The sequence below is a fragment of the Ambystoma mexicanum genome, chromosome 13 (assembly GCF_040938575.1).
Source record: "Ambystoma mexicanum isolate Mex_15411 chromosome 13, UKY_AmexF1_1, whole genome shotgun sequence".
Lineage (NCBI taxonomy): Eukaryota > Metazoa > Chordata > Amphibia > Caudata > Ambystomatidae > Ambystoma > Ambystoma mexicanum.
In genome coordinates, this window is record NC_090938.1 from 101,467,835 (window position 1) to 101,539,923 (window position 72,089).

The following is a 72,089-nucleotide window of genomic DNA, read 5'->3' on the forward strand; positions in this document are numbered from 1 at the left end:
TAGTAGCTGCATTGAGCTGGTTTCATACAAGTATCCTACTTTGCTTCCAAGTGCTGCATGGTAATTCTCTGCTTCTATGTATAGCCTTTGCTAAGTTTCCTTCTGAATCCACAGTTCTAAACTTCTATCCCCTTTGAGAGTTAGACTTTCGTCCTACCTCACTTTCGAAACATACACATTTTCAAACCTCTGTATTTGCGAGAAAATACACTGGACTTGGATATTGAATTTTATTAGTCATTTCATGGAGAGACTTGTGCTAAAAAAATGCATACAGCTGTCACCTTAACCAAATTCGACATGAAAATAGAGCGAGGTCAGTGCACATATTTGCAAACTTGTCATTACCCAAGTTTCAACAAAGTTATACTTATAAAAGGAATGCGATTGGACAGACAAGGGTTAGGTGTGCTGAAGAATTGGATATGAACCGAGCGTGTGTTTTTCGCTATTTGGATTACGGTGTTTGCATGTTGGTCTCCAATCAGCCAATCCTGTTCCTCGTTCTAAAGATACCTGAGAAGTCCCCTAAGTCTTCTCCACTTTTAAGTGACTGTGGCTAGTATAGGCCGGGCCTGTGCTGGGGCATGAAGCCCTCATCCACATCTGTATTCCCTTATTTCTGAATTATTTAACAAAACAAACCCAGGTGATGAAAATCCCAGGATAACCCAGCTGGATCCAGGACACAAGATATTTCTGTTCACTGTTCACGACAAAATTAATAATACAAAGCCATGCGAAGCGGAAGACACTTTCAACACATTGGCTGCACGCATGCAGTTTATGGTACTGGATGCCCTCCTAGTTATATACTTCTTGTTTTATGATTCAGTTTCACACCATGCGTTGCATCCAATTCCTTGAAGAGAATTGATGAGTCAGCGTTATGCAGTTTCACTGGACCCCCTCACGTGACTAGACCATTGCTTTTCATAACATAAAAGGGGCATTTGTAGACCACATGTTCACCTCACACCCTCTTGGAGCTATAGGCACATAAGAGATGTTTATTGTTAACCCATTGAATGCTGCTCATTTCATCGGCCTTGGTAGGATGAAGGGCTGGGTCCCGTGTTCCGATTCAAACCTGTACCGTAAGGTCAAACACAGGTCCCTTGAGTGGGTGCACTAGCCTGCGTAGGATAGCTCAGGAGCAAGACGACACAGAGCAACACAGGTTCAATCCCCAGGTCTGCGCTTAGAAACCTTCGGGTATTAAGCGCGATATAAATAACCAATCATAATCGTGAGCAGTTCTCGCATTGTTAACCCTTGTTAAAGTTTTTCATATGACAAAGTTCTAAAGTTATTGTTTTATTATCATTTTATGGATCGAACCGCATTGGTTGACGCTGTCCTTTTTCTCGTTGAGCCACAATTAACAGTGTTATACCAATTGAAATTTATTGGCATAGCATTGAAAGATTAGGAGACTCTATCGTAGGATGCTTAGAAGAGTCTGGGTTAATTGAAGAGGGAACTTATGGTCAAAGAGATTGATATGGAAGAGAATGCCATACACAGCGGTAATTGTTTAAGTGCTTTCAAATGTACATTGCTTATTGTGGGCTGACTTCACAGGGCAAGGTGCAGCGATAGGCAGTCCTAAGTCACCTGCTAATGCTAGGCTCTTGTAAGGAATACATGGAAAGCCACTTTCGGAATGGTCGTACGCTTTGAGTCACTTTATTGAGTCGATGTCTGAAACACTGTATAAATCAGACAGCAAGAGCGATTAAATCACATGGAAGTCCGATGAAAAGCTAATTTGAAGAAGTATGAATTGCTACGTTTGCCGAGCTCAATTCTTTCTCAAATCTCCAATTTAGCCTTCATCCCCAGTTTGTAAATAATTTGATACCCGTCGTCCCAAGCATAGATTTGTTTCTCCCGTGGGTTGTACTTCATGCTTGAGTGGGACCCATATCTTTTGGGAAAATATACCAAGGGGGCATTATCAGTAGAAATGGTACCACTAACATCAAAGACACATTGCACCCGGGAACGGCTGGGAAGCTTAGTGTTGTAGACTACATAGATCGCACCACAGATAACGAAGGCACTTTCTGCATTCTCTATGGGGCAAGGAGTATCCCACATTTGCTCGATGCCCAGGGTTTTAGGGTCCAGTTTTGCCAGGCAGATATTATTCACATTTTCTTTTGTGGCGTAAATAGCCCACAAGCCTTCTTCGTCAGCTGCGATGTCGATATAGTTGAACGGTGACAAGCCAAAGACTGGAACCTGGTCCTCAACTGGAAATACAGCACTGTCGACAACGGTTTTGTTGGCCAAGTCATATTTGATGACCTGGAATTCATCTTGGTGCCTGATGAAGTAAAGGTTGCCCCCATAAACGACATGTCCGGTACCCACCCATTGAAAGGGTAGCTTAATCCTTGATGCTTTACGAGTTGAGGAGGACAAGGTAAACTCTCTCATCCTCGGGAATACGAACACTGTGTCGTTGCTGGTACCATCGAAAACATAGATCTTTTCTGAATTGCCCATCAGGTCTTTGGTCCAGACGCCCGAAGTGCCCCCGTATCTTTTCAAGATCTTCATTGCATTCACTTGGGAAATGGACTCGCTGCAATCTGAAAAAGAAGACATGGAAAGCCAGATTAATCTAAAGCACCATACATGGGTCATGTTCGGAACAGCAAAGTAGAGCTTTTCCTCATACAGAATAACACAGAGTTAAGTGAGGTAAGGTGGCTTAAACAGAGTCGGTCCTATCATACAAGCCTTCCAATGCCTACCTTGGTTTACATTTTCCAATGGAGTTGATGGTCCCTGCCATGAGCTAGGCAGGCGTGCATGTTTTGACACTGCTACGGCTTCACAAGCTCAGCATCTGCAATATTTATTTGATCTTATATTCTGGAGACAAAGTCATAATGGCCTGGAAGAGTGAATCCCTGTTTTCTCCCCCTAGTATGGTGTTGCCTCCATTCCTGAGACCATGTACAATAAAAGATGATTTAAGATACCATAAATAATAAGCAATGAAGTCTTACGAGAGTTATATTAACTCAGAATTCCACAATTGCACTGCCCCCACCTAACTGTGGTCACTGGAATTATCAATATCGTCTGTGCAATCAACTGGATAGTGGCCATGTCTTCTGATAGATAGCTATACGTTTCCGAGTCAGACCAAACTCGAACACCTTTTTACCCAGGCACTATATAACCCTTCTGTAAATACATACCAGAATAGATGGATGCAGGTGTGAGTTCCGGGTGGGAAATGACTGTACAACGAGTCACATTGTTTAACCGGGGCTGTGGTCATCTCCTACAGCCACTAGAATTGGACTGAAACGGCTGCTAGTGACCGGCCTCCTTGGCTCAGGAGACTACAACAAGTTTTGGTGTTAGGTCTGGATAGAGTGGCATGCACTCAGAGCATTATTGTGTAACAGTAGCTCTTCCCCCGTAGTATGTCGCTGCAAGAGAACCCTACCAGACCATTAACTATGCTACGTCTGGGTAGTTTCAGAGTTCGAAACGGCATTTACTGAAGTTCCACTCTGCCATGAGCGCACATACCCAAAACAAGTAGAAGAGTAACTCGTATCATTTCTAATATTATTACCTGGGGGCGGGGGGGATTGGGGAGAGTCGGCTCCCAGCCAATGAGGAGGCTCAAAACGGGTGCATTACCTCATGGTAGTCCTGCTGTCAGAGTATCCTCATAGTGGGAGGCTGCCATTTCCCTCCCCCCGTCACTCCCCTTTGCACATATGCTTCCCTCTCCCATCCCTGCCGACTAAGCTTCCATGGCCCGGTTCCCTCTCCGACGACAGTAACCACAGTGTTCCTTGTGCATCCCCAGAGCCTCATAAATGACAGTCATGGAAAGGGAGAAGGGACTACGTGGGTCCATGGCGGCCAACTTTAAAAAAAAAAAAAATAACTATTAGTATCCAGTACATCATACCAGACACCATAAGAAATATTACTCTCGCGGGGGGGGGGGCATTACCGGCCCAGGTAATGCCCCGGGCTAATGCCCCGGGCTCACCTCCGAAAAGAAGAAGGTAGGAGTCTATTCATTAACCTAGTAAAGTCCCAGATGGAGAGAAAGTCCTAAGACCAAACTGGGAAGATTGATCGCTTCTTCCTGGGGTTCCGAGAGCAGCAGAAACTCCCAGCCTGAGCCGAGAACGGGACTTGTCGTGTCCTGCATGACCACATGCAGACAGTTAACTCGGTGTGACGAGGAGGCTCATCACACCCAGGGGAACTAATGAGATGTACGCATGCTCGCGCATGCACACAGGGAATTTGCCGCAATTTCGCAGCAGTGTGACAGAAAATAAAGAGCTGTTACAACCTGTTAACCGAGGCTCCATGTCCCTCATTTCCAGGGCCGCGCGCGCAGGGGCCTAGAGGCCCATTTTGAGATATAGCACTCAGCAGGACAAGATAACTGGCGATGAGGATGGGACACCTTCACCCCATTAAAAAGGAGAAGGGGAGAAAAAAATCAGGCGTCAAGATACAAGAAGGCCTAAACCCTGGTTAACATCTTGTCCACTTCAGCAATAGTGAGCAGCAGAGAAGCGCCTGTCTGCAGCACGATGCCTGCGGATGGAGAGACAGTCAGAGGCATGCAAGTGACGCATCGGAGGACGAAGGGCCCAGTGCCCCTGCCTTCCGGCGACCAGGTCCATTTGACGTGGGCGATCAACAAACCCTAGGACAAAGATGGGAGCAATGGCTACGAAGGTGTGAAAACTACATGGCTGCATTTGATGAAAAGGCCCCTGACAAGTTTGCCAGAAGATTACTCATTAATCTTATTGGGGTCAAAGTCGAAGATCTCATCCCAACATTCCTGCATGAAGTGGTCAAAAGAGGCATTGTGCATGTACATCGACTCCCAGCGCAACATAGACCACGAGAGATACACGTTCAACACGGCCTGTCAAGTCAAGGGTGAGTCCATGTATGCCTTCGCAACTCGACTGCGCAAGTTGGTGACCCACCGTGACTTTCACAAATTCTAAGGATCATCAGAGGGTGTTTGTCGTCTGCCTTCAGAGAAAAACTACTTCAGAACCCGCTCCCTCTGGCCACCATTCTCCAGATGGCATGGATGGAAGCGGGAGCAAACTCACAAGCCACGCAAATAGAGACTGTAAAAGGACAGGCGAAAGAGCACCTGTACTATGTCAGTCAAGGCGGGAGAAGTGGCAGCAGTAGTCACACCCAATAAGAAGATATGGCACTGCTGGAAAGTGTTACAGGTGTGGTCTGTCTTTTCCCCATGAAAAAGGAACGCAGTGCCCTCCGTTTGGACAGAGGTGCACCAATTGTGGACTTGAAAACCACATGGCGTTGGTTTGCAATGCGCTTCCTAAGAGAGTGCAAGGAAGTGGCCTTGGCGGGGTGAGACAGGAGTATCATTCATGCACCCCAGGCCCCAGAAGAGACACCAATGCGAGAAGAGACCTGGTCAGTAATGTTTGGCAAATTACTGGACGGTCGCCATCTCCTCTGCCAGAGCGAGAGAGAGACCCACATGAATATGCATATATGATTGATGTAGTGACTGTCGCAGATGGAGATGTCGACATCCAAGTGGGTCAGTACCCCGTCAAGTTTGTCATCGATACGGGAACCACACTGCACCTCATGTGCATCTCTGAGTTTTTCAAGATGACACACCCACCAGAGTTAGAACCATCTGAGCAGAAGTTCTTACAGTGGGCTGCTCGAGTTCCCGTTTGGAATCATGGGAAGTTCTCGACAATCCTAAACTACTACAAAGGGAGAAGAGCCATGGCAGAATTGCACGTTCTTCAAGAGGAAATGCCTGGAAGTAATCTATTAGGTCGACCAACGGCGGTTGAAATGAAGATTGCAGTCGTGACATACTCCATGCAGCACAAAGTGTCCATAGTGCAACAATTCCCAGAGTTATTCAAAGGACTGGGGTGTTTGAAAGGAGACCCAGTCACCCTACACATAGACCAGTCGATAACTCATGTGGTGCAACACCCCCGGCGGATACCCATCCACCTGCAGCTGCAAGTAGAGAAAGAGATCCAGAGTCTGTTGAAGGAAGACATCATAGAACAAGCTCGGGGCCCCATTGCATGTGGCAGCGGTACCCAAGCAAGGATATTTTGATGAGACCAGGTTCTGTGTGGACATGCGCCACGCTAACAAGTCAATTCAACGAGAAAGGCACCCTGGCATGCATCTGATGACATGATTGGCATGCTAAACGGAGCCAAGATATTCACTAAACTCGACCTCTACAAGGGGTATCATCAGATCCAGCTAGATGAGCAGTTGCGGTACATAACCATGTTTGCAACACACAAAGGCCTGTTTAGGTAAAAGAGGTTGAGCTTCGGGATATCATCAGCTGCTGAGATCTTCCAAGAGAGCATCCGGAAGGTCATTCGGCACATAAAGAACTGCTTCAACTATAGCGACGACATCCTGTTTTTTTCAGAGCAGAACTCAAACAACATGACGAGGCACTACACCAGGGATGCCTAGCTCTCTCGGGCAGAGCTGATGCTGAATGGAGAGAAGTGTGCATTCCACAAAGAAAGAGGGAGGGGCTGGCAGTCGTCTGGCTGAGTGAGCACTTCCAGATGTGCTTTCTGGGAAAACCATTCACTCTGGTGACCGACCATCACAATCTACGGAAACCTGCAGTGGAAAATGCCCCCAAGGACTGAAAGGTGGGGCTAATACTGCAAGACTTACATTTCACCATCATGCTCAAGCCGGGCAAGAAATACAATCAGGCAGATTTCATGTCAAGGCACCCGCTGGTGAAACGTGATCGTGAGTTGTCCATAGCGGAGGAATACATAAACTTCCTCGCTCAACGGAGACCACCAAAGGCACTCACGATGAGCGAGGTGAGAGACCACACCATGTCACCAAGGTGGAGAGACTGTGAGTTAGAACACATGCAAAGAGACCAAGAGGGTGTGCAGCAAAAAAAATGCTGGCCTTTCAGCAAGTGAAAGATGAGTTATCAGTCACTGCGGAGGGTCTCGTGATGCGTAAAAGGAGGATTGGTATACCCACGGACCTCCGACGGCAAGTAGTGGACCTGGCACATGAAGGGCATTATGGCCACCAAGCGACAAATAAGAGACACAGGGCCTCATCACGAGTTGGGCGGTAACGCCGGCGCTAATAGCACTGGCGTTAATAGCCCTACCGACAAACCCCCGGCGCTATTAGTGCCGGATCACGGGTTTGGCGGAACGGGTATTTCCCATTCCTCATTGAGCCCATTCGGGAATTCCTCATTCCCCAATGGGGAATTTTCATGCTATTACCGCTGGTGGATTTCCCACCGGTGGTAAACGTGCCAAAAATCAGCGAATTCTCAGCAGATTTCCCCCAGCTCAGAGCTGGGGGAAATCAGCCGAAGCCATGATTTGGCGGACCCTTAAATGCAGCGGTAACAGCGCTACCACCACATTTAAGGGATACTACCAAACTCGTGATGAGGCCCACAATGTGGTTCCCAGGGATTGACTCTTTGGTGGAAGACACAGTGAAAGGGTGACACCTATGCCAGTGCACGTTGAAGCCCAGTAATCCCGAGCCATTCGGGATGTCTGAGCTGCCTGAGGCGCCATGGACACATGTCGCGATTGACTTCTTTGGGCTGTTCAGTGGAGGGAAATACTGGATGGTGGTTATGGGCGAATTCTCTGGATTCCCGCTGGTACAATTGATCTCATCCACATCAGCCAACACCGTCATCCCTGAGCTGGATGTCATATTCTCAGCGTGGGGCATTCCTAAAGTGTTCCAGTCAGACAACGGGCCTCCGTTCAACGGAGGGGAGTCTGCCCGATTCATGAGTCACATGGGCATACATCACAGAAAGATTACACCCCTGTGGCCAAAAGCCAACATGATGATAGAAACGTTCATGGGAAGTTTGAAAAAGCTGCTGCAACAAAACGCATTGAGTCCGAGGCCGCTGAACCAGGCACTGTGTAGCATGCTCTCAGACTATCGGAATTCACCACATGCAACAATGGGAAAGTGCTGGTCGGAGCTGGTGTTTCATAGGAAGGTGATGACGAGATTGCCCAACAGCGGGGAGTTCCGAAAAACAGGCCTGAAGACACTTCAGAATGGGGATGCAGCAAAGAAACAGGAGAAGAAGAGGTACGTGGATGAAAAAAGGGGAGCAAAGTGGTCGACGCTGCATACGGGAGACAAGGTTCTCGTGCGTCGGAAGCAAGAACGGAAGTCAGAGTACAGGTTTGATCCTGATGCCTGCGTCATTAAGCAGATCAAAGGGTCTATGGTGACTGCTCGGTCCCCGCGATGAGTGATTACACGAAACGTGTCACAGTTCAGACTCTACCAAGAAGCGGAGAAAGAGTGCGAGGATGAGGAGAATGCTGTGCAGGGTGCCCAAGGGGGGGGTCGAGGAAGGAGAACGTGGCCTCACCAGAGATGGGGCAGCTTGTGAAGCTGTCAATGAGTTCCAAGTGATGCATCACAAGACCTGTAAGACTCATAGAAGAGATGTGAAGCCACTGAGTAAAGGGTTTTCTGTTTGCCTAAGAGGGGGAGATGTCGTATCCTGCATGACCCGCATGCAGACGGTTAACTCGGTGTGATGAGGAGGCTCCTCACAATCAGGGAAACCATTGAGATGTGCATATGATCGCGCATGTGCACAGGGAACTTGCCGCGATTTCGCGGTAGTGTGAAAGAAAATGAAGAGCTGTTAACCGAGGCGCCACGTCCCTCATTTCAAGCGTGGTGCGCGCAGAGGCCTAGAGGCCCATTTTGAGGTATAGCACTCAGCAGGACAAGAAAGCACTCAGGGCTATCCCGTGGGGTTCCTGGTAGGAGAATTCAAGGAGACCAACATGTGTCCATAGGCCGATGAGTCTTCTAACAGGACATGCTTTGTTTATTGCCTCTCTGAGTTCATATAGGCCATCTTGAAAGGGAGATTTCTGAAGTGATCCCTATTCCGTCATGGTCAGACCCCCCTGGGGATCTACGGTCACCTAGTGCGCAAGCCACAGGTGGGTGATCTGCATGACATCACATTGATAAATAGGATATGTAACTGTCTTTATAACCGGATACTTCACTCTGCAGAAATCTTAGGAATATTTTCGTTTGATCAATTGACTGGGTTCTTGTCTCACCACTTCTTAATGTAGGGCTCTTTTCCTGTGTGCAGTCTCTGCCCATTCACATATCTGCCTTGGCGGTTCAACAGCAACATGTTTGGGCTGCATGTGTTGCCCTTCAGAAGCGACGTATCCAAGCAGTTTGTGTTGGACTTTTCCCATTGGTGGCAGAACCAAGACTAATTTGCATATGGTTAGTCCCCTTCTGGAATGGTGCAGACAGGCTAAAAGCAATGGAATGGAAGCTGCCCAGAGCAGTTCCCAGGGGTTATAATGAACTGAAAGACATTGCAACCACTAGTGTTTAGTGTTTGTGGGAAGCCTGCCTAAAATAGAGGTAGTGTACTCGGCAAGGGTCCATTGCTTGCTGTACCAAGGGATCCAAGCTGCACCTCTCTGCAGACCTAACAAGGCCTAAGCATGTGTGGAGATCTTTGTGTTCCCATGCAGAGGGTTACACGTCCACGCGTTTTGGAATGCCTTGCTACGATTGGTGGCAGAACCAAGACTAATTTGCATGAAGTTCCCCTGCTTCTGTAATGATGCAGACATGATTAAAAAATGACGGGCTGAAAGCTGTCCTTATGAATTCCAAGAGATATTCATTCAAATCTTCCCCATCATCTTTTAGTGTTAACATTGTGTCAATATCAATGCCTGTGTCTCGCTACGTTTCTTGGATGACTCTAGACTTGGCTATTTGAATTCTGTCCCAGGACCCCGCCCTTTTATTTTATCGACACACAATGGGTTACAATCGTGAATAAGTGTTAGTGGGCCCTAGTCACTCCCCGCGCCTAAATAAGGCGCGCACTTTCCATTCTGCTAAGCATATAATCTCCCATGGGGTGACTATTGCAAAGAAAATGTTTTGACTGTGAAATGTATCAGTCAGGGTAATTTTCTTTAAATAACTCACTTAGTGGAAAACTTCTCTGACCAAAAAAATAAATACTTCACATATCAAACCGGGTTCCACTTTTTTCTGCTAGCCACCAAACTCTGGAATGCGTTACCCAAACACCTCCGTACTGAGGTAGGCGGTTAAAGACCTTACTCTTCCACGAACTCCACCATGAGATCACTGATCAGAACCACCCCTGCTTTATAAACCTTATTGGTCTAGCCCACTTTCACCGACCTAGAGTTTCGCCTAATTCTTTTTGCTGACTTTTTCCGCCCACTTTTTTGCTGCAAAAATATCCATGGTTAGTGGGGCTAGAGTGTATATATATGGGGTGGCGGTTGTAAGGGACGGTGCGGGGCAGTCACTTTTCTGGTAAAATAAAGCAGAAATGCCGGCAAAAACAAAACTGGGGAAAGCGTGGGTCGCCGAAAAATAGTATGCAATCGTTTATAGATCCAATTTGTTCACCCCATGTGTCACCAAACGAGCCCTCAACATGACAGAATTCACAGAACCCCTCGTTCTACCTACTGTCAAGCCTACTCCAGTGGCCTATGACCCCTGATGATTGGACCCCATGCAACCAAAGGGAGACCTATCACCTCAGTAATAATATCCAACAAGCCGATAAATCCACCCACCCAAATACCATTCCTAACGCTCACCACCCCTCCCAGTTACCTTACCCCATATGCCTTCCTCTTTCTAACCAAGCACCTTCTAAACCTCGCCCTTCCACCACAGTTAAACGTCCCCATTTAATAGCAACCTTAAGAATACTGCCAAGCTACGGGTTACATTACACGCTTTACATCTATCACACACAATGGTGGGCAACACCACCCCACAGCGCCCTTTGCAGACTTCAGCCCTTGGGCTCTCCCCTCAGGATAACATACTCAGAATCTAATATGCCAACCCCATAGAAGCACGTACAGGAATAAGCTACCGCTGACTTGCGCCAAACTATACTACAGTGGGAGAGGTAGATTTGAAAGCTTTCTGTTTTGATCTCTGTCTGGACCACAGGGTAATATGGACATGCCACCGATTATTTGTGGGCTCTGCAGTAGGGCACTCAATATACTGAGCCCCACTGTGAAACGGTGCACCGCTGTCATCTACCTCGTACCGGGTAGACTACTGTGCCGCGTGGGACATCTGTTCTGGGGTCTGGACTTCTGCCGGGGCACGTGCTGCTTTCCTTCGGCCGGCACACTGTCTAAATCTCTTACAGCCGCTCGTTCCCCTTTATGTCTAGGAGCGGCGGATCAAAGCCTGGTTTGACCGCACAGCAAGCCAGCTCGGTTGCAGCTACTATTCCCTCTGTGATGTGGTGTGTCTTCAATGCAGGGACTCCTGCTGCTGTACCCAATATCGGCAGACTGCTGTTTTCCAACACTGCCAGTCTAATGGACCGCGGGGTCGGATCCTCCGACTCATCGCCAGTTGTTTTGATCTTTGGACCACAGGGTAATATGGACAGGCCAACCGATTCCTTGTGGGCCCTGGAGTAGGGCACAACAATAACACGATGGAGCAGCCTTAAACCCAACCTTCTTTAATCCCCTCTACATGCTTTCTACCCAGGCTCTAGTAGCCCCTCCTCTTCCTCCCTCGTCCCCCGTCCCCCGTCCCCAGTCCTTCTTCCTCCTCTCTTAAGGCCGTCCTTGATTTAAGAAGGCACGACCTTGTTTACTCCACAACACTTTCAACCCCTTACTTGTTTTAGAAAGCCATTCACAGCGAGACCAACAAAAATGGCTGCAGCCAACTTAATATTCAAAGAGAAAATGTGAGGCTCCATAGTCCGCTTTCTAAGCCAGCTCGAGTTACAAACACCCTTTGGCGGATGAAGTCCTCTCTTTAGATTTATTAGAGAAGCAACTCAGCTCGTGGGGCGAAAGGAAAGGCGTATTGCTGGCCGTGAAGTGGGCCACATAACCCTGAAGGGAACACACCTCCAGGACGAACGCAATAATGCAAGGGCCGACGACAAAAGCCCTGCAAAATGGAGGAGGCACCCCCGATAACCCGGACAGTGTCCTCTCGGTGGTTCCCTAGCCCTCCCCCTTCCCTTTGGCGAAGGAGGGGGAGGTGCAGGGACAAGGCGGCAAACGGGCAGAAGCCCGCGAAAAGGAGAGCGCCAAATGCGGGAAAAGCCCGCGAACCAGAAGCGCGGCAGCTTCTGGGGAAAGCCCGCGAAAGGGCAAAACAAAAGAAAAGGGGAGGGGTTTCCCCTTGTGACTGTCTTTTTTTAATATAATGGTTTTGTAGCTTATATAGAGAGCGGGGGCTCACACAGAAGGCAGCATCCAGCTGCAGCTGTGGACCCCCTCTCGTGGGCTACGGAACGGAGAAGGAGACACCCAAAACTGAGGCGTCCATTCACAATTGGTTAAAAGCCTTTTTGATTTATACCTCTATACTTCGGCTATGTTAGCTTACGGTCATTACATTCAGGATATTTATTTAAGGAAGGGAGGTGAAGGCTGGCTTAAGTATGATAGGGCATTTTGGTTAAAAATGCAAGTGTGGCCAGCCTTGGCGTGGGATGAAATGGATGTTGAGGGTGTGGTAGACAAACTAGTACTCTCAAATGAAGGGGAGGAGAAGCCAGCAGTTGAGAAAACGCAGGTATGGAGGGGCAGAGGTGGCTACTCTAGGCGTGGAAGGGCGTCCTTTCGCGGGCACTCCTCCTGGAGCAATAGGACCAGCTACCAGGGGGAGCAGGCTGAGTGCTGGAGGGTCAACTCAGAGGAAGGTTGTCCATTTGGCAAAACTTGTAGATTCAAACACCCAAAAGGAAATAGCAACAAGGAGCATGCTTCCTCAAGTGGAGAGGGGAGATGCAAAGGCAGCCCCAAGGGCAAGGGCAAGAGTGCATAAAGTCAATACCATACTGTCAAGAGCGGCACCGCGCAAAATGTGTAATGATTGGATTAAAGGCGGGCTACCCACCCTGGTTAAACTGCAAGCTATGACTCCATCGTTGAATGCGTATCATAACATTGAAGATGCAAAGTTGTTATGGGAGGGCTTCAGGTGGGGTTTCAAGATCCCATGTGCAGAAAGGTTGGGGGGGGGGGGGTGTAAGGAACCTGAAGTCAGCTTTAGCAATGCCAGATGTTGTATTGCGGAAAGTATCCAAGGAGGTGGACTTGGGCCGGGTGGCGGGCCCCTTTAAACATCCCCCTCTACCCAACTTGGTAATATCACCTCTGGGGTTGGTACCGAAAAAGGAGAAGGGTCAGTACCGCCTAATACATCACTTGTCATTTCCAGAGGGTGGTTCAGTGAATGATGGAATTGGGGAGGAGAAATGCAGGGTGCACTATGCCTCCCTGGATGATGCGGTAGAATTGGTCAGGACAGCGGGGAAAGGTGCCCTCATGGGGAAATCAGACATTGAATCAGCATTCAGGTTGTTACCCATACATGAAGAAAGCCAGCACTTGTTGGGTTTTAAGGTTCAAGGGATGTATTATTTTGACAAATGTCTGCCTATGGTGTGTGCCATCTTGTGCGCTTACTTTGAAGCATTTAGCTCATTCCTTGAGTTCGCGGTAAAACGGGAATGCGAATCGGGGACAGTCCTGCACTACCTAGATGATTTTTTATTCATTGGGGAAAAAGGAACGACAGGGTGCCAGGAGATCATGTGAGCATTTCAAAACTTGATGGGAGCAATGGGGGTGCCACTAGCTGACGGGAAAACTGTGGGCCCGGTGACTTGTTTAACATTTCTGGGGATTGAGATTGACTCTGTTGAAGGGGTGAGTAGGCTACCACAGGACAAAGTCACCAAACTGAAGGCATGCAGCAAGGAATTAAGGTCAAAGAGGAAGGCAACTCTGAAAGAGCCACAAGTCATGGCGGGTGACCTTAATTTTGCAGCCAAAGTTATCCCGGTGGGTAAAACCTTCGCGAGGAGTATTGAGCTGAAAATGGTGGGCCTAAAGCATGCAGGGCAGCATGTCAGGTTGGGGGCTGAAGTGAGGGAGGACCAGGCTATGTGGGATGACTTTCTGGACAGTTTTAGCGGGGTCCGTGTGTGGAGAACCTCGACCAACGGCAAGGAGAGGCGCAAGTTATTTACAGATGCATCTGGGGCCCTAGGGTTTGGGGCAATCTTGGACAACCAGTGGTGCGACGCAGCATGGCCGGAAGGGTGGCATGGCTCGGGGGTCACCAAGGATATTACATTGCTAGAGCTCTTCCCCATTGTGGTGGCATTTAAGCTATGGGGGCAACAGTTGTAGGACAGAAAAGTCATGTTGTGGTCGGACAACCTAGCAGTGGTCCAGATAATTAATCAGGGATCCGCCGGGACCTCTAGGGTTCTGCGGTTACTGAGAGAGCTCAACAAATGCATGCTGGAATGGAACATTGAAGTAAGAGCCAGGCATATCCCATGGGTGCAGAACACAGCAGCTGATGCTCTCTCTCGTCTACAGTTGGAGAAATTTCAAGAGTGTTGCCCGGGAGCACAAAAAGGGATGACGCCATTCAATCCAAAGTGGTGGGACATGATTGGGGCAATCTGAGTTCCCTGATTCAGACGGCGCTGTCACCAGGCACAAACAAAAGGTATCTGGCTTGCTGGGAACGGTACTTAAAATTCAAACAGGACCTGGGGGTAAACAGTCAAGATAGGCCAGTAAGGGCCTTTGTGGGATGGGGATGGCAAGGAGGTAAGACCAGGTCATGGATGGCACATCACTTGGCAGCCATCGCTCATTTCTCTAAATTGCAAGGGTTGGCCGATCCTACAAAAGAACACTATATCTGTATGGCCATGAGAGGTTGGGCAGATGCAAGGCGACCCATTGATTATGTCAAATTGCAGAGGGTTGTGGCCAGTTTAGAAGAAATCTGTCATGGGGGTCTTGAAGTTGCGCTGTTCAAAGCAGCGTTTTCATTAGCATTTTTTGGGGCATTCAGGGTAAGCGAGCTGATCCCTGAGAATAAAAAAGCAAAAGGTGCAGGGTATCTGCAGATCCAGGATGTACAATGTTCAGAAGAGCAGGTTACGCTATGGTTAAAGAGGTCAAAAACAGATCAGAAGGGGAAAGGATATACAGTCTCCCTGCAACCCATTGCAGGGAGTTCAGTCTGCCCAGTCGCGGCTGTAGCAGGGTTCCTCAAGGTGAGGCCGGCATTGTGGAACGAGGCGCCTTTTCTTATTCATGAAGACGGTTCCTCGCTAAGTCGCTTTCAATTTAGGAGGGTGATGGAATTGGGGCTAGAAAGAATTGGGGAAACTGAAGGGGTTTTTGGGACACATTCATTCCGGATCGGGGCCGCGACATCTGCAGCGGGCATGGGTATGGGGGACGTCGCAATCAAGCAAATTGGCAGATTCTGGTTGCTTTAAGAGATACGTTAGGCCTGAGAAAATGTAAGGGTGACATGCCTTCTTCTTTTTCCTCCTTTAGCGCCAGCCCGGAAGAAGAAGATATTGGTTTGGGTAGTAGGACACTCCTTTGTGTCTAGGGCTGGGGCTTGATTGGACAGCGGAGCATGAAAAGCAGACGGCAGGCGATTTCAGAATTGGGTGGCACGGGGTGCCTGGCATGAAATGGGCTCACTTGCAGGGACAGGTGCGCAAACTCCTAGCCAGCAGAAGCCCAAAATACTGATCATTCACCTGGGGGGGACGACTTAACTAGCTTAGGGAGAGGGGCGCTCATGGGGGAGATGATGTACTCATTACAGGAGCTGGCTGGGCAGTTAGGGGAAACAGAGGTGGTTTGGTCAGAGATCATCCCTAGATTGGAATGGAGGGGTGCGGAGAGCCACGCGGCTGTGGAGATATCCAGGCGCAAACTTAATTGTGCAATGGCAAAATTCTGCAGGGGCAGGGGTTTTGGGCAGGTCAGACATGGCCTAATTAATTTGAAATCGCCAGAATATTTTTTGAAGGATGGGGTACATTTATCACCGTTAGGCATGGACTTAATTTTATGGAATATCTGTACACAAATCTTAGAAATGTAAGGAGAGGAGCAAAGGGGGGAGCCACGGTGGGCGGAAACCCACTCGTAGCGTGGCGGTGTTTGGCCAGACAAACACAGGAGACAGACTCCGGAGGAGCCAGGAGAAAGCAGGAAGGGTCTTCGCCCTTCTTGGACCCAACGCCCCTTGGGAGCCTAAGCGGCAGGGGCGTCGGGGAGGAACAATTACAGCTCAGCTTCCCACAAAGGAAACGGCACTCTCACCGCCCAGGGACACCTGCATGGGCAGGTGAGGCTCAGACAACAAGGTGGGGAGAGTTGGGCCTACTGATGGACTCTCAGGAAAGAAAGGGGGAAGCAGGTGATGGGAACACGGAGCAGTCACCGCATCTTGCGAACACATTTTTCCACAAATGTGTGCAGTGTGGTTTTTTGTGATTGTGGAATAAATTCTGTGGCATTTTTATGCCAACAAACTACCAGGTCTCATTCTACACTGTTTTGGGGGGAAAAGGGGAATGAGTTATGGGTATGTATTGGCTACGGTTATGAATGGACAGATGCCGGGGTTATGAGACACGGAAGGAAAGCTGTGTGTAGCGAGCAGGAGGCGCTTCTGGAATGGGAGGCAAATGGATGGGACTGCAAGTGGATGGAGCAGCAGAAAAGAGCCGAGGGGGCAAATAAAGAGGGCGGTTGAGTAGATACACTCAAGATGGGGAGCCAAGTAAGGAAAGTGCAAGGAGTTGGGGGTGAGGGAGAAGGGGGTTAAGATGTTTCCCCAAAAAAGAATAAAAAAAAATACATTTAAAAATGTGCATGCAATTATTACTAGTAACAATATAATAAGCAAAAGCGAAAATTAATTGTTTTTTTTTTATAACGCACCTAATACCGTACCGGAGTTCAGTTTCTAAGCGCATATTCGGGAATCGAACCTCTAGTTGCTCTCCATGGTCTTGCTTCCAAGACCAGTGCTTTGCCTCTGAGCTATCCTCCGTTCACAAATTAGTGCAAACCTTAGTTTTAAAACGAAATGAACACATGGAGCATAACCTATTATGCTGGCCTGCTGTGCTCCTCTAATGACAGGTGTGGCACAAGTGGGACTATGATGGTAGGATATTTTCTCCTTATTAATGCTCTTTGTTGCCACTTCCATGCCAACCTTGGTTCTAGTATGCTGCAGATGCCCAAACCTCATCATTACTCATAACTTGTTTAACATTGGGACAGCTGGTCCCTCCCCTTGCATTACAAACACCCCCGGGATGATAATGTGATCGGTTGGGTCACCGCTTGCATGGCATCATGACACTTGTTAATGAGCTATTGAGGGAAAACGTGTTTTGGTAATCTGTGGATGGGTTTTACATATGTTAAAGAGAGGGGCTGTTGTGAGGGAAGCGCCTATCCTCGTAACGGTTTAGTGGCACGTGTGTAAGGAGAGGAAGAGGTGGAGCCTCAGGGAGCAGGAGGCGGTTAGTTAATAAAAATATGTGAACAAAGTAGGACAGTGGCCCGTGTTCTCTGTCATTCTTCCAGGCGTAACAACCGGCAATGCGGATAAACCAAACCGTGATCCTGCCTGGCGTCCAAGCAGCCATCCTGCTGTGAACCACACAGAGGCACACCCGCCGAGATCCCGGCGTCCTTTCAGGCAAATTCGCCTCTCCTTCTCGCCAGAGTGGCCGTGCACTGCGCGTACCGCACCAGAGTAAGCGTGCCGCCGGGTAGCCGGCACAAGCTATCTGCTCATCCTTGCCGGCACAGGAGCCGCAACGCAATCAGCCCACCCCAACCTGAGAGTTGGCTTCCCGCTCGCTTGGACACGTTGTTCCGCCCACCCGCTCCACAAAGAAAAAATAAATCAAATGAAAACAACCATCACAGGTGAGCGCCTAGGTAATCTACGAAGAAGATGACATGTAACTCCTTTCCACTGCAATAGAAAGGAACAAGAACTAGGCCTCAGACACACACAAATGGATGTGCTACGCAGACCAGGACGCCAACTGAAGGCACCACCACGGTAAGGAAAGCACAGACCTCACCACCTGATGGGCCCACCTATAGGGCCTGGTGACCATAGGGACCACGAACAGCACGGTGGGCGCAAAACCAAAAAAAAAGCAATTACTCCCACACCATGACCACATAGCTGCAGTCCAGCCAGCACAACAGAGGAAGAGGAAGGTGCAACCCCATAGGACGAGCAACACTACTAGACAAAAGCACCCAACAGACCGACCACCATGATGGACCAAGCAGGGGAACAGGGTGTAGCACAGCAAACTGCCAGCAACGTGGCATTCTTGAGGAAGCCTTGACCAATCAGCCTCCAACCCCAGCTGGACAGAGGACCCAGATGGGCCACATGGGTTTAAGATTTCACTGGCTTCATCAAGGCGGCAGGGGATGAAAAGTCACCAGTACTCAAGGGCATCTTCACAAATCTAGCGGGGATGGAAATCAACGCCATCATCAAAACCATCCCAGCAGAAGACAGAACCACCTTTGACGCCCTTGTGGCTGCTCTGGATAAGAAACTGATCATGCAGCCAAACAGAGACTATGAACAGTACATGTTCAACAAGTGCCAACAGGCGTCCCATCAGATAGTAAAGGAATTCATCACACGCCTGCGTCAAATGCAGGTCCACTGCCAATTCTCTGCTTTTTCAGAAAACAAAGTAATTATACAGAGTTATTGAAGGATGCCCAAGAACAAGACTGATAGAAATGACTCAGTAGCAGCCCTCACCAGCAGTAGGGAAGCAAGGAGAGGGGCACTCAACTACCAGACACTGCAAGGGGACCGCCAGGCGAAAGTTACACACAGACGAGACCATTGTCACACTCACAGAGACTATGCTACCAATGTGGCCAGATATACCCTCCCGCGGGCCCATACCAGGCGATGAGCCAACGATGCTCTAGGTGTGGCAGGGAAGGCTACTTCCAGGCTGTGTGGCGAGAAGGCAGACCGTTCTCGCAAGCTGGACAGAATCTGGCAACGCAAAGCAACTAGAGATACCCATACATGCCGAGCCTGCCAACCACACAGTGGAGACAGCCGCAGTTCTACCCACAGCAGCCAAGGAGAATGGTGAGAGTGATGGACCAGGACCTAGACTACAGGGAGCCCCCAGGTGGAAATCAGCTGCCACAACTAGACTACTACACAGACCACTACGGCTACCCAGGTGATCAGCACATGAACTGCAATGAATTTGCATATGGCCAGGACCCAGAATTTCCTGATATGTTTGTGAACCTGGGACATGGGGAACAAGACGGCAGCGAAGCACCAAAGGTAATGGCCGCAGTCACCCATCTATTCCTAAATGACACAGGAGCCACCATCAACATCATGGGGGAAGAGGAGTTCCTACTGGGAATACGCGGGATCTGGTACCGTCAAGAGGAAGAAGCTTCCAATGGGGAGCCAGCACGCCACTACCATCGGTGGGGCAATGTAGAAAGACGCTTGCATTCAAAGGGAAGACGACCAACATTGTCATTCATGTGCTTAGAAGCTCAGTCAATGGGAAATGCCTGCTGAGCTATCGCACCACGAAGGAACTTGGCCTCATAGACATTAACTTTCAAGACAATGACGTAGTGGTATGCAGAGGAGACCGCAGCAGAATCAGAAATGCAACCATATGCCGCATGAAGGGAGCCCAAGTGAACAAAGAGATGATCAGGACCACGTTCCCAGAGCTCTTCAAGGGCCTGGGAAAGCTGAAGGCACAATAATCAGCCTGCACATCAACAACAACAGAAAGCCTGTCTCACAACACCCTAGAAGGGTGGGATTCTACCTGCAGTAAGCAGTCTTACAAGCGCTATGACAGAGAATGATATTGTAGAGGCCGCAAAGGGCCCACACCGTGGATCTCACAACTAGTATTGGTACCTAAAGATGGAAACAGACTTCGACTATGCGTCGACATGGGAGTGGCAAATATATCTCCATTGAGAGGCAACAACATCTGGTCCAAAGATAGAGGACATGATCGTGCAGTTAAACTGTGCAACTAAATTCTCCAAGCTGGACTTCAACCAGGGGTACCACCAGCTGGAACTGCACCCTGACTCCAGGGGAATCGCCAGCTTTGCCACCCATAACGGTTTATTTTGCTACAAGCAGCGGAACTTTGGAATCTCCTCTGCCGCCGTAGAGATACCTACAGCGAAATGCCATTACCACCAAACTGCTAAGACGTCTGCTATTGAAAGACAAGCTTTTCACCTGGTCCCATGACTGCCAGAAGGCATTTGACACCATCAAAGCCGAACTGGCAAATGCTACCCATCTCGCCTACTTCAATCCACAGTGGCACACAGAACTGGGGGTCGATGCCAGCCCAGTCTCCATAGGCCTAACTAGAGAGACCGGACGCCCTGCAAGCTGCATGGTAGCTTACGCAAGCAGGTTCTTGTCCCACATGGAGAGTGCATGCTTGCAGGCATAGAAGGAACGCTGGCAGCAGTGTGGGCTTGCGAAATACTTCCACCACTTTGTGATGGGGAAGAGATTCACCCCCGTAACAGACCACCAGGCCCTCCTATCACTATTTGGCAACCCGATAACAAAGATGCCACCAAGGATAGAAAGGTGAGTCATCCGTCTACAAGAATACGACTATGACATAACACACATGCCAGGACGAGACAGCAACCCCGCGGACTACATCTCATGCCACCCGAGGACAAGGGACATGCTACCGAGGGAAGAGGACACAGAATACTTATACTATGTCAGAGAACAGGCCTTACTGCCTGCTCTCACAGTCCAAGACCTGCTCAGAGAAACACACAGCAGTGGAGGAACCCAGTGGCAGCCAGAAGACCGAGACATCCTAGAAGATGAGAGAGAGAGAGAGAGAGAGAGAGAGAGAGAGAGAGAGAGAGAGAGAGAGAGAGAGAGAGAGAGAGAGAGAGAGAGAGAGAGAGAGAGAGAGAGAGAGAGAGAGAGAGAGAGAGAGAGAGATATATGCAAAAGCAAAAGAAGCAGCTCAAGAAAGAACTGACTGGGCTCGAAAGGTGAGACCCAAAGAGTTCGAGGGAGGAGAAGAAGTACTTGTGAAGCAACGGACACAGAGGAAAACGGACACAAGGTACGACAGCACACCTCTCAGAGTAACCGATGTGAAGGGGACGATGGTGATAGCTGCCAGCCCCTACAGGGTGGTCTCCAGGAATGCATCATTCTTTAAACATTTTGTGCCAGACGGAGATCCCGCAGAGGAGAACGACCAGGACCAAGGACCATGGGCGCCCGACAGAAAGGAAGGGGAAGGCGTGGGTGATAACCACGCACCAGCAGAGAGGTATGAAGAGGTGGACCCAGAGGGACGACCTCGATGGATCATCAAAAGCCCATGTAGACTCATTGAAAAAGCATGACATGGACGTAAGGAGATATGTGAGGGGGAGGTGTTGTGAGGGAAGCGTCTATCCTCTTAAGGGTTTTGAGGCACTGGTGTAAGGAGAGGAAGAGGAGGAGCCTCAGGGAGGAGGAGGAGGCGTTAGTTGATAAAAGTATGTGAACGAAGTGAGACGGTGTCCGTGTTCTCTGTCCTTGCCCCAAGCCTAAAAGGGGGTTTACCAAACAGTCCTACCTACTGTCACTTGCGGCGAGATCCGTGTCTAGCGTTCAGCCCAAATTAAGGCCCCATTACTGACGCTGCTATTATTATTTGATTTTTTGTTTTTATATCTCTGCCTTTTCTGGACCAATGACGCCTGCAGATGGCTTTCTGCATCCTTGTTCTCTGCTCTACAGTATTGTGCAATCTTTTAGATTGGTCTTGGTGCACTCCAGGTTAAGTCAAGACTAAGGCAGAGCCATTATTAACGTCATGGCCCCCCAATCAACGATTCAACGCTCATTCCTCCCTTTCTTGTCCCAACATTTGACAACTTTCTATAATCTCTCGGGTACTGCAACCTTTCTAGATGCTTTGGACTACAGCTCTCAGCATCCCCATCTGCTTTTGTCAATGGGGAGGATTCATGGGATCCGTAGTTCAAAACATCTGCTGGGGAATAACCTATAACGATTATCTTGTGAATAATCAACCTTGTATATATGAAAGGCTGGGATGACAACATCAGGATCCAATGAAGACACTGAAGCTGGTTAAAGTGTCCTAGTGCACTCAGAAAAGTAATGGCTATAGTTACACAATACGCGACCTACTTGGGGTGTCGAGCAGGTCATTTTGCAGGAGCCGTACCACAGCAACATAATTCTGCTATCCTCTGCTTCTACCTGCTCTCCAAGACCAGCTCATAGTGGTTCTGCACATGCTATTCCGGGGAATAGGTTTTGTAAATTCCACTCAGGCCTACTTGTGGCTGCCAAAAACGCTCCATCTATTACTCGTCAGTCTTTTGTCACATGAGTGGGTCGGGTATGCCCAGACATGGGTCCCTAGACTGCTGCCAAGCTACGCTTCCCTGAAGTTGCCTAATTATACCGAAACATGTCTGGGTTGCTTGTAGTCTTGACCAGAAGGGATGTGGCCTAGCAATGCGGGACAGGCTGTTCGTTTTTGGGAGTGACCAGTGCTGATTTGCATATGGTTGCCCCTTCTGTAATGAGAGAGTAGGCAGAAAGAATGCAGATTTGGAGGGTTGCCCAGAACAATGCTGGTGGTTATGATTTATTCAACACCCCCCATCATCACTTTTCAGTGCTGGAAAAGTCTCCGAGATGATTAAAAGCAATAGGTGTTCTATAACTACCCTTGTTTTCTGCTGACCTATTCTATAAATTGACACTTCTACAATTGAGTTGGTTCCAATTATATATTCCGTATCATAATATGAAATTATCCTTCCATGTTAACTTCTGAAAGGAAGTTGTGCTCCTTTGCTACATCAAATGTTTTATTTGTTGGCACAACAAAAAACATCATTGCACAAAAATAAGTTGTTTTTGCTCCACAAGTCATAGAGCCATGCGCCACTTGCAGACAGACTAGTTTGCTTATCTGACTAGCTTTGCGTTGCTCCTATGCTTCAAAGAGTAAGGCATTACAGCCCAGTGGAGAGGGCTGTGACCGCTGTTATTAACAGTGCAAACTGAGGGAAAGGGATGATGACCCCTGTGGTGTCACGTGCCCTGACGTGAAAGGTCACGTGACACAGGAAGGGGAGGAGAAAATAAAGGTATCACCGGAACTGGCGGATTCGCACCAGTCCGGGTTTATGCAACCTAACACAGAGTCGCGTGTTACTGCTGCGCGGCGCCCTGCATGATACGAGAGCAAGACGGCCTCCGCTGAAGGCCGCGTTCATTCCCCTGCTGCCGCCCGCTCTACCGGCGGCAGCCGACATCACACTGGCGACGAGGCGGTTGTGGACTGCGCGCCTCCCGGCATTGGAGGGAGCCGCTGCATCCACGGACCCACGTAATCGCCGCGGATGCCGGTAAGCACTGTCCCCGGCTCCGCCCACGCTCAATGCATGATCCGGCTGGCCGCACCTGAAAAAAAAATAAACCTGTTACGCCAGCGCCCCAAGGGAACCACAGCACGATTTATCACACACGGCCCGCGCATATCACACGCGGCCCGCCCAGAACTACAGCGCTCCACGTAGGGTCACGTGCCATCACACCAAGCACCCCAGCGGCCACGACAAGCTCACCAGCAACACTCAACACCCAATAGAGCAGCATGTCGAGCCCCAGCACCAGCCCGACAAGAATCACCAACTCATCATCATCAAGGAGGAGCATCACTGATGAGCGCAGCGATCCCACGCTAACAACATTCATGCCACCATTCGACCCGTTCACCAGCGGAGCTGCCATCAGGTGGGAAATATGGCTGCAACAATTTGAGATGCACCTAGAGGCCAGAGACATCGCCACACCCAAAAAGATGCGCACCTTCCTTTTGCTCAACGTAGGGTCAGCGGCTCTGCGCCTTTTCAACGCCCTGCCAAACCGCGGGAGCGACATCGGCTACGCAGCGGCGAGAGCTGCGCTCACCAACATGTTTAAGCCTGACCTCAATCCAGACTACGAGAGGTTCCACTTCTGTATGGCGAGACAACGCGAGAGAGAGACGGTGGACAAATTCCACGCTCGCCTTCGCGAAATGGCCGTAGGCTGTGAATTCCCGGACGAAGAATTCGCCTCCAAATCATCAATGGGATCTCCTCTGAAAAACTAAGAAGGGCAATTCTATCAGAGAGGAACATGCGACTATCGCGCATTCTCGAGACAGCGCGTCTCCGTGAACAGACAGAAGACCAAGTAGCGGTAATGGAAGCTGCCATCCAGAGACTACCGCTAGACAGCCCCAGACCCGCAGAAGACTTAGCAGCTATCTCCAAGCAACAAAGCACGCGCCCGAAACAGAACCAGAGGCCCCACCCGTCACAAGGACGAGATCAAGCCTGCAAATGGTGCGGAGGCCCATGGCATAAAGGCGAATCTTGCCCCGCCTGGGGGTCCACATGCAGAAAATGCAATCGACTTAACCACTATGCAGCCGTCTGCCTGAATCCGCCGAACAGGAATGACAAAGACCCAGGCTCACGCCCAGCACAAGAACAACGAAGAAAATTCGCACCCAGAGAACCTTCCCGCCAACAAGCGAGGAGAGGTAAAGCTAGAGCAGTCGATGAGTCCCAAAGATCCCCGAGCTCGAGCGACTGCGACGACAGCGACAGCAGCTCATCCCCCGAAAGGCGGAACAAAGGGAGGAAGAAGAAAGGGAAAAGACAAGTACACTGAGTACACTTAATATCAGCAGTCAAATCAGGCCGGTCACGCCAGAAGAAGAGACCATCGTGCACATTCCTCTCCAACGGAGACCCACTCAAAGTAATAATTGACACCGGCGCGACAGTAAACGTCATGCCTGTGACCGCATTCAACAGACTTCACCCAAAACCAGAACTCCACAAGAAGAAAGTCAGGCTATATGCCTATGGATCCAAGAAACCCCTCCCAGTGCAGGGATCGTTCAAATCAGACTTTGCGCACAACAACACAAATTGCCGTGCACGGATCTACGTCGTAGATGCCGGCTGCGAAACTTTATTGAGCTGCAGAACAGCAGAGAAACTGAAGCTGATACACTTTGCATTCAGCGTTCAACACGACGAACTTAGCAACATCCTAGGTCGACACAAGAAACTGTTTCAAGGCATCGGATGCCTAAAAGGGAGGTCTATCAAACTCCACATAGACCCTACCGTTGAACCCAAGGCGGTGCGCCACCGACGGATCCCATTTCACCTGAGAAATGCAGTAGAGAAAGAGCTATCTAAGCTCGAAGACGCAGGAATCATCGAGAGAACATCAGGCCCGACCCCGTGGGTCTCGCCAATGGTGGTAGCCCAGAAACCGAAACAGCCAAACGCAGTAAGAATATGCATTGACATGAGGCTCCCCAACGTAGCCATCGGCCGAGAACGCCACGTAACTCCCACCATTGACGAGCTCATCGTGGATCTCACAGGAGCGAAAGTATTCAGCAAACTCGATCTCCGGTCGGGATACCACCAGCTAAGGCTATCCAAAGAATCACGGTATATCACCACGTTCTCGTCCCACCTCGGCCTAATGAGATACAAGCGACTAAATTTTGGGATATCATCCGCCGCAGAGGTTTTCCAGCATGAGATCCGCAAAGTCATCACAGGGCTGGCAGGTACCACCAACATCAGTGATGACATCCTTGTATACGCCTCAGACAAGGACGAGCACCACCGACGGCTGGCAGCAGTCCTGAAAAGACTTGAGGAGGCGGGTTTGACACTCAATGCAGAGAAATGTGAGTTCAACAAAGACGAACTATGTTTCTTCGGCTACATTTTCAGCGCAGCAGGAGTATCCCCTGACCCATCCAAGGTACATGACATAAAAGATTTCAAGCCACCCCAGTCTGCCTCGGAGGTGCGAAGCTTCATGGGGATGGCAACATATGGCGCGCGTTTCATCCCCGATCTCGCCAGCATCGCGAGCCCTCTCAGAGAACTGACCAAGAAGGACCAAAGATGGGAGTGGACCGAAGTACACCAACAGGCGTTCCAACAGATCAAAGACGCCCTGTCCGCCACCACGACCATGGCATTCTTCAACGTGGAGCGGCAGACTGAACTCCTTGTTGATGCCAGCCCCGTGGGCCTAGGAGCTGTGCTGACCCAAATAGACAGCGAGGGTAGAGTGTTCCCCATCGCGTTTGCCAGCAGGGCCCTCACGAAGCCCGAACAAAACTATGCCCACATAGAAAAGGAAGCCCTGGCCATACTGTGGGGGTGCCGCCATTTCAAGGTGTACCTGTTAGGAAAACAGGCAAAAGTCTTCTCCGACCACAAGCCCCTGATCCCGATATTCCGAGGTTCCGCCCCACACCCTCCTGCCCGCATAGAGAAGTGGATGCTGCAACTGCAGCCGTACAACATTGAGGTAGAATATCGGCCAGGCTCGGATAACCCGGCAGACTATCTGTCCCGCCATCCACGACCCGCTACCGACAGCGAACAACATCACGCAAGAGAAACGGACGAGCATGTCTGTCACGTGGTAGCATGCGCCAGGCCGCGAGCCCTGACACTGCAGGAAGTAGTACAAGAGACAAAAGAGGACACAATTCTGCAACACACTGCCTCAGCCATTCAATCAGGAAGCTGGAAAAACTATCTCATGTCGACGTCCCACCGCACCGTATCAGCTCAGACCAAACTCAGAGCCCTGTTTGGGATCAGGCACGAACTCTCGATAGCACCGGAAGGAGTGCTTCTGAAAGGTCACCGCATCATACTGCCAGAATCCTTCGAAGAAAGGGCACTCAAACTAGCCCACAGTGGACATCAAGGGATTGTCAAGTCCTCGGCGTACCTCAAGTCCAGAATGTGGATGCCAAACATGCACCAAAGAATCACTGAGCTGGTAGAGTCGTGCGCAGCCTGCCAAGCGTCCAGGAGACCAGAGAACCCAGAACCGATCAACAGTGTCCCACGGAGCTGCAAGCGATGGGACGCGGTCAGCATGGACCACTGCACCATTGCAGGCGAGGGATACCTGCTCGTAGTGATAGACAAATTTAGCAGATACCCCGAAGTAGAGCATGTGTCCTCCACCAACGCTGAAACCACCATCCTCACACTGGAGAAAATATTCACCACGCATGGGATCCCGAGGAAAGTGAAAAGTGACAATGGACCATCATTCCCCAGCCAGGAGCTGCGGGAATTTTTCAAAGAGGTAAACGTAAAACATCAGCGCATTACCCCACGATGGCCTCAGGCTAATGGTGACGCGGAACGCTTCATGGGATCGTTGAACAAAGTTATCAGAATTGCCAAGGAGCAAAGGCACCCCTGGCTAAAGGCAGTGTATCGGTTTCTAAGAACGCACCGGCAAACCCCACACTCCGCCACTGGAATCAGCCCAGCAGCCCTCATGTTTGGAGTACCAATACAGGCGGAACTCCCGGTACATCCACACTGGGTTGCACCAGAGCTAGACATCCCAGAAATGGACGCAAGAAGGAAGAGGCACAACGAGCAAGAAAGCATCGCCAGACGCGCGTGCCATCGAGAACTAAACCCAGGAGACACGGTCCTCGTCAAGAACCGGGCACAGCCAAAGAAGATGTCCCTAAACTTCGAGGTTCGTCCGTGGACAGTCCAGACCACCAACCACAGCATGGTCACTGCCATCCGAGGAGGGGACACCGTGACCCGGAACATATCCCACTTTAGGAAAGTACCCCCGGAAATGTGGGAAGAACCCCCCCCATCCCCGAGAGATAGGACCACTGACACGCCCCAAAGACGCATACCATCGAGCAGTGAAAATGCGCCGGAAGAGTCAGACGGACCGCACCCACCAGAGACAGAGATGGGGGAAAAGACCACCATAGAAAGCTCGCCCAAAGGAAGGAACACCCGCTACAGCCTGAGAGAGAAGCCCAAGCCGTCATCTCGCCTCCAGGGGTATGTCGTGGACGGAATATACCGTCAAAGAACTGGTGCAAGAGACGGCAATCCAGGTTAAAATGTGTTCCATTGTTATCTGTGATTTTGCCTCCAAATTAGGAAGGAATGTGGTGTCACGTGCCCTGACGTGAAAGGTCACGTGACACAGGAAGGGGAGGAGAAAATAAAGGTATCACCGGAACTGGCGGATTCGCGCCAGTCCGGGTTTATGCAACCTAACACAGAGTCGCGTGTTACTGCTGCGCGGCGCCCTGCATGATACGAGAGCAAGACGGCCTCCGCTGAAGGCCGCGTTCATTAGTACCATTATAATATGGCTAAATCACAAAGGAGGAGGAGGCCAGAACCTTGCCGTGATCATTGTCCCAGTGGAATGTTGGCTAAATTTTGTGGCTCTAATTAGGCAATAAACCTCGATGGGTGGGGGCTTTACCAACTTTTAAAAAAAAAACTACAAACAAAGATGGCTGCCATGGATTAGGGAGAAGCAAAATACATCTAGTCCCTTCTCCCTTTCCATGGCGGCCACTGCAGCAACAGAGATTGCGCCGGTGAGGGACAAGGGTGTGCAAACTAAGTGGGGTGGGGTGAGTGCGAAATATTGAAATTGGGGTCGGGGGTGAGTGGGGGAAGGAGGCAAAGAGGAGTGTGGAGTTGGGAGTGCACTAACCTCATTCTTGGCAGGGAAGATGACGGCCTCCTACTTCCGAGAGTGCTCAGAGCAGGGCATTACCATGAGGGTGCTAATGTTAGGAAATCTGCTGCTGGGAAAAATAGGTTTCCTTTGGGATTCAACACTAATTGAATGGCTCATGTATTTATTGTATTTGATCAGGGGTCTGCAAACTGTATCTCTCTTGGTGTTTTGTACTGCAACTCTCAGGGTCACTTAGGTTTGCTAGGGGTGGTGGGAAGCAAGACCACGCAGAGCAATACAGGTACGAATCCCGGTTCCGTGCTTAGAAACCGAACTCAGGTACGGTATTAGGCGTGTTATAAAAAAACTATTAAATAAATAAAATGAATTAATTAAAATGCAAAGCATCTAGAGTCAAAGGTTGCAGGCCCTTATATTAGAACATTGGAATGCTGGCGGTTCCATTAAAGGCAATGCAGTGGTAGAGGGTGACAATGAAGCATTTGAGCCAGCACCAGCAGGCGCTAATGTGTGTTAGGTGACCGATTATCATGTTAGTGGTCCTGAGCCAAAGCCAAGGGCTGTTAACTAGGTAGAAGCTCGTCCAGCACACCATGGAGTCTGCTGGTAAGGGGTGTAACGCTACTAGAGCTTGTGCGGGTGGAAAAACAAAAGCCTCACCCAGGCTTACTCTTAAGGAGCTTGTCTATATTTTTGTGACCAGGGCCCCCTGTGAGCACATCACAAAGGGAAGCGTGCAAGGCATTGTTTTACAGGAGGTTAACGCCTGCACCACAAGCTTTCTGATTGGCTAGATTGCTGGAAAGAAAGAGAATAAGAAGAAATAGAAGCAGCAAATGCATTCTTATACTGAAACATTAGAGCCCAGATCAGAGGGCTCTATTGTGTGGTAGGTGACCAACGTCCAAGGTAGTGATCGTGAGAAAAAGTGGCAGCATCTGAAGAGGGCACAGGTCACATGGCACACCATGGAGCCTGATGGTAAGGATTGTAATGTTAGTAGGGCAGGGGTCAAGTCCTAAAAATTTAAGTGGGGGGACTCATCAACAAATGTAATGGGATGTGACGTCGGCAGAAATTAGCATATCAAGGGGAAGTATGTGCATTTCATTACTTGGCTTTGCATAACCACTCGAATTGCACAGGACGAATGGCATTTGCCTTTCATAAAAACAACACACACACAAAACCCAGAGAGGATATTTTCTTCTAATAGTGTTTTTGAAAACGCTATAAGATGTGCATGTTTTAAACTCAAAGAGCCAATGCAAGTGTTTTCCCTGGGACTTGCAGTACCGAAATGGGACATTTTAGACCTCATTACGGGGTGGGCGCAAAGCGATACCGGGCACCGTTAAGGACATCGATGCCGGTAATCCCTATGCGCCCTATTCCGAGGTCCCTTAGCGGGTCCCTTCCTTAACGCCTGGTTTTACCAGGCGTTATGGACGGGGCCCGTTAAGGGACTTCAGAGCTAATAACGGTACCGCAATTTGCGGTACCGTTATAAGCGCCTTCCCATTGAGCCCTATGGGGGCTCAAATGGGAAAGGGGAATGGCTTTTTCAATGGGGATTTACCGGTCCCGCCAAGGTCAGACTGGACCGGTAAGTCCCCATTGAACGGGACCGGACACGGTCCCAGTATTGGTGGTAGTCATGGCGCTAATAGAGCCATGACTACCACCAACCTTGGAATGAGGGCCTTTTAGTTGTGTGCTATTTTTCACCAGGTTATGTAGTGCAGTGGTGAAGTGTCCTGGCCTACAAACCCAATGACTGTGATACGATCCCTGACTGTGGTTCGATCCCCGTGGTTGGCTTGGCTTTAATTAATACATTCAAATAAGACATTCAATGTTTCTCATTTTAGCTGGGTGGGACTAAGTCCCCCCTCTGAGAAAAGTGGGTGGACTCCGTGAGGGGGATGAAGGGAAGCCTCAACCTGAAGCTTACTGTGACCAAGCTTGTCCATGTCCCCTTGCCCTGTGCCCAGTGTGTACACATCACAGACGTAAGCTAGGAATGCAGCCTTTGCATGCAGGTGGAACCTGCACCCCAAGCTTGGTGACTGGCTAGAGAACCAGAAACTGTGAGAAGAACAAAGAGAATCATGGGATACAGGCTTCTATGGGTGGATGGACCCACACTCAGCACTTTCTGATTGTCTAAGGAGAAGAAAACATGCTTTAATGAAACTTTATAGAGCACATCCGAGGGTCCTATCGGGTGTTATCGTCCCCCAAGACCAAGCTAAAGGGTTATAATGGAAGGGAGAGCCTGCACTCCACACTTTTTGATTGCCAGAGGGCAGAGAACACACTCCAATGGCTGGTGTAAGCTTTCTGCCCGAGAATATAATTATTTGTCCTTTGTCTGTCTCCCCGTTTGTAACATAAAATTCTATCCTCGATGGCTGGTATGTTCTATTAGCATTTCAGCCGTTCTTCCACCATTCCATTTCCCTCTTTTTATAGGCTCTCACCTTTGGATATAATTAAGCAATAAGCCCCGAGCTGGGGGGCATTAACGCTTCAGGTAATGCCCCGGGCTCCCTAGTTACAGGCCAGAGCGAAGCTGTTCCCAGTGCCAGCGAGTGACCAGGCACCACAAGGGAAGTGGGGAGTGGGTGGCAGGGGGAAAATATGTGTAAAAGGGGGTGTAGGGGAAGAGGACACGGGGCGCAGGGCAGCATTTAACTGAGCACTTGGCAGGGGAAGATGGTAGCCTCCAGCACTGAGGAGGCTCAGAGCAGTGGGATTACTGTATGGTAATCTCAGGGCCACCTCATTGGCTGCGAGGACTAGGCCATTCCCACGCCGGGTACTATTACTATATACAGGGCCCTTTATTTTCTGTTACTAAAGATTTTTGTTTTAGCAGGTGTGCCCTATTAAATTCTATAACAGTTTAACTTAGTGATGTTCACACAAGGACACAATTGTACATTTGTGTATGGCTTCTTAAATTCACCAATACCAGCTCTCTATCAAACAAAATGTTGGAATATTCCTTTTAGGTGTTTTTACCTGTCAGCTTTTCATATTTCTTCTTCTTCTTCTGTGCTTTTGCAAGGTTCAGCTCAGTCAGCTTCTCGTCGACTTCAACGCAAGCCGGCGCTGGATTCTGTGTCTCCAGGTAATCCACCTCCCGCTCCAGCCTATCGACGCGCACATTGGTGTTCTCCATATCATTTCTCAGTGACTCCTTCTCTTTTTCCACATTCTCTAACATACCCACGACCTGGTTCTTAAATTCACGCAGCTCAGTGGTGTAGCGGCTGCTCTGGTCATGCCACTGTGTAATTCTGTCCTGCAAAAGGAAAGGAGCTAAAATGATAAGCAAAGTGACAAGTATACTGTTTCCTCTGCACCATATTCAAATAGTTCCACAGTGATACAATTATACTTTAATAATCATTTTATTTAATTTAGAGCTGTTAAAAGATTAGTTTAAGAATTCAGCCGACACATGTTTCGGACTATATGGTTAGCCTTCATCAGGACTTTTAAATTATGAAGTCCAGCTCCTCCTAAAGTGAAAAACCCATTCATAACATGATGTATACTGTGTCTTTATTAAACTTGTGGTTGTGGGCAAGAAGTAAAGTTACATTAACTGAATAAGTATTTGATTTAATAGTAAAATATGTAGTATTTCTACAGAAATGGATATACAAAAAGGAAATGGTGGTATGAGGTAAGGTTACCAAGGAAATTACCAAAACATGCAATGCCAGTGTGGGTATTCTAGTCTAAAATGCTAGACCTATACAAGGCTGACCAGCAGAATAATGTTAGGGTTGTAGTCGAAGGCTCTAGGGAAGGAGTGCTACACTGTTAATCTCAGATGGTCCTGTGTGTGGAGCATAGTAGCTTGCTGCATGTTGTGGTGTGCTGCAGCAACTCTACACAAATCAGGAAGTAATGAGGAGACATCCTGGCTATCTTGTTCTGAGCTGTGTAATGACCTGATTCAGTTGGAACCTTAATGCTGAAAGTTGACAGGGCCTAGTTTAGTAGCGCTTATTTAGTCCACGCTGTCGCAGTGCCGATATGTGCCTAGCACACTTGAGAGGAGAGGAGATGGTTCACAACAAACCCAAGGGAGATGATCAAGAGACTTATCTGATCTGTGTTGTGTTGATGTCCTTCGCTTCAAAAGACCCCCCCCCTGTCCGCCCAATTGTATCAGGGGTGAATTCCATCCTAGAACCTCTAAAATATGTGGACGCATTTCTCCAACCACTGGTTCGTATGATGCCCTCTTCCGTCCAAGACACTACACAGATCTTCAAAGAAATAGAGGGAATCAACTTCAACCCAGAAGAATAACTATTATATGGACTTGATGTAGTAGCCTTGTACACCAGTATTCCCCAAAGGCCATCAGGCGAAATGTTGGAAGAAAGATTGCTCCTTGATCAGAAAGTAACTACGACACCGATATCTTTCATCCTATGGGGTGCAGAAATGACATTAACTGAGAATTACTTCGATTCAACAGAGCTTTCTATCAAAAGATACATGGAGCAGTCATGGGAGCAACTCTGGTGCCCAGTGTAGCTAATCTGTATATGGAATCATTTCAAATTAATAAGATCTACAATGAGACTAATCCATATAGGAAACATATACGAATGTGGAGACGCTACATAGATGATATCATGATTGTATGGAAGGGTAATGAAACTGAGGCAAAACATTTTTGTGAGTGGTTCAACCCGCAATATAGATACTTGAAATGTACCCACAATTTGAGCAAAAAAGAACTGAACTTTCTGGACATTACCATCACCGTCGAAGAAGACAGAAAAACACTCTTTGTAAAACCGTTCCACAAACTCACGGATCGGAATTCACTACTACTTTATGGCAGTTTTCACACATGCCATGTCAGGGACAACCTACCACTAGGACAATTCCTACAGCTTAAAAGGAATAGCACTAAGAGACAAGATTGTAAGAAAGAAGCTTTCAAACTGAGAAATAGGTTGCACCGTAGAGGTTATACAAGGGAATTAACACCTAAGGCCTTGAAAAGAGCCAGTAACAATAATCGTGAGTCCTTATTGGAATATAAAGAAATGCAGACAATCAAAAAAGGTGAGAAACTGGTGTTTGTGAATACCTACAGCAACCTCTCCAACTCAATAAAAAAGAACATCAACAAAAAGTGGAAGATTTTGGAAAAGGGCACAAGTTCGAAGTAAGAATCTTAAAGACCAGATAAAACACAATGACATAGGCATGAGGCTACAAGGACAACCAACACAGACTGAAAAGTGGGGAATCCCACCGATGAAGGACCATTTTCCATGTGGAACGTGTTTCTGCTGTTCCCAAACTACCAAAAGTATCGACATCGACATCGGTCTAGCAAAACCATGGAGACAGATAAGCTTTGCCAACTGCAACTCCAAGATGGTGATGTATGGGATATGGTGCCAATGGAAAAATCTATACATGGGGAAAACCGAGAGGAAAATCAAAACAAGGATAACAGAACACAAGGCCTGTATAAAAAATTCGATACAAAATGCCCTCATGGTAGCCCATGTGATTGAATGTATTCACAAACCAGAAGAGATGAAATGGTGAGTCCTCTTCCAACTTAAAACTGGAAAAGACGCTAACATGGAAAAGAGAAAATTACTAAATAAAGAACACCAATTAATTTGTCCAGCCAAAAGCGTAGAAAGAGGCCTCAATGAGAAAATAGAATGGTCGGAATATTAACTTGGTAAGAGGTGTTGCTAACAGTATCCAGACTGTCACTCTACATTAAGTCTCTTAGTCAAGATGTACATCAGACGGAATCTAGTTGAGGCAAACATTATCCCCAATCCAAACGTGTCGACGATATACTATTTCAATGAACGTTGATCAGGTATAATCAAAATCCGAACCCTTCAACATCATTATGTCTCATGCAACGCACCCATACTTCACTGTGCAACTACCCTACATGCCCAGCGGCACGTTGTTTACCATGCATGAGCGTTTACTATACCACGATATGAGCACTCTCCATGGAAAAATAACTAGACCTAGAAGTTTGATTTGTTCTTGTAACTCTCCCTTGTCCTAGTGTGCTTCCAACCCGCAAGGTTAGGGGTTGCGGTATATCGCATGCGACTCGAGGATAGTTAGCGATGCGTTTATTCACCGCACTCTTCGGTCCAACACAAAGAAATTAGCAAAAAAAGAAAGAGGACTGGCAATGGTTTGTCCGCTGTAAGTCAATAACGAACCCATGTGGGACGTCTAGAGCCATGAACACAAGAGTAGGACTACGGTGACGCGGTCTATGGTGACTTATTTTTCAATTTCCCATCAAATGAACAAAATCGGCGCATATGATTAAAACCAGAAGAGCGCTAAAAACATCACCTGAAAGAGCTCCGACCAGCAAGAAGATTGACCCTGGCTCCACAAATGGGTAAAATGGCGGCAAATTGGTGAGCACTCATTGAGGACAGCACAATTTCACAGTGAGGCATTACAAATAACAACCCAAAACAATCAACCTTTAAAATAATGGGACAATCGCAATGTTAAGCTGCCTTCTTCGTTCCATAGTAATACGAATAACTGTGGATCGGGACCCACAAGATGAAATTGCGGTGTTAAGCCGCTCTTTTGACATTCTACAACACCAATGCTGTGAACATTAAAGTCGCCATACCAGGTAAGAACATTGCCATTCACCCCCGTAGTTCAGATGTTAGATCTACCGCAGTTAGTCATGTATGTATTGTACTGTATTGTATTTGGTTATTTATATAGTGCTCTTTCCCCACATGTGTGGCCTTAATGTGCTTTTTCCTCGGTTGGAATGCCCTTGGTGACTGTAGTCGATGTGGTTGGAAATTCTAGGGGGTTTACCTTTGGAGATGCCTGTGTGCATGTTGCCGTTCTAAGACTTGGGTGGCTGACAAGGCTCGACTAAGCAGCCCAAGAGAGGTCAGACACATGGGTGGGTGCTGTTGAGGGTTAGTGATAGATTGCTATTGTTGAGAGAGAGTCTAAGTGAGGCCAGCTATACCGGTTTCGTCTTGGGTGGTGGTCACTGTATACTAGTGGCAGAGGTGTTGAGGTACATCAGGTGTTTCGGTCTGGACGGCTATGTGTGAGCTAGACCAGATGTGCTGGGCTGTAGCCGTATTCTAGTGTGCGTGGTAGATTACACAACCACAAAAGCGGGTGGGATAATAGCATTCCTTTTTGGTTTAGGCACTGGGACCATACACCTGCATCCCTCCCCTTCCCCCGAGGGATTCCCATACGCGCACAACAAGAGAGCCCAGAACAGCCAGTTCAAACCAGATGAGCGGACGAGTGGCTGAAGAACACAGAACACTGAGAGTGATGGGGGACACCATTAGTACACCGTGGGATTGATATAAATATGTTATAAAATAATCTAGGCACTAGAACTAAGATTCTGAGACAAGAGCATCTCAACATATAACTACTATTAAATGGTGGCAATCCCGAAAGTAGCATGACTACTTTGTGAACAAGATTACCCAAATGGACGTGACTAGTTATAACCAAATCCTAGTTAACTTCTTATTGTTGTAATACATCTATACAGTCATCCCCAAGGGACAAAGCCTCTGGTAGTTAAATGGAGACAGAGACTACAATACATATGCCTTAGTGAATGACAACTATTGAGTTCTATAACCTCCCAAATTTTACAAATAGTATGTAACCTCTCAAAGTCGAGTAGCAACAACTCGTTTACTGTATTTACAACCAGACGAACATACGGTAACTGACACCAATGGTCTTGTCGTTTCAGGAGAGTAAAATGGGTCCTTCAGAACCGACGATACCTAAATGTATTACGGTGAAGATAATTGGGGCATTTCTGGATTAAGAAATAAACCCCAGCAATTGTTTTCAGTTGAAAAAGGAGATAGCAAGCACCTGATGAAATTCCTCTCGTGTTGTTGTGTCAATAGACAAAAAAGGAATGAAACATGTTGGGTGAATTGAATGAAAGGGTGAAATTGAGTTTGCAGAGTGAAGGAGCAGTTTGTGTAATTTTCCTCAGTGTACTGTATAGCATGGAGCACTTTATCTATTACAGACGTGTTATATTATTGCGGCTGTTTTCTAAATAAAACCAAAATGAATACAATATTTTATTTAATACAATACGAAATTGTTTGAAGTGTTGGATTTCTGGGACTTAATGAACAGCATCCCATTGGAATAAGTGAGCCCCACACTTCTGAGACGACCCAGACCCATGAGCACTGTTGTTTTTGTTAAGTTTAGCCACCTAAAGAGGGGCTGCTCGGGTGGGTCGGTTGAAAAACCCTGCAGCCTCTAATTTGTTGTAGAGTTGATGGCCTTCTCAACAGTTGTCACCCAGTTGAATGAAGAGGTCTATTGAGGCCAAGAGGAGATGACTAAGGAAGATAATCCTGTTGCTTGCGGGGAAACAGTGGAAGAGGATGCCATGGCATCGATGCAGATCCAACCAGCCCTCATCCGGGGCAGTTAGACGCAAGCGGCTGTTTCTCTCAGTGGGTGGAGGAGTTTGTAGCTTTCAAACTCATGACTGTCGCATCTCCTCCACTGGCTTGCAGCCACCTGTGTCAGTGAAGGTAAAGATGTCACACTTTTCACGGGCAGACCATTGAAGCTCAGGGCAGGCCCCTCTTCCGGATGGCGAGCAGCTGATGAAAGTTACAATGTTCTTGGGTAAAAAGCTTAAGAATTGGAGAGCTCCCCAGACAGGCCTGGTCAATAAATGGTGAGTCCAGAGGAGGTTCCTGGGACACTTCTGAAGTCCACTGAAGGCAGGATGACGCTGGACGACACAAGACTAGTTGATTCCACCAGTCCAGGGGAGCAACACACCGGTCAAGAACGTCCCTCGGGATTGGCGCTGGCAAAGCTGGATACTTCTGCTGCATTCCTCCCGGTCTCCCAAGTCCGTTTTCTCCTCATTGGACTCTAGGCTCTGGTGGGCAACCTCCAGGATGGCGCAAGACCCACTCCTCGTAGGAAGTGCAGCACTTTGAGCGAGACAGGTTGGGAATGAGAGGGTGAGAAATAAAGCAAGAGTGTAGGAGGAAGGATGCGAGGGGTTAGAGAGTGAGGGTGAGGCGGCGGGTGGATTAGTTGTAGATAGAATAGGCTGAGTGGAGGTAGAGAGAGGTGTGGTAGGTTGGGAGGGGGTAGAGAGAGTGGTAGGTGGATGGTTGGTTGGTGTCGAGAGAGTGGGGGTGGGTGGGTGGGTGATGGTAGGTAGTTGGGGACAAAAAACATGAAGAACAAAGCAGCCTTGGGAGGACTTGTCAAAAGGTGCCCAAAATAGCCCAAACAGAATCCAACCAGCACACGTAATGGGGGTCTGGTGGATGGCCAAAGGGAGTGGGAGTGAGTTGGGTGGGGGTAGAGAGAGTGGGTGTTGTCGGGTAGAAAGACAGCCTGAGGAGGACAAAAAAGAGATCTTTTGTCAAAGGTAGCCGAAAATAGCCACATTGTCCCCCACAAAAGCCCAAAATAGCCCAATATGAAATCACTGCGCGGCTTGGACATGGCTAGACTGGAGCCCGACTCGCTTCTTGGAAAGCCGCGGATTGAGGCAAATATTGTTGGGAACTTCTCATTGGGCAGCGTGGCGGAGATTAGTGATTTCATTGTTTCATGACATGGCAGTGCGCGTTGCTATGGCAACCAGATAACCTCCGTTCAGAATGCCCTCTCCTCTTTAACAATGGGTTCAGCAATTTTGTGACGCAAACGCCCCCAAAAAATCGCCAACACGGAAAAGGAAGCTATTATGAAAAAGTCACCATTATAAAGTGTCCAGATTCATTTTCATATAGAAGAAATAAAAAGAAAAGACAATAAAAGCGACAAGAAGTTTCTATGTTTCTGGAAGTGCACAAGCTTTCCACAAAGACTACAATATTCTATTTTGTGGAGGTCCCATTGGAATGCATGCAGCTAACAACCCAACCCATTCATTCATTTGGCGGAGCGCCAGGGGTTAACTAAAATGTGGCAATTAACACAATCATTTTCAAAACAAATGCGCCCCTCCCCCTACTTGCTGGACAGTAAGTTGGGCCTCTCTGCTTGGGAGGACCTCCTCCATCACAGAAGGGGGTGCTCGGTGGCGGGGGGTGCAGGGGAGGGAGGTCATTGTTGGCGGCCATAGCGCGTCTGCTTAATACAAGGCCGCCCCTGCTTTCTGCATAGGAGTTAAGTTGCTACTGTATTAAACAAATACATGGACATTGAAAATAGGTTTTGCTTATTGCACGAGCGATGGCGGAATCAGCTTCCGATCTGCCCTGTGCTTGAGGCCTCAGTCCCAGGAATCGGGATAGGGCGGCCATGTCACAGAGACACCCCTTTTCTAGCCCTGCACTTCCAACCAGCAAAGCATTGGTACGAGGTGGCCTTGGTCTGTTCCGTTGCACTTTACCAAGACTACATTTCCCAGGATGCACGTGTTTGGTGCATGGAAGCCTATCAGCGGACACGTGGCGTCGCGTCGGCACTGAGCCAACTTGGTGATCCTACGCAGATGTGGTCTAGTGGCTAAATGTTCCTAATTTCTCATTCAGGTTTCTCCAAGTGCAATGGTCCCTCAGCATGTCACGTGAAATCCCCTTACCTGCCAAATTATCCATTAAGATAGCTCAGGTGTTAAGTGCTCGCCTCTGCACATTTGTAGTGCAATTTAGGGCTCACCCTTCTTTCCTCTAAGGTCGAAAAATTAGGCACCATCAAGTTAGCGAATAAAAACATCTGATATTACAGTGCTTAGAAGCAAGGTAATACCACCTATTAGTACAGTGCTTAGAAAGAGGACACATCTGGCATGGCATGACGCACTATATACAAACCTTGTCACGTTGTTAGTAAGTGTAATATAAACAAACAAGATATTAGTATTTCTTTTGAAAGCAAGAGTTGGCGTCAGCAAAAATGGTGCAAAAACGATAGGCTCACCTCGAGCACAGCCAGCCTCCGCTCCATGTACTCCATGAGGCTCTGCTGCTGCGCATCCATGACCGCAGAGAGCGCCAGGAGCGCGCCGAGAAGCGCAGCCCTCGCGTCCATCTTAAGCTGCGGCGCCTACTTTGCCGGAGAGTCTGTTCCTTGCACTTGTTTCCAGCCGCGACCCCCCCCTGTGGCTGGTGGGATGGTCGCTTCCCCGCTACACTCTGTCTTATTCCGTCTCCCGACGGGCTTGGAATGCTCCTGGCGGTGGGCGGGGCCTCGCCACATCCGAGCTGTCCGTTTCCCAGGTTTGATTAAAGCCAGATGTGCCTGGGAGGGCCCTGAGAGGCCTCGGAGTAAACAGGCTTCAACCGCCTTAACCTTTTCACTTCCAAAATCTCCCACCTCAAGCTCTTGCCGTGAACTGTGTGTGTGTGTGTGCTGGTGTGGGTTTCATGTAGCAGAAGAGATAACAGTGGGTACAGTGAAAGGGTACAATATGATGGCTGTAGTTGGGAGAGTCCATGTGAAAGGCCATGGAGAGAGTGGATACACTGCAGAGGCGTCGACAGAGTCGGGCCTGAGCGGGCATGGGCCACCCAAAATCTCTAAGTGCCCACTCAGCACCGCTGTGCGGGCATGTACAGATGTTAGTGTCGCTGTGGTGGGCCCAACTACATTAGCTTCAGGACCCACTTGTTAGACAATCCTGGCCACGGCTCTGGGATCCAGGCAGTGGAGAGAGGTTAGGAAGGGAAAGGCAGACACAGTCTGCATTCATTTGCTACTGGCACCTGTGTGGACGCCCTTCTCTGTCCCAGCAGGCCCCCTCCTTTGCCTTGCCAAGTGTTGGGCTCCCTGTTGTGGTTAGTGAATGCTGAAGGCGGGATTTTATCGGGCGAGGGCCAGAGAGTCGGTTTGATTCCTGCGGTGGGTATTGCTGGGAAGACACGCACATCGCAGGCCCTCGGGGAGAATCTCTTCTGGGCGCTATTGGGCTGGAGGTGTGGTGGCATATATGTGTGATGAGGTGTATTGTCAGTTTCATCCGGATACCCCGGGGGGCTTTGCATCTGGGTGGATGCCAGTACTGCGGGGAAGGGTGCTCCATAATAGGCTTGGGTGCATCCAGCGTTCAAGCATCAGCTTTTTCTGAGGCTATGTGGTGTATTTTGCTTGGCTGAGTGGTGGCAGGTCTTTACCACTCAGATAGTTCAGTACTGTTCCATGGAGGCATTTGAGGGTGATACTAGAAATTGAGGTTCCTCTGGTTCTGCACCAGAAACAGAGCTTTGCTCTTAGTTTGAGGGTCATCGGGTTTTAGCTGTCCTCCCATCTGCCTGCATCATTCTTGATGCCTTGAAGATGAGTGGGCTGGTAGTTCCACCCTCTGAGGTGTTGGGAGGATGCATCGCAAGGCAAGGCCGGCAACCTGCGGTGGTTCCCAACACTATTTAACTTCCATCCTGGTGAAGAGGAGCAGATGGGGGAGGTCATGGGAATTGCTGATCACCTGTCCCATCTTGGTGTTGCGTGCCAGAGCCGAGTCAAGAAGGAACAGTAGATTTTGGGGGTTGAGCCTAGACGCAATGTCTTCTGGAGCGTGGTGTAGGGTAGGTGTTGCATTTGGATTTGTGGCACAGCAGTTCTACTTTTCATCTTTCTCGGGAAGATAGCTCAAGGGCAACGTGCTCGTCTTGGAAGCAAGACGACACGGAGCAGCACAGGTTCGATCACCGGGTCTGCGCTTAGAAACCTCTGGGTATTAAGCGCGTTATAAATAACCTATCATATCATATCCTTGGAGATTAAGGAAGCTTCTGGTCACTCTTCCTTAGGGAATTGACATGCCATGTTCCACCGCTTGCTTCTGACCCTGCAATTTGGGGGTAGGCAGTATAGCTAGGTGGCATTGCTGTAGGACATGTAGGACACATTGATGCTATTGACGTTTTCTTTTGATGTGTGGGTGGAGGTTGATGGAAAAAGGACATTGAGTGCTCTGGATCCGCCGTGGTGGAATCAGACGTTAAGGAGTATCCACGGGTGCGAGGACTCCCACTCTTCGGCCATCGCAGAGTCGGCTTTAGCAGTGAACCGAAAGCTACTTTCAGGTGGAGCAGAAGCAGGAGTCAGGATAATGAGATTTATAAGTGTTAGAGAGAATTCTAATTTATGGCTAATTTCCCTCACCTATTGAGTCCCCCAGCAGCTTTGCTGGACTTCTGGAGTTTATTTCGTTCACTTGGTAAGAGTGTGAGCTTTTCCCCCACTCTTACCCATGTTTTGCCATGTGTCTTTTACCTGTTTTTATGATTGTGGACTCTGTTGTACACCACTTCAGTAGCCCCCTTCTTTTGTGTGTTACACAGCCCCTTCAGTGCAGTGACACAGGGTTGCCTTTTGGACTCCCCCGATTCCATTTCTGGGGCTGACTACAGTCTCCCAGAAAAGGGTACATTTGCCATTAACTTTACTTAGTCAATTTACCACAGATCCAGTACACCCCTTCTTCCATGCAGTAATGGAAAGGGTTACTTCGTATCCCTTTGTATCTGTACCTCCTAGAGCATTGTTTCTCTCTTTTAACATTTAGACTTGGCTGGTGGCAGTGGTATCTACGCTAACTTTTATACCGCGATTATATTAGATAAACGTGGTATTGTTTTAGGCTATTATATTAGTCTCGAACTTAAATCCGCTTGACCAAATACTTTTTCTTTTGGCTCCGGTCGGGTTTATTCGCCATTTCTTTTTGTACGGTACCGCAATTTGCGGTACCATACTTAGCACCGTCCCCATTCCCATAGAGCCCTATGGGGCAAACATGGGAATGGGGAAGGGCCATGGTTCAATGGGGAATTACCGCCCGCCAACCTTGGAATAGGGTGGTAATTCCCCATTGAACCATGGCGGACCCGTTACAACACCGGCACCAACCATGGTCCTAATAGCGCCATGGTTTCGCGCCGGTGTTGTAATGAGGGCCAATGTGTCCAGCTTGAGAATTAGGGTGAATCCCTTTTCTTCATCTCCAAGGCTTGCCCTTGTCTTCCCTCCTTCTTATAACTTTTGCTTCCGAACATTGACAATATCAAAGTACTCTTGGCTACGTTGAATCGTGAACTGTCGACTGTGTGATCCTCGACAAAAGGCACCCTGTGTCACTTTACCCTGGCTCCGGCCCTTTGACTCTTGAATTCCTGTTTAGGAGTGTTCTTTGATTCTGTCTGCCTAACTATAATATTGCCTATGATTTTTTGCCTCTAACTCCCTCTGGGTATCTTAGGTGCTAAGTGTGTTTTTGCCCCGGTAGCATTTCTTGTCACGGATACGCGTTTATTTAGTAGACTGAACTGTCAAAAAGTGATCGCAATCATATTCACGGTAACGTGTCTTCTTTCATAATACCGGTCCATTCAAACACAGGGTACTTACCTTGAGTCATACCGTACAAAGTGAATTGGTTAGTTGTAGTATATTTTACGTTTGGTTTTGAATTTAATAGAAGTGTTGTGTTTATAACAAATGGTTTAAAAAATAAATGTACTTATATTTTTCTACCTGAAACCTTGAGTCAGTGTTTGCTTGAGTCACAGTAATTGTGGTCCCTTTGTGTAATCTCTGCTACTGCTCATATACTCTTGAGATAAGCCTGGCTGCTCCGCTACCACTTTAACATAGTAGTACAGGCTTGTACCAATGGTAAAAATTGTATTGCCACCTGTAGTCTTAATTGTGTGTAGTGGTCCCTAAGTGCACTGCACAGGATTCTGCCTAACAATAAGGAAAAAAACCTGACATGGGAAAACAAACCTCCCTTTAAACTGAAAATGCATTCAGGTTTTCAAAAGTAAAATGGCTCCTAAAACCAGTGGGTTGGGTGGTGAGGTGTGGTGGTTTACAGGTCAATCAAGATGAACGGGTAGGTTGAAGTGCTTTGTGTGTTGTGGTGGGAACTCCCCTCGCTGTCAAAACAAGGGACATGACTAGTAAATAAACCATCAATTTCCATATTTTATTTCTGTTTTTTCCTACAAATCACATACATCTGCGGGAGACTGGCCTCTCAATTACCAACTTCTTCAAAGACACCATTCGGATTGTCAGATCAAAAGTTTCTGTCTCATGTTGCAAACAGTAATTAGGATTGTGGTGGTTTAAATAACTTGTGGGTCCTGCTTGGGGAAACTACGCTGGGCTCGGAACACAGATGCTGCCAGATTATAGTTGCCATCAGCAGGGCCTCCATGCCAGCACCCTTTGGGCCCTTGACTCTCTTTTCTCTGAGTTCTTCTAGTTATGAAGGTGCCTTCAGCTCTTCCCCAGACATTATACATATAGACTTCTCTGACTGGCTGCTCTACCACCATCAGGTTGTCAAGAGCTCACTGGCAAGGCTTGTGGCAGATCACATACAAAATCGTCCTTGAGACCCCTTGGTCAGGTCGCACTTCATTGTGTTGCACCACACACGGACAAGTGCGAAGCCGGCACAGCCATGCCCTCCCTACCTCTGCAAGAAGATTATCCTACACGTTGTACATGACCTCTTGGATCCACTAACTGGCAAACCCTGCTACCTACCAATTGTGTGACCCGAGCATACTGGTAGTGCTCCATCACCCTTCAAAACTCTGGAACGTGCACCCTATCCACACCAGATCCTGCCTCATGCGTATCTCAGTCAAGAAAGCCTGAAGGACCATCTTCGTTCCGCATCCACGATTAATCATTCTTACGGAGAGCAAAACCAACACCTGGGCACTTGAGGAATGAGGTTGTTGGAGATGATCAATTTTCCTAGTCATATCGAAGAAAAACCGAAATAAGCCATCGAACGAGTAGCGGACGGAAGACTCCAATTGGCAGAGAACACCTGCATTTAGACGAAGAATGGCAAGCATATCAGGAGAAGTCAAAGTCATTGAAAACTAGGCCAAGAATCGATGACGTAGTAGTGCACCTTTGCTGGATTCAAGGTAGCTGGTTGCTAAATCAGAAAGGCGTGGGTGTCTGTGCCTTCGTGCCCAAAAGTAGCAACATGACCTTTGTCCGCAGTTCACTTGCCTATGCTTGCGACCCAACCCCAGCCAAAGTGAAGAGCAAGAAATCTAAAAATCCAGCCACTACGAGTTAATTCATACAGTTAAATGAAACATTTAGGTAGAGTACTTCATACCTGGTGAAGTCCTGCAGCACCTGAAGCACTACCCAAGACACTAACTGGTAAACCTGTGCAGCAGATGTGTCCCCAAAAAGGATCCAAAGGTCCCCCAAAAGTGGCCTCCAATGTGTACAGGACCTTAGTTTTCAGTTCACCCGCACATGCTCGCCTCCCAACCCCACCCTGTGTGGTTTGCCCTCTAGAAGTTCCTGTCATACTTTGAAGCCATTCCCGTAAAGACTAGAACAGGCCATGCGGGCCTTCATCCAGACCAGAATCCCGGGGGGGTGCAGATTAACAATGGATTCAGTGTTCAGCTGTGGATGTGAAGAGGAGAGTGGGTGCTTCATTTGAGTAGGAATGGATTGTCGGGTACCTCAAGGGTTGGAGTAAGGGAAACCAAAGTGTGCCCAGACCTAAGAGACCACACGGATTTCAGTAGTAAGGGAACTGAGGCCCACTCTGGCTAACAGCCCTTTTTAAATCAATGCCGACTTACTTATAAGCAACTCTTTGGAGCAGTCAGGATCTCCTCTCAGCTCGGTGGGCTTTTGCATGGTATTAGCCTATTTGACCTAAAACAATTGACCTAATGACCAATTTGGTCGAATTTTGAATGGGTAATTTGGCCTCGGGGCTATTTGGTTGCATGTATTAAATACCAACCATGGAGAGCGGGGGGGGGGGTTGCGGGTGTGTCCCCCGCTTCCCATATTTGATATTTTGCAATTTTGGTGGTGCAGGGGTGTCCCCCCGCTTCCTTCAAATTGGAGGCGGGGGACAAAAAAAACCCACCAAAAAACGCATGTGCCTTTAAATTGGGACCCGAGTAAATACATTTTCGTCAGTTTGTCGCCATTAAAACAATTTCGGTAAAACATAACCAAACCATGTTACTTGCGGGCACTCAAAAGCTGCTGCTAATTCAGTTTTCGCCACAGTCATATCCCAAAATGCAGTGTGCTGCTATTAACATGGTCAGCCCAATAATTTTGAGAAAAGGGAAATTTGATACCGCAATGCTACTTGTGCCAACACCTTGTGGGATGTTTTTACCCATGCATACAAGCCCTACCATAAAACTGTGCAGTACTGGCATGGAAAACATCATGCTGGCCAGAACTCCCCAGAGAGTGCACAGGGAAAACATGAAGAATAGGCTGCCACCCATTTTTGCCTATGTTGTGAGCACAGGAGGGCACTGCCTAAAACCACCATTGGGCTACACACACAGTAGCCTGAAACCATTGGGAATGGCAATGCTGATTGCCAAAAAAGCAACTCAGAACTGTGGGGAATTCATTTTCTTAATCCCAAAAATGGTTGCATTACCAGTACTCACCACTATCAGAAAGCCGGCGTTTTAAAACCACCAGACTTTTGTGTAAAACTGCACAAATGAAACAAAACCAGACCAAGGAAAGACTTGCTAAGAGGTGGAAGAATGTAAAACCATATTCTGAAATGACTTGAAGGAAGTAATTATTTAATGTATAGGTACAAATTGTCAGTTTGATTTGAATGTAGAAAACTGGGAACAAAAAGTGACATTTAGCTGAAACCTGGCTTAGTGAAACTGGATTCTGCGTGACAACTACCCCCGACAGGAGAAACCTGTTCAGCCACTCTTCCCAGGCCTAGCTGCATCCTGCTGCCCCTTGCCAAAAGGAGTTGTCACCTCTCTGATTAGATTAGGGGTGGAGCACCTGGGAACAGGAAGGAACAGAACAATGCACCTCCCTTGACTCAGGCAAATGGTATATTGGGGGTGTCGTAAAGTGGCTTCCTCTTAGGGGAAACTGGGAGGGGCAGTGCCTCTGCTAGCAGCTGAGCTTGGGGGAAGTGGATAAACCAGTTATTCCACCCTGTGATGTGGGAAGCCACACCCCTTTTTGACCAGGGCATAATTTTAAAAAGATAGATAACTCATAGTGCGGACTTGTCAGAATCATATAAGTAATATCATTATTTTTGTGATTTTCCTGTGAACATTTTGAGAGGCGGTCGGACCCTGTGGTGTATTCTGGGGGGTTGCTAGCGGAAAATAGGGTCTCACTCCAAATGTATGCATGTTAAAAATCTGACACTTCATCAATTAATGTCCATACTCCTTGCGCACATGTGTGTAATTTTGGGTAAATGTCCGATATTGCAAAACCAGTTAAAAAGCGCAAAATGTTGTCATTTTTGAATGCAAGCCCCAGGAAGATCAGAGGCGGACAAGCATGGACCATAAGGAATATATAATGTGCACATGTAATTTCAACAAATTGTATATCTGGGAAAGATGTATTTGAATCAAATATAGATGTTTGGGCAAACTGACCAGGGGAGGATCCTCTGACCCATAAACAGACCTCATCATGATGACAATCCATTTCCTTCCCCCAATCATGGGAGAGGGGAGAATTGGGCCAATGACAAGTAGAGAGGGGCAGGCTTAGCTAGGCCCAGGCACGCACCCATTTTCAAAACACATAAAAAGAGACTGCTAGGACAGGTAGAGACATTCAATTCCATTTGCTGCGGAGCATGCTGACCGACGACTTCACATCCAGAGATCCAGACTTCAAATCCATCAATCTCCAAAGACCAGAACTTTACTTCAGAACTTAAAGCAAGGGCCTAAACCCACAAACTGAGAACTCTTCTCAGCAGGCCTCAGCATCCTTAAAATCATTTGCAAACTATTCCACAGCCGGGCGAGCTGTTTGAATTCTTTTGCCAAGAACAATTGCCAGAGACCAGACCAGAGATCCAGAGTGACCCAGACCGTTGTGGGCAGAACCAGAGAGCTGACCCAGATCACTGTGAAGTGCCGAGACCAGAACCGGAGTCCAGTCCAAAACCTGACCAGATCCGTGGCGAGGCCTATTTCAAATTTATATTGTGAGTACCTAGCAGAACTGTGCAGAACCAATCTCTTAGTTAAAATAATCTAATCCAAACTATTTTATCCTAAGTAGAACAGCCTCCTAGAAATCGTGTCATCTGTCATTTTTAAAGCTGCACAACTGTCACCTGTCAATTCTGCAGCTGCAAGCTGTCACCTGTCATTTTGAGTTTTACTTTAAATCCAAAAATCTACCTTTATTAAATCGTCTGTATCTCTGGAACCGTTTGTGAATCTAAGCTTTCCAACAAGCCTAGAACCGACTTGCTACTCCTTATACTTTTGCCGCAATCACGATTCACGCACTCGCGAATTTACCGCGAGTTGCGATTTTGGCTCAATTTCTCCACTTGTCAAAATAGCAGCTCCATTCTTTCCTTTGTTAAAATACGTTTGCAACTTGGTAATAACTCATAGAGCATTGCTAAAGTGAGCCTGAACTAATACCAACACGCATCTCCCACTCACCCTGAATCTCTAGAGGGAATTAAAATCAGTTGGCACATTTTCCCATCCATTGCCATCACATTTAAAAAGCATTTTGGGCCTGTGTTTCAAACTCCTCCCTGTTTCCTCTAAGCTTGCTGGGGTGGGAATTGAATTTCGTATTGTATTTGATTGCATTTCTGAGAACTGTGTGTGTTACTTCCATCTCCTTGCATTGCATGTAAGGGGGCAGGGGGGTGAATTGCCACCAGGGGAAAAGTGAACATATGATATCTTGTGAAACCATATCAGTTAGTTTCTGTACTGCATTTTCATTCAACATTGCATCCATTTGAAACCATAAAAGTATTTTTGCTACTTTATCCATTCTATAATAACTCCTCATTGATTGTAAAGAAGTGTGCTAGTGCCAGATTACCCATTGTTGATCAACATCATATGTCTAAGTGTACTATCAGATATTAATTTATTATAAAGTGTGATATATATATATTGTTTAAATTCTCAAATAAACCTTTTAATTTGCAAAACAAACCTACTTCTTGGCTCAGTGGGGTCAGGGGGATGCTGAGAGGGGGGTGTTATAGAAGGTTGGTCATCCAGAGTACTGAACTAGACATAAAAATACATTAATAAGGGTTTTCCTCAGCATCCCAGACTAGGCATTGACTTGGCTGCAGTGTTGATTGAATATCGCGTACAAAAGTGGGGGCTCGTCCGGGATATTCTGGGTTAGATTTACCATTTGTGCAGATTAATACAGTGTGCCAACTGACCAGATACACATATCCGGTTAGATCACCACACCGTTTTACACTGTGAAAGCATCCCTCAAAGGAACGCTCTAAGGAAACGGTCTGTTTTGCAAAATAAAATACAAACTTCTGTAAGTCAGGAAGGAACTCAAATTCCAGAATGACGACCTTGGTAGATATGAAAATAGCCAGAGAGCACTTCTTACATAAGCTATTCGTGAGAGGTGAGTGGACTCATCAGGACCAAACGGTCTGGTTGCAGGCAATCTCGCAACAGGTCACTGAAACAGGGTCAGATACATGGAGAGATCAGGGTCCATTACATGTGGCCCTGAGTGAATTATACATGGCGCCTAAAGTTAAATATGAACACGACAAGATGGTTAGGATAGCGGCATATTTGTATCTATATATGGGAGCCATGCAGGACAAATGTGCTGAAAGCCAAGATCTGGCAAGTAGGCAACAGCTGGCGTTAGAAAGGGCCCAATCTGACCTGGTCTCTTCTGAGCAGAGGCTGCAGAGGAGCCAGGAGTCAGAAAATGATAGTAGGCAGTATATCATTTAAATAAAAGAGGACATGGATAGACTGCAACAGGAGAAGGCTGACCAGGATACCAGATTTCTGGCCTTGCAGAAGGAGTACCAAGAAGGTTTGGACTCCCTTCTGCAGAGCCAGAAAAAGCTGGAGCAACAACTGGACTTCAACAGGGCATGCACAGAGCAGGTAGCCACCCTGCAAATTCGATTAGACAGAGAGAAAGAGGAAAGCAATAAATTGATTCTGAAAGACCTGGATACCCAGGCAGAGTTTGATCAGGAGCGCCAGAAAGCTGGTGCCTTCCAAAGGCAAAGGGATGACCTGGCGGCACAGATGCAGGCTCTTAGTCAGGAAAGGGATACCTTAGGCCAGGAAGTCTGCCACTTAAAAAGGAAAATGGAAGAAAATCACTTGGCCCTACAGGGACTGGGTGACCTCCGAAAAGAACACCAGAACTTGTTAGAGCACACCAGGAGGGTGGAGGATGCTCTGGCAAGAAAGGAGCAGGCCAGTAGGGATGGGACTGAGGAGGTAACCCTCCTGCAGCAGAGACTGGCCCAGTACTCCAGGACCAATCAGGAGGCACAGAGAGAAAATTAGGCTCTCTGTCAGCACAATGATAGGCTCCAGCAACAGGTAGCCATGCAGGAGAGACTGATAGAGTCTAGTAAGGCCTTAAATGAGGAACTGAAAGCGCAGGCTCTTGCATTGCAACAGGAAGCAGGGGCGGATAGAGATGAGGTTCGCTGGGAAAGAGAAACTCCTGAGCATAACCTCAGGAGCCCTAGTACCAGAGGCCTTCCTCTCTCCCAGTCCCTGGACTCTGCCACCCCCATGTCCCCTCGCTTACCTGAGCCCAGGGCCACGGGGATGGCAGATTACTATCCAGCTATAAGTATGGGGCTCATAGGCCAGTACCTCCCAGGAATGGATGGGCGGGCATCCGGGAATGGGCACCCAAGCACAGTGCAATTTAGTGGTGAAACCCCAGGAGAGTAGGCCCATTAAGGGCATCCTGAAAACCTCTGCCCAGTTAGGTCAGTGGGGGGGGACCCATCAAATCCTGGCAGCAAGGAGGGGTCTGAAGACTCCTCTGAGCATTACAGGACACAGGAGACCAGGTCCCCACATTCTTCCAGCCATTCCCAGGCTCGCAGAATCCGGGAAAACCTGGAAGATCAGACGGGCACCTCTGGGAGCAGCGCTTCTGAGTCGGAGGATGAATGGACCAGGGTTACCCGAACCAAAAAGTCCAATAAGGCAAAAAGGGCCTTGCTTAAGGACCCATTGAAACAAATAAAGGCAATAAGGAGTGTCATCACGCCTTATCATAAGAACGTCAAGTATTCTGTTTGGGAACACTTGGAGCTCTATGAGCAAATGATGGAGACTTTCCATTTGAAGGACAGCCAAAGCTGTATTCAATATGTAAAGTGGACCTTCTCACCAGAATACTCCAGTTTCTTTGCGGGGCTGGAGGATCAAAACCATTCAAGGTGGTCCACATACAGGGCGGCCATCTTGAAACATTTTTCTGTGCACAGAAATCCTCAAGAGGCTCGCAAGGCAGCCTACAATTTGCAATGTGGGGAGGATCAGGCCCCACAAGAGTTTGTGCAAGAATTAAAGCATGCTTTTGCGCAGACCACCAGAAGGGTGCGCACGGATAGCAGAGAATTTATCAATATGTTTTTCCATGCCTTACCCAAATACATAATGACCCAGCTCGTGAGAGATTTTCATGAGAAAAGATCTTTAGACTGGGTCATTGAACAGGCTACCCGGATCTATGAGGTGCAGAAGCCTATCGAAAATAAAAATAACGCGCCGAAAAACCCCAAAACCAACAGCACCCCTGCTGCTGCCAAGGTGGCAGAGGTAAAGGTTGCCCCCGTTTTAGATTTGGAGATGGGGGGCCTAAAAACCTGCCTGCACCAAATAATTCACAGCCCAGAAGGCCCTCGGGCCAGTCACAGACAGGGAGTCGAGGAGGTAGTCCCACAAATGGGGTCCCCCGCTCCCCTGACTATGTAAGTGCCCGTTACAAGGGAAACCAACCAATCCTAGGTTATGTGTGGACTCCTCCAGCCCAAGGGGCGGATCCAGCCAAGCACCTGACCCGGGGAACTTCCCTCCTAACTTCCCCCAGGAGGGCAGAAATTCTCAAAATCTTGGGCAGAACTTTTTCCCCAGGTATCCGCCCAATTTCCAGCCCCAAAATCATCCATCCTTCTTTCCCCAATTCCCTGAGCCCAGACAACCTAATCCGGAAGAGGGGAGGCCAGGGGTGGAGGGGTACCAAAATCTTCCCAACCAAGGGTACTACCAGAGAAGGGATAGCTACCCTTCCCGGGATCAGCCCAGGGGAGAAAATAGAGCCCCGTATCAGCCTGAGCGGGTGTCACAACTTGAGCGCCAGGTCCAAAATATGGCACGAGATCTGGGTCACATACTGAGGGCTCAACAGAACCCTCAGATGAGCATGCCACCGCAGAATGCCCCAAACTCTGGACCGGGTGCTCCAGAACAATGACGGGGGCAGCACCCCGATAACCCACCGGTTCCCAGGGAGGAGGCACAAGGGGAAGGGGTGTGTAAAGCCTTGGAGGAAGCTTCCTTCCCAACTTGTAAACAGCCCCTGGAAAACCAGGAACCGGAAACAAAATCTCCTACCCCTGAAAGCCTGCCTCCCAAGGAGCAGAGGGGCGGTAGGAGAAACAAAGGACCCAAACAGACCCACTTTGTGGAGGAGGTACAGGTCTTCCAATTTGAGGGAGAGGGATCCTCAGAAGATCCTGGGAAAAGGATCTTCTCCTTCAGAGATGGGGGAACTCCTCCCAAGGAAAAATGGGTCCCAAGGGATGCCAATTCAGACTGGGGAGATGTGGAGACTGAGCTACCGCCGCCCACCCTCTCATCCCAGAATCAACAATACCAAAATCCCATGGGTCAAACCCATCCTGATGGCTGCCTCCAAAAAGGGGGGGGCGGCCCAGAACCCTAAACCATTTCCAGTTGCCAACTTTTTCTTTCAGATTCCCCAGGCTCTTCACAGAATTATGCCCAAATCTCTGCGCTAGCAATGTCCAAAACCAGAAAATTAGCCCACCAGTTGTCCAAAAATGTGCATTATCTGTGCCCCCTTGAGGAGAAGGAGGGAAGATATTATGCCCCGGTACAAGTACAGGGGCAGGGTACAATTGCGGCACTGGTGGACACTGGATCTCAAGCTACCCTTCTGTCCAGAAGGGCCTTTGATGAACTGAATGCAGGAAGGGGAGAGAATTACCGTATTCCTCTCACCTCTCTTCCTGGACAACTGCAGAACTTTGACGGGAAGGAAATTCCCGTTGAGGGGACTGCAGACTTGGGCATTAAAATTGGGCGACACAAGGTGAAACACCCGGTCATAGTAGTGACTCCAGAGGGCACCCCTTGTTTACTAGGGAATGACCTCCTGAGAAGGTTGCCACCCCTAATAGATTGTGTAAACAAGGTCCTCTGGACCCAGACTAGCCGACCCATAAAATTAAAACAGAGTGTCAACCATGTTAGTTTAAACGGCACCTGCCACATGGTTGAACAAAAATCTGACCAAGTAGAATTTCACTTCCAGAACAACCAAACTCCAGACGTGACAGTAATAGCAGTAGGACAACAGACTGTTGATGGGGGGTCCTCTCTATTTCTGAAAATCAACCTTCCTTCCAGTTTAAGGTGGTATTCCACACTGGAAGGAAACACCCTGAAATTCTTTACTAATCCACAATCAGAAACTCCCACTCCTATAGTCCAGAAAGATGTGAAATCAGCTCAGAGCCTGGCTGATATTCAGCAAATTGGAGAGCAGTTGTTCATCCCTGTTCAGTTAAATGATGGGAAGGACTCTGTTCTCGCTCGAGTGTGTGTGAACAACGGTAAGAGCTTCATCAGCGAAGCCATGTTCCACCAACTCCCAAAAGATCCAGCCATTCCCACATTCAAACTGACAGACAAATGGGAAATGGACCTGGAAGCACCTAATTCCAAACATCTCCTGCCAAGCAGGTGTATGCTCAAAATCTCCATTGGCAACAAGAGCATAGTCCATAATTGTTGGGTCGTGCGAGACGTCACTGCCGCCTTTTACTTAGGCTGTGACATTCTCAATCACTTTGCCATTAGTTTGGACCTAATAAACTTCAAAGCTTGGTCCCGATTAGCAGATAATCCCATGGGCTTTGATGATCCAGAAAAAGCATTTAGATCAGCTCAATTGCTACCTTATGCAGTTGAAATTCAGATTAAAGAGGAAGTCACCATCCCAGAAAGGACCCGACAATTCTCCCTGGGAGTGAAAGTTAAAAGAGGACAAAAATTGAAAAACCCTGATGCTTATATCCATCTAAATGCTTCTCTCCAACAGCAAGGGTTAGGGGTAAACCCAACACCATTAGTCAACATAGAACATGACACCATTCCAATGGAGGTGGATAACAGCGACTTAAAGAGTATTACTCTAGCCGCAGGCACCATTATTGGAATGGCGATTGATGACCGACATTTCTCCATTGATTTAGGCAATTAACCGTTAGGACCAATACCCAAGGACTGTTTTGACAGTGACAGTGAGGACAATACAACACCAGACAGGATTTTCACCCGGCATGGGGGGAACTTCCTGGTGTACACTTCTTGCCCTTATGGTAAGGAAGACGTGACTTGTGACTTCAGGAGGGATGAGGTGATTTTCCAGGTCCATGAGGGCTGCCTTTCCCACCTGAAGCCTCCAGTCCAAATCAGCACTCTGACCAGGGACTTCTCCACCCAGCTGGAGGAGGCCGCTGAGATAGCCAAACCAGAAGTCTTTCCGGGCTTCAGGCAGATGGTGGAAGAGCGAGTCAACCTAGCTGATGCCTGTGTGACTCTGGAACAGAAGCAAAAGTTGAAACAAGTTTTCTTGGATTTCCAAGATCTCTTTGCGGTAGACTCATATGACTGTGGTCGCACCGACATCCACACCACATCAATTCCCACAGACCCTGGAATGACTCCAGTGTTTGTGAAGCAATATCGCTTGCCTCTCGCATCCATGGAGTCCGTTACTGAAATAATTAAGAACCTTGAGTCCCAGGGAATAATCCGCCAGTCCACAACACTTTCAATAATCCGGTGCTGGGAATATTGAAGCCAAACGGCCAGTGGAGACTCTGCGCCGACCTTAGGGAGCTCAACAAACGGGTCCATACTTCCCGATGGCCTCTGCCCTACATTGACCAAGGGCTGGCCCAGATTCAGGGGTCACAGGTATTCACAGCAATAGACCTGACCAATGGATACTGGACCGTGCCTGTCAGTAGGGTGGACCAATACAAACTGGCTTTTACCTTTGGGGGCCAGCAGTACACATGGACCCGGGCTCCCTTCGGATACCTCAACTCTGGCAATGAATTCAACATTTTCCTACATAAGGCCATGCCCGACCTGGGTGCGAGGGGTAACCTGGCTTATGTAGATGATGTCCTCATCAAAAGTTCATCTGTGGAGGAACACATAGCGGAGATCCGTTATGTTCTGACACAGTTGAGGGCCGCCGGAGCAAAACTTTCCTTTCAGAAAGCACAGTGGTGTAGAACCCGTGTTAATTTCTTGGGGCATGAGATTACTCCTCAGGGTCTCTGTCCCCAAGAAAAGAAAGTGGAAGCACTCCAGAAACTGAAAGACCCCACAACTCTGCGGGAACTAAGGAGCCTCCTTGGACTGACTAATTACAGCAGAAAGTTCATTGAAGGCTACGCAGAGATCACTAGACCCCTGATTCATCTCTTGAAGGGGGGGACAAGTGGGAATGGGGTCCAGAACAATCCGAGGTGGTAAGACAACTCAAAAGAAGCCTCTCACAAGCGCCTTGCCTAGCTTACCCTGTCAGAAACAAGGAGTTCTTCCTGGAGACGGGGTTCTCTAATACGTGCTTGATGGCAGTTTTATACCAAAAGCATTGCAAGGTCAATAAAGTAATCTCCTATGCGAGCAAAACTTTATCCTCTGTGGAGGAAAAATTCAATGATTGTGAGAAGGCACTCCTGGCAACGGTGTGGGCATTGAAGAATTACCGCCCGTTTATCCAGGGGGAACACATCATAGTGGAGACTCCATACCAGCCTCTGCAATATCTCCAAAGTGACAGAATCCGGGCCGGAAATGTGAGTAATTCCCAAATTACTTCCTGGATTCTGTCAATGCAAGGCTTTCCTGTGGAGGTCAGATATGGCCAAAACAAGAAGAGTCCCCTCGCGCAAGGTCTGGCTGACTTGCATGATTGTGCCAGAGAAAACTGTCTCGAGGACGAAAGTCTAAAAATCAAGGACAACATGGAGGCATACCTTAATTCCCCACACAAAGTCTTTGAAGAAGACAAGTGTAAGGGAATGCCCACTGTCTATGTGGATGGATGCTCTTACCATGTTGACAACGACAGGGAGAAAGAACTGGTGGCTGGTGTAGGGAATGGATGGGTGAAGGAGTTCCCAGAACCCTCCGATGGATACAAAATTGGTCCCCGAAGTAGTCAGGTGGCAGAATTGATGGCTGTGCATCAGGCCATCCTCAATGCTGTCCAACATCAACTCCACGAACTGGTCATAATCACCGATTCGGATTATGTACGGAACGGGTTCGTGGAGCACCTGGTTAATTGGAAAACCAGAGGCATGTTATGTGCTAATAACAAACCCCTGAAACATGGGAAGTTAATCCAAAACATTGATGATCTGGTCACCTCGAATGGGATGACCATCTACTGGAAAAGATCAAGGGTCATTCCAAAGTAGAGGGGCCAGACAAAACTGGAAATGACTTAGCTGATCAGCTGGCCAAAACCGGGGCCATCCAAGGGGATCTAATAGAAATAGAGTTCCTGTTGGGGGAAATCCAGGTCACTGCGATCACTAGGTCCCAGACAAATGCTCACAATGATCTTTCAACTGCCCAATGGAGCAAGGAGACCCCTGATGCTGATTTGATTACAGCTCAGAAGGGGGATCCAATTATTGGTAAGTTTTACCAACACCTTGAGGACCCTGAGAACTTTCCCCTGACGGATACCGATTACATTGGGAAAGAGGACCTAAGAGTGTTGATGAAATGTCCAAAAATGTTCCGGATCCAAGACGGTTTGCTGGTAAGGAAATCCAAAGCTGGCCACGATCAGTGGGTGGTTCCTACCTCATTCCGAAGCCTGATGTTAAGTCACGCCCATGACGCGGCCACCGCCGGTCATAGGGGGTTTCACACAACACTGGAAAGCTTAAGAGAGGTTGCATACTGGCCACACATGGGGCAGGACCTCGACCAATACTTGAAGGGGTGTCTTGTGTGTGCACAATTTCAGCCATCATCCCTCACGCACCGTGCACCTCTCCAAAAGAGGGGGATGACACTGCCATGGTCAGATTTGCAAATCGACTTTGTAGGCCCTGTAATTCGCTCGTCTAGAGGAAAGAAGTACATGTTGACTGTTACATGCTTGTTTACCAAGTGGGTGGAATGTCTCCCAGCCCCAAAATGCAAGGCAGAAACAGCAGCTGCCCTGATGATTAACCACATCTTTTCCCGTTTTGGTCTACCTCAAAGGATTGAGTCAGACAGGGGTAGCCACTTCACCAGTGAAGTAATGACAAAGATGTGGGAGATACTGGGGGTCAAAAGAAAGCTACATATTGCTTACCGGCCAGCTTCTTCTGGGGCAGTAGAGAGATACAGCCGAACATTGTGAGCATCTTAAAAAAGTTTGTGGCAGATTCTGGGCCAAGTTGGGATATCCGACTATCTCTGGTCCTAATGGCCATCAGATCTACCCCTTCATCTGCAACTAAAATGTCACCATTTGAGTTGATGACGGGACGCAAGATGGTGCTTCCCCAGCATTTGCTCTACAGGACCCAAGAGCAGACACTGAAAAATGCCTCCACAACTCATGAGTATGTGGAGAATTTAAGGAAACACCTTCAACATGCTTTTGCCTATGCTCAGCGGAATCTAGAAAGATCAGCCGAGAGCATGAAGACCCACTATGATTTAAAAACTACCCGAAAGGAATATAAGGTGGCTGATCGGGTCTATCTTAACAATTTCCAAAGGAACCAGGCCAAACAGCGAAAATTCTTGCCTACATGGAAGGGACCGTTTGAAATTATAGACAAGATCTCCCCTGTGGCCTACAAGATCTGCATCCCCAAAGACAGTTTGGCGGAAGGGGAAGACAAGTGGGTACATATAAATCAGCTAAAGTGTTGCCATCCCAGGTACACTCTGCAACAACTGGAGGAATCCACTGGAATCCCAGAGGGGGCCGCTCCAGAGTAATTCAGTTCCAACCCTAAAATATTCCACATATAGCATATACAATTCTGTGATCCTTGTATATGTTCTTGTCTCCTAAGTTAAAAAAGAAAATGTATATGTTCATATCTTCTGATTCATACAATGTATATGTTCGCCACACCATTAATAGTGGTGGAAAAATGTCTAGGAATGTGTATTGCCGCTTTGCTTTATCATCCTAGGAGAGATGAAACCATGGAGATTGACCAAGGAGGACGACCGGGGACCGGGAGCAGAGACCCGAGGGGCCCGGGGTACCGCCCAATATTCCCATCAGGACCGGCGAGGAGAACCGATCGATCCAACTGGATGGGGGAAAAGATGCTGAACTGTGCCATCTACCGGAAGAAGATGAGGAGAACATCCCAGATCTTGCGAGTTCCATCTGAGAAAGGACAGAATGGCCATCACAAGAGGGGGGGCTTGTGGGATGTTTTTACCCATGCATACAAGCCCTACCATAAAACTGTGCAGTACTGGCATGGAAAACATCATGATGGCCAGAACTCCCCAGAGAGTGCACAGGGAAAACATGAAGAATAGGCTGCCACCCATTTTTGCCTATGTTGTGAGCACAGGAGGGCACTGCCTAAAACCACCATTGGGCTACACACACATTAGCCTGAAACCATTGGGAATGGCAATGCTGATTGCCAAAAAAGAAACTCAGAACTGTGGGGAATTCATTTTCTTAATCCCAAAAATGGTTGCATTACCAGTACTCACCACTATCAGAAAGCCGGCGTTTTAAAACCACCAGACTTTTGTGTAAAACTGCACAAATGAAACAAAACCAGACCAAGGAAAGACTTGCTAAGAGGTGGAAGAATGTAAAACCATATTCTGAAATGACTTGAAGGAAGTAATTATTTAATGTATAGGTACAAATTGTCAGTTTGATTTGAATGTAGAAAACTGGGAACAAAAAGTGACATTTAGCTGAAACCTGGCTTAGTGAAACTGGATTCTGCGTGACAACTACCCCTGACAGGAGACACCTGTTCAGCCACTCTTCCCAGGCCTAGCTGCATCCTGCTGCCCCTTGCCAAAAGGAGTTGTCACCTCTCTGATTAGATTAGGGGTGGAGCACCTGGGAACTGGAAGGAACAGAACAATGCAACTCCCTTGACTCAGGCAAATGTTATATTGGGGGCGTCGTAAAGTGGCTTCCTCTTAGGGGAAACTGGGAGGGGCAGTGCCTCTGCTAGCAGCTGAGCTTGGGGGAAGTGGATAAACCAGTTATTCCACTCTGTGATGTGGGAAGCCACACCCCTTTTTGACCAGGGCATAATTTTAAAAAGATAGATAACTCATAGTGCGGACTTGTCAGAATCATATAAGTAATATCATTATTTTTGTGATTTTCCTGTGAACATTTTGAGAGGCGTTCGGACCCTGTGGTGTATTCTGGGGGGTTGCTAGCGGAAAATAGGGTCTCACTCCAAATGTATGCATGTTAAAAATCTGACACTTCATCAATTAATGTCCATACTCCTTGCGCACATGTGTGTAATTTTGGGTAAATGTCCGATATTGCAAAACCAGTTAAAAAGCGCAAAATGCTGTCATTTTTTAATGCAAGCCCCCAGGAAGATCAGAGGCGGACAAGCATGGACCATAAGGAATATATAATGTGCACATGTAATTTCAACAAATTGTATATCTGGGAAAGATGTATTTGAATCAAATATAGATTTGTGGGCAAACTGACCAGGGGAGGATCCTCTGACACATAAACAGACCTCATCATGATGACAATCCATTTTCTTCCCCCAATCATGGGAGAGGGGAGAATTGGGCCAATGACAAGTAGAGAGGGGCAGGCTTAGCTAGGCCCAGGCACACACCCATTTTCAAAACACATAAAAAGAGACTGCTGGGACAGGTAGAGACATTCAATTCCATTTGCTGCGGAGCATGCTGACCGACGACTTCACATCCAGAGATCCAGACTTCAAATCCATCAATCTCCAAAGACCAGAAATTTACTTCAGAATGTAAAGCAAGGGCCTAAACCCACAAACTGAGAACTCTTCTCAGCAGGCCTCAGAATCCTTAAAATCATTTGCCAACTATTCCACAGCCGGGCGAGCTGTTTGAATTCTTTTGCCAAGAACAATTGCCAGAGACCAGACCAGAGATCCAGAGTGACCCAGACCGCTGTGAGCAGAACCAGAGAGCTGACCCAGATCACTGTGAAGTGCCGAGACCAGAACCGGAGTCCAGTCCAAAACCTGACCAGATCCGTGGCGAGGCCTATTTCAAATTTATATTGTGAGTACCTAGCAGAACTGTGCAGAACCAATCTCTTAGTTAAAATAATCTAATCCAAACTATTTTAACCTAAGTAGAACAGCCTCCTAGAAATCGTGTCATCTGTCATTTTTAAAGCTGCACAACTGTCACCTGTCAATTCTGCCGCTGCAAGCTGTCACCTGTCATTTTGAGTTTTACTTTAAATCCGAAAATCTACCTTTATTAAATCGTCCGTATCTCTGGAACCGTTTGTGCTAGGAACGTGGTTTAACTTTCCTCTGAAAGCTTAGAATCTAAGCTTTCCAACAAGCCTAGAACTCCTTATACTTTTGCCGCAATCACGATTCACGCACTCGCGAATTTAGCGCGAGTTGTGATTTTGGCTCAATTTCTCCACTTGTCAAAACAGCAGCTCCATTCTTTCCTTTGTTAAAATCCGTTTGCAACTTGGTAATAACTCATAGAGCATTGCTAAAGTGAGCCTGAACTAATACCAACACGCATCTCCCATTCACCCTGAATCTCTAGAGGGAATTAAAATCAGTTGGCACATTTTCCCATCCATTGCCATCACATTTATAAAGCATTTTGGGCCTGTGTTTCAAACTCCTACCTGTTTCCTCTAAGCTTGCTGGGGTGGGAATTGAATTTCGTATTGTATTTGATTGCATTCCTGAGAAGTGTGTGTGTTACTTGCATCTCCTTGCATTGCATATAAGGGGTGGGGGTGGTGAATTGCCACCAGGGGAAAAGTGAACATATGATATCTTGTGAAACCATATCAGTTAGTTTCTGTACTGCATTTTCATTCAACATTGCATCCATTTGAAACCATAAAAGTATTTTTGCTACTTTATCCATCCTATACTAACTCCTCATTGATTGTAAAGAAGTGTGCTAGTGCCAGATTACCCATTGTTGATCAACATCATATGTCTAAGTCTACTATCAGATATTAACTTATTATAAAGTGTGATATATATATATTGTTTAAATTCTCAAATAAACCTTTTAATTTGCAAAACAGGCCTACTTCTTGGCTCAGTGGGGTCAGGGGGATTCTAAGAGGGGGGTGTTATACAAGGGTGGTCATCCAGAGTACTGAACTAGACATAAAAATACATTAATAAGGGTTTTCCTCAGCATCCCAGACTAGGCATTGACTTGGCTGCAGTGTTGATTGAATATCGCTTACAACCTATAGAGTGCTATGTCTCAAAATAAGGTTCTGTAAAACACAAGCTTAGCTGGCGACCAATGGAGGGCTTTTTATACTAGCATCGACTCTTCACAGAATGATTCGTCGATGGAGTGGACTCTCTGGGTAGTGATAGGAAGTCCAATGGTGTGTGCTCTAGCTTTTCGTTTTGGCTATTAGATGGCGCTAAACACATAGTCAATGTGGTTGTTTGATTGTTTACCGACCCATTGACTGCCCATGGCCATTCCCACCCACCGCCTGACCACCACCCCCACAAAACACCCTCCTGGATCTCTTTGAGCTCGCTCTATCACGCAAATACATCAATGTGTGTGCTGTAGAAGGCCGTTATTTCAGTAACGTTTTCTGAACATTCATGGATTCATTGCAGCGGTTTTTATTTATTTATTTATTTAATTTGTGTAGAGCACACCAAACCCGTGGGTATCTGGGCGCTGGAGAGCAGGTAATGCATATTACACGAGTTACCACAGGCAACAATAACCAACACAGGTTTGACATATCTTACACGTATTTACAGACGTGGTATTTACGGATGTATTGAAACAGATGGTACAAATAGATACAGTAATAATCAATAATATTTACATGTGCAGTCTTATTCACATAAGTAATTTACAGATGAAGTAGCAGGTGTATTTACAACAGCAGTAAGATTGTATAGTGATGATACTGTAAGCATTCAGGCAATGTGTGAGGAGTACTCTCATTGAAGGGGGGCTCATTAAATGTCTAAACACAGTTTGCTCTGAGACATTTAATTTATGAGCAATACCTCTGTCCTTGCATCTGTTCCTGGCGCTGAAGTCCAGGTAAAACGAGCCTTGTCAAAGCTAACAGTTTTGCTGTGTGTATAGGTATTAGCTAGGCATTTGACAAGCACTGACATCATATGTGCAGATACACTAAGGAATAGTGCCGCCATTTTATCATTTAGCACCGCCATGGCACTGCATGGCAAATGCCTATCCCATGCCTACACAGAAGCCCAAACGGCTGGCTTTGCCAATGCTCGTGTGGACCCTGGTTGGGAAGCTGACTGAACAGTAGAGTCTTCCGTTCTTTCCTTCGCCGCTGGGGCGCTGGAGCTTTGCAGATGTCTGCGGCGCCTCGTTTTAATGTATGGATATCTTAGTGCAGCCTGGAGTCCTGATATTAGCGTCGACAACCCAGCGCCAGAAGGCGCAGAACATCTGTGTTTTTAGGGTAAGCTGTGTAATAGCAGAGGACCAGGTGTCTCTGGAAGCCCCTGAGCTGTCATCACATTTTCTGGGCCTGAACCATTTCATGTATTTATTTATTTTTGCATTTGGGCTAGCGCGCCGAACCCCCAGGGTATCCAGGCGCTCGTTACATTGAGAAAGGAAGCTGCATGGGTGCAAAGTGTCATAAAACGTCTCAAAATGCCGCCCAATGCATGGCAGCTAATGCACAGCGCATTTGGGAAGCTTCTCCTAGATGTGACCTGCGGTATGTTTGTACATATTGTTCCACGTGCGACCCTGGGCGTAGGGAGGGCCCGTGCAGGCGGTGGTCCATGGAATGGCAAGCCACTTAAGTAAAAAACGGTATGATCAAAAAGCATTTCAGGCTTGCAACATAAACTGCTAGTGAACTCATTGCACTGCTCTGCCAATTTGGACCTTGATAACAGTTTAGCGGTATTACACCCGATACCGCTAACTGTTACCACACGAGGTAAACATGCGGTAACGGGAAGAGCCTGCATGATTCTGAGCCATGGGAAACCTTTCGTTGTTCTCCAATTTTTTAGTCCATAAGACTCCATGAGAACGATGCGGTAATACCGCATTGGTAATACCACATGCACTAATGGATTTTTTGCGGAGCAAATTTCCTCCACACAAAAGCAGGCGGTAGAACAATTGTTCGTACAGAAACTCGGAGTTTGGCAGAGCGGTGAAACATGCAGTATTCAGAAACTCCTCATGCTTTACCACCAGCGGCAAACTTGTAAACGGGCCCTTTCAGTTCAAACCATAAGAAGCACATAAAGCACAGGGGGGCGCGTGGTTCTTTGGAGAGACAGCGTGCAAGTTTTTACAAGACGCAGCTACAAATAGAGCGGGCAAGGCCATAAGCTCCCCATCACAGCGTAATCCCTTCAGCACAGTTGACATTCATCACATAAACATAAAAGAAGGACTGCCCAAAAACCATATGGCCAACAGGGACGTCATTTCACCAAAATGCCCGGGTAGCGGAAGTGACATCACATGACCCTTGACACCCTGATGACATCACAGGAAGTGATGTCATTTGACCCCACCCCAAAGTGATATCGCGGGAAGAGATGGAACACGACCTTTCACCCGTTGACAAAACAGGAATTGGCATCACATAGCATTGTACACTACGAAAAATATGGTTACAATATCACTATAATGTGATGTACATTTCATACAAGAATGGATCGCCATATGTATCGTTAAGATCAGTGTGTATAGGCCCATATTACCAAATTACTGTGAATGCAAGCAGACGTCCATGGCCAAATGATAATGATGTGTTATTATATAGCACTTACGCTTAAGCGCTTTATATAGAAAAAATATACACCCAATAACACCCAACCTGTGTTGATACCCATTTATCGACCTCAGAAGGATGAAAGGCTGAGTTGAGGCATTTAAGAACAAACTAAATCAGTGACTCACCCCCTGAAGTGTGCCTGAAATAAACCTTTAATGAGTCTAGCAATTATTCTATAGAATTCTAGAAAGACACATTATTTGGTATTCCTATTCTTTCTTATTTAGGGTCAGTGCTGAGTGTTAGACTTGTGGCCCTCCTGTTCTTATTTTTCTTCTTTTTTTAAGGGGCCTGAACAAGAAAGCCAGTCATTCCAGAAGTAAAGAGCCACATGGTGCTGGCCACAGCCCAGGAGCTTGCATTACACAAAAAAAAATCTTTTAGAGGTCGCAAGGGAGAACACAGAGATCGCAGTTGCGACCTCTGCGACCCCTAAATGACGTCCCTGATGACCATGTCATTGGCTTGGTAGCTATCTGAGATTAGTCGGTTTCTCTCTGCCAGGCAATAGAGCATTAGGGGTTATGACTTGTGCCCATTATTTCCAGGGTTGTCCCTTCAGGACCACCTTCATATCCTGCACGTTGCACAATCCCAAAATTGGAATACAGCTTAGAAAATTGACTGTCTAAAAAAAGAGCTGGCAAAAAAAAGGTGTAAGCATGATGGCTGTATTGATAGCATAAAAAAAAGGATTGAAAGAGAAAATGAAAGCTCTACAAAATGAAATGTCAAGAGTTGTGCTAATATTTCATATAGCTTACTGAAAATAATATTGTCATTTACTCTCCGCAATTCCAGGCAGAGTGGGCTGTTGATACAGCTGCTAATGATATCGGATTTGTACACAACACTTCACACAGGATTCCTCCTGCTTCTAAGCGCTGCAATAATAGCGGTAATTATTTAAGCAATAACCCCTGAGATGGGGTTATTTACCTGCAGGTAATGGCCTGGAGGCCAAGTTTGTTCAGGCTTTATTGTGGGCCCATGGCCATTATTGTGTGGTTACAGACCCACCAAGGGAATCATGGCTGTTTGCACCCCAGCATGCTGCCCAGCCGGCTAACATCATTATGTTGTAGATGGTGAAAGGGTGCTGCAGCCTTTTCACACGTTTCTAAAAAACGATAAGAGAAAATAGTGGGCATGAAAAAAGGAGGAAGGCAACCATTTCTAGTCTTTTCTCCATTTCTATGGCAGCCATTGACACGGGCGGTAATAGGCAGGCCAGAAGGATGTTTAGCAAGCTGTGCTGCTTAGGAGAGGCTGGAGGAAGGTACGTGGATGCAACGCTGATGGGTGCAGTTTGAAGGCATCATGGAGTAAGTCACAGACAACAGGTTCAAACAACAGGTTCATATTTAGTTTCACAAGTTTTATTTAACTTAAAATGCAGGATAGAGTAAGGCCTAACTTGCTGTATGCTAAGGTGGGATTTCCCTACCTAAAGAAAATGTCCAAATCAAATGTCTGTCTGTGTCCAAAACCTATACTTGCCCTCACAACTGTTTACAAAGTGCAGGGATGTCAGCATCAAAAGAATAGTGTTTCAAAAGAAAGTTCAGAGCTAATTCCAGCTCTTGGTTTAGGATCAGCTTCCCCTTTCCCAGTGTCCAACACAGTTCACAAAGTCTTGGGGTTCCCTTCCCCAAGAGTTCAACTCTTCCATCTTTCAAAAGAAAAGAGTTCCTTGGGACATTTCCCAGTTCCTTTAAGATTAGTATCTTGTGCCAGTTCACTTAGACAGTTCTGTTTCTTAACTTCCATTTCCCATTTCAGGCTGTTGCAAAACATAAAGGTTCTTCATACATACTTTCATTGGCTTCTTTCATGTAGGGCACTTGGTCTAGGCCCAGTTGTCGAACCACACAGTCCGCCCATTACAGGTCACCTAACCGATTCCCTTTCTTACTGTTTCCATCAACAATTATGCACTGTGTTATCCTTTTCTGTATTCCTCTGGCTCTTGCTAAAACAGGTTTCCTCTTAGCTTGCAATTCGTGGGACCCTCTTGGCTTTGGGCCAATACTTAGTTTATTAATTGTATACCCTTCTTGGTATTCTCTTGACGTTGTCAATACTTGTTTCATACAACGTTTTTCTTGACTTGGGTCTCATGCAATTCTTGGCTTTCACTCCATTTATGAACATTCAATGTGCTTTGTATTCTGTGCTGCATTCAAAAGCGCTTTCAATCAGCGTTAGTTCACTCAGTATCTTTTAAAAAAAATGTGTTATAGCTGAACAAACAGCCTTTCAAATATACAATATTAACATTTGAACTATACAATATTTCAACCTGCTAAACAACACTTATACATCATATTCAAAAATAAAAAGTTTACATTTTTTGCAAGTTTCACAATCTTAATAAAACAGAAGAACCAACCCAGTTTCCATGTGTTATAATTAGCAAACAAATAAAAAAATAAACAAAATGACAGTCTTATTCTATTCCACTATTTTCCTCTTTAACATTTGGACATAAGTAAAAGGGGAAAGGGGAGGAGAAAAGAAAAAACAGCCACATAATTATTACATTCTTAAATCCTAGACTCAATAAAAAAGACAAATTAATATTAAATCCTCAATTCTAACATTTACATCATTTGGAAGAACTTAATAAAGTTGATCTTATTGTCCACTTAAATGTTTGGTTACTTCAGGCAAATTTAGAGATTGCATAAAGCTTACCATAGCTACATTCGTCCCAGATCTATGACTGTCAAACAAAGCCCCCCACAATAGTTCTGAATTTAACAATTGATAATCCTTAAACATTTGATGAAACAATCTAGTTCTTAAAATGGTTACTGAAGGACATTTGGCAATCAAATGTTTTATCGTCTCAGGCTTAGAGCTATCAGAACAAAATCTACAGACGTTATTTTGACTAATTCTACGCATATACAAGATATCATTAGTATTTCATAAATTCATCCTCAATCTCATATACAAATCCCTTCACTTAGGGTCAGGAAATCTTGTCAGATAAGACTCTGGGGTATGTAGCATTTTGACCCTGTAAGCATGGTCTCTGAATAAATGCAATTTAAGGCATTCTTCCCTAGTTCTAATCAAATCACTCAACCAGAGGTTTTTTTTTTAGCTCTGGCCGGATCAGTAGTTAAGATACTCTCTTGAATCCCCTCTATTTCCAAAATGTCCTGGATTTTTGTTCTCTTAACTTGGATCTTTTCATGTCTTGTTGTCAATACATATTTCGATAAAGTATTCATGATTCTCTTTCTTGCCTTCCTTTCCTTCTCTCCTGACCCCCACCTTAAACTTTCCTCCTGTCTCGCTGCTATTAAAAAGTGGATGGCTTCTCGCTTTCTTTCCCTTAACTCTGACAAAAACGAAGTAGTTTTCTTCCCTTCCAACTCCCTTCCCCTTCCTCTCCTCCCCCTCTCATTCATTTTCCTCCCTCCAATCTCACTTTCTCCCCCAACGCTCGTAACCTAGGCTTTCACTTTGAATCTTCTCTCACTTTTTCCCATCAAATCTCACTCACTTCTCGTGCCTGTCGCTACCACCTCTACAATATTCGCAAAGGTTGCCCCTCTCTTACTTTTCATGCTACTAAACTCTTAATTTCCTCCCTTATCTTTTCTCGCCTCTTCTACTGCTCGTCCTTACTTTTTGGTCTTCCCACTTCACATCTTGCCCCCCTCAAATCTATTTATCATTCTGCCATCCGCACCCTCTCTCTCCTCTCCCCCGTGACTCCATCTCTGTTTCCCTTTCCTCCAATGGCTGGCTCCCCTTTCATTCTCAACTTACATTTCACTTCCTCTGTCTGGACTTCAAATCTCTCCACGAGCTTGCTCCCCCTTATCTCTCTTCCCTTCTCTCATTCTACACTCCCTCTCGTCCCCTTCGTTCCGCTGACCACTTCCTCCTCACAGTTCCTCCCTCGCCCTGTGCCTCCACCGTTTCCGCTCCTTCCAACTCCTGGCCCCCCTCCACTGGAACTCCTTGCCTCTCTCTATCCGCTCTTCTCCTACTTTTTCCTCTTTCTGCACCTCCCTCAAATCTCTCCTTCTCATTCCCCGCCATGACACCCCCCCTCCTCTCACTCCCCTCTCCTACCCCTTTCCCCTCTTCCCCCCTTAACCTCTCCCTCCTCTTTCCCCCTCCCCATCCTCTCCCCCCTCTTTTCCATCCTCCTCCTACCATCCCTCCCTCTTCCTCCTAGCCTTCCCCCTCCTCTCCCCTTCCCCCTCTGAATAATTGCTCTACATAGTGTTTTTGGTGACTGATTCATGTTTGTAATTTGCTTCTGTTGTTACAGTTTTTGTTATGTTAAATGTACCCTGTTGTAATTGTACATCGCTTTGGTATAAAGCGCTATATAAGATTAATAAATACAATACAATGATACAGTTCAGTTTAACAGACATTAGGTATTTCCTATAAAGAGAGAGGAGTTTCCAAGTATTCACAGCATTGAGGGAAACAGTTCCAAGTTCATGGCGTATTACACACACTGAAACCTACTGTGGTGAAACCAAACCTGATCTCCAATATGTAACCTCCATTTTCTGATAAAATAACTCTGTTTGCCATTGTCTCGTTTCAGCCCCATATGTCGGGATTGGGGCAACTCTTTGTTTGAAAAAGATCATAGCAGGCGAGAATGAAACCTTTCCATATCTCGCCTGAATAATGTGAGCTTCAGAGATGCCCGTCTTCAACTTGAGCTGCAGATCCGGGTGATAAGGTTTATCATTCAGACTGTTACTAATAGAAAGGCCCAAATACTTGTATTCATGAACAACCCCCAATTTGGTATCCTGCAAGAGCCAAGGTGCAGCCTTAGGATCCCTCTTTCTGTTCATGCCCATCACCATGATCTTGCACTTGGCCTGGATGATTCTAAGCAAATTGGCTTCAACATACCGGCCAAGAAGCGTGACGAGGGCACGCAAACCCCTGGGAGTTCTAGCCAACAACACACGGTCGTCAGCATAGAACAGCCAGGGGATCGCCTGCCCTCCTAATTCAGGTGAATCCGAAACAATGTTGGCAAACTGATGGCACATATCAGCGACAAAAAGATTAAAAAGGGTACAAGCCAACAACCACCCCTGTTTAAGGCCCCTGAAGGTTTCAATGGGTTATGATAGTTTACCATAAAGGGACAACCTCACTTGTAACGTGGTCTGGGAATGTAGTTCATCTATCCAGAATACTAAGTGTTCTGGGCAGGCGGCTTTGCATAGTTTTTCCATAAGTAGATGACTACATACAGAGTCAAATGCCACCTGAAAATCGATGTACGACCTATAAAATGGCTACTTTTTAATTTGCTCCTGTAATTTAATCGCTTGTAAAGTGTGCAAATTAATAGCTGTCCCCAACCCTGGAATAATTCCAGTCCGATTAGGGTCTCGCAACTTGGTGAAATCAAGCCACTGGTTAAGGTCTCTAAGGATCAAGTTGGGAAAAAGTTTACCAGGAACATCCAATAAGGTGATCGGTCTATAATAGCCAGGATTTGACCGATCGCCTTTCTTATAGATCAGTATTAGAATAGATTATCTCCAAGATGGAGGCAGCTGACAAGTTCTAATGGCCTGCCCGGAAATAACTAAGAGGATATTAACCCAGGCTATTGGATGTAGCTTAATCAGATGGTTAGATAGGCCATCAGGCCCAGGTGCCCTAGAGGCACTGAGCTTAGAGGTGTAATATATAATATCCTCATGGTCAAATTGCAGCAGGCCAACCCTCGTACCGACACAAACTTGGTAGTTACCTGATAATGGGGTGACAGCATATAGGGTCTTACAAAATGTTACCCAGACTTCCTCTGGAACAGCATTTATTTGAGGAGCCAACTGCGGCGAACCGTGCGCATTATTCAAAAGACCCCAAATCCTAGCAGAACTTTTAGAAGCTAGTGTTTCCAACACATTTTCAGTGTCGTGTTGGTAAGGTAACGCTCACCTAGCTTTAATCCAATTGTTATAGCTACATTTGAGGGATCTTAGTCATGCCATTTTAATTACACTAGGGAGCAAGCAGATTTTCCTTTTTTATGCCCAATAGGCAGTCTTCCTCTCAGCCATCTCAGGATCCTAAACATGTAGATTGCTGTTAATAGGGTTGGAGAGAGTTTGCTTCCCGGTTTTAAAAATCTGCATGACACCAACATAAGAGCAATGTTCTCCAGTACAGGACAAGCGAGACGACTCAGATGATCGAATCAATGTCACATTGAAATCATCCAATGAAGCAGGCGCCCAATAAAACCTGTTTTGAGCACTATTCAGAATCAAGCTGGTAGCAGATGAATGTAAAAACGCTTTTCTCGGATTAGACCATGTCTATTCTACTGCCAGAATATCATGATCGCTAGCGGCTTGAGGCTTAATCTGAAAATTAGATATGAGGTTAAACATGCCACTGTCTGTAAACACATAGTCAATCAAAGCCACTTGGCGTCCTCTATGCCAGGTATCACTCCATATTATCCCCACCAAAAATACCGCCGTATATATTGTTGTTTGGAACGGCCATAGGTGATATTTTTGAGGGGGATAATTTTGGGGGTTTTTGGTTGCGGGGGTGTCCCCGCTCCTTTAAAAATAATGCGGGGATTGCAGGGGTGTCCCCCCGCAGGTTCCATGCCTTAATATCACAGCAAAAAGATGACAATATTTTTTTATGGCAATATTTTTGCGGTGATATTAACACATAGAACCCTATGCCAGGTATTGGCCGGCGGGATATTGCCGTGAACACCCCCATTTAGTATGTACAACTGACGTTCTTTCATTAATACATTTCATCGAATAGCGATGGGTGAAAGGGATTTGGTTGGTTGGTCAATGCACATGATTTTAAAATCGCCAACCAAAATAACATGTTCACAGCCGCGTTCTAGAGCTCCTAAATCCAATAAAGATTCCATATCCACCATAAAGCCATCATCTGAGATATCAGCATGGTTCCAATAGGCGTTAATAAGGGCGGTGAATTGGCCGTTTCGCTTAAGTTTTACCATCTGCAAAAATCTATTAGGGGATGCCCAAGGTTCCAGAATTAGATTCACAGATGTTTTAACGGCAACCATAAGTCCTGCCATAGGCCGAGCACAGGTCAGAAGGACGGCAGGAGTTAAGGAGACAACATGCTGATCACACACTGGTGGAGTAGTAAGCCAAATCTCCTGTAAGGCTATAATATAATAATGCTGTAGGAGATTGGATTTGGTACTAGTGAGGGGCTTAAAGCCTCTTGTATTCCAAGAGGCCAAGGAACAGGAGAAAGGTTGCTTGGATTGTTAATGCTGATTCTGTGGTACTCTTCGTATTTTACAGCAGGCGGCAGTGACATTTAGTTGATCATCTTGTCCTACAGTTTGATGTCTATTTAGATTGCCTTCGATGGCCGAGGTATATTGTTGTCCAAAGCTGGGTATGTGCTGAAGATCAAAAGAGGATTGATTGATCAGGAGAAAAAGTTGTAAAGCTCAATCCGTGCTTGCCACAACGCATTCCTTACCAGCCCCCGATTTCATCCATAACTTAACAGACACATCTTTGTTATGAAGAAATTCTATTTGCTGAATCTCATAGAAGAAAGATCTTCTAAGGCTGGTAATTCTGCAAATATATTCATAACTGATTGCCTGTTGAGGTCATATTTGGGCAATGGATGTGAGCGACATTGCAAGATTAAATAAGACATGTTGTGGTTTGCGTGTAATGGCCTAGCAGTTTGTTTCAAATGCAGGCATGCTTGGTGCGGTGGTTGAGCCCAATGGCTTCTATTATTTGGGAGTGTTGGTTGCTCCCTAGTTATTCGACTATCTCTCAGAGTAGTCGCCTCCTGCTGGTTCGGTTGAGAAAAGAGGCGCTGAAGAGACTGCGGAATCGCCTCGTTCCAACCCTCGAGCGTCATACCTTTGTCTAGATTAGAACCAGCTAATTCCTCTAGCGTTTTTTTTCTGACTCTGGGGCACAAACGGGGGCTCAACCCTAGGGGGTGGCAAGTGTATGATAGGATCAGCTGCAGCTCTTTCTACCACCACATTGACCATTGATGGTTGGAGAGTCTCAGTTTGTTGCTCACTCAGGTGAACTAGGGCATCCAAAGGTCCGTATGTTAGATCATGGATATGGTTGCGCTCGCCAGGGGGCGGAACTAACTTCTGGAGAAGGGCTTTACGATATTTGTTAGCAATAGCTACTCGCGCTAGGCCAGCAGCCGTTTTTGGCAAGGTCACATTTTGTATAAATTGGCGC

General features: G+C 47.2%; 1 protein-coding gene across 1 annotated transcript; it reads right to left on the bottom strand.

The window, feature by feature from the left end:
• Positions 1-216: 216 nt before the first annotated feature.
• On the bottom strand, positions 217-39,891 carry OLFML3 (olfactomedin like 3). The gene is made up of 3 exons (XM_069633388.1): positions 39,646-39,891; positions 31,687-31,969; positions 217-2,600 (listed from the first exon to the last, which is right to left on the bottom strand). Exons 1-3 carry the CDS (start codon positions 39,754-39,756, stop codon positions 1,816-1,818), a joined length of 1,179 nt encoding a protein of 392 aa, XP_069489489.1. The 5' UTR covers positions 39,757-39,891; the 3' UTR covers positions 217-1,815.
• Positions 39,892-72,089: the final 32,198 nt, after the last annotated feature.

Excerpts from the sequence above, each read along its gene's own strand:
- OLFML3 (XM_069633388.1), bottom strand. The coding sequence starts at position 39,756 with ATGGACGCGAGGGCTGCGCTTCTCGGCGCGCTCCTGGCGCTCTCTGCG. Across the intron at positions 31,970-39,645 it reads GGAGGCTGGCTGTGCTCGAG|GACAGAATTACACAGTGGCA; the intron begins GTGAGCCTATCG and ends TTCCTTTTGCAG. Across the intron at positions 2,601-31,686 it reads GAAATATGAAAAGCTGACAG|ATTGCAGCGAGTCCATTTCC; the intron begins GTAAAAACACCT and ends CTTCTTTTTCAG.